Source organism: Lactuca virosa, chromosome 9, assembly GCF_052849685.1.
Source record: "Lactuca virosa cultivar CGN04683 chromosome 9, Lactuca_virosa_CGN04683_v6, whole genome shotgun sequence".
In the NCBI taxonomy this organism is placed as follows: Eukaryota; Viridiplantae; Streptophyta; class Magnoliopsida; order Asterales; family Asteraceae; genus Lactuca; species Lactuca virosa.
In genome coordinates, this window is record NC_136434.1 from 214756958 (window position 1) to 214829046 (window position 72089).

General features: G+C 41.8%; 2 protein-coding genes and 1 long non-coding RNA gene across 5 annotated transcripts; all 3 read left to right on the forward strand.

Moving 5' to 3' along the window:
* The first annotated feature begins 20306 nt into the window (after positions 1-20306).
* On the forward strand, positions 20307-25831 carry LOC145137784 (disease resistance protein RPV1-like). Of its 3 annotated transcripts, XM_079071920.1 has the most exons (6): positions 20307-20485; positions 20827-20900; positions 21433-21951; positions 22113-23208; positions 23300-23650; positions 23761-25831. In XM_079071920.1, exons 2-6 carry the CDS (start codon positions 20842-20844, stop codon positions 25378-25380), a joined length of 3645 nt encoding a protein of 1214 aa, XP_078928046.1. In that variant the 5' UTR covers positions 20307-20485; positions 20827-20841; the 3' UTR covers positions 25381-25831. The 3 variants fall into 3 exon arrangements, with proteins under 3 accessions (XP_078928046.1, XP_078928047.1, XP_078928048.1); XM_079071921.1 differs by lacking the exon at positions 20827-20900; XM_079071922.1 differs by lacking the exon at positions 20827-20900 and having other exon boundaries at positions 21449-21951.
* A 1815-nt stretch (positions 25832-27646) lies between these two features.
* Positions 27647-31672, forward strand: LOC145137786 (toll/interleukin-1 receptor-like protein). The gene is made up of 4 exons (XM_079071924.1): positions 27647-28277; positions 28516-29536; positions 29627-29983; positions 30089-31672. The coding sequence occupies exons 1-2, from the start codon at positions 27802-27804 to the stop codon at positions 28679-28681; spliced, it is 642 nt and encodes a 213-aa protein (XP_078928050.1). The 5' UTR covers positions 27647-27801; the 3' UTR covers positions 28682-29536; positions 29627-29983; positions 30089-31672.
* A 1765-nt stretch (positions 31673-33437) lies between these two features.
* On the forward strand, positions 33438-34486 carry LOC145139244 (uncharacterized). The gene is made up of 2 exons (XR_013721862.1): positions 33438-33797; positions 34226-34486. It is a non-coding gene; the product is annotated as an uncharacterized LOC145139244 (long non-coding RNA).
* The last annotated feature ends 37603 nt before the right edge of the window (positions 34487-72089 follow it).

Below are 72089 nucleotides of genomic sequence, written 5' to 3' on the forward strand. Positions count from 1 at the left end.
GTCTCAAGAAAGAGCTTATATGGTACCGCAGTATGCAACAGATGAGGAAATGAAGAAGGTAGGTTATCAGAACATACTGTAGAATTATAGCAGGGAGATCATGAGTATATCGGGGTGCAAGACCCTGATTGATATGAATTCTTGAGCTTGAGAACGAGATATGGACTTGGAGCACATTGGTAAGAGGGAATTAGATCAGTTGCTTATATAGAGGTGTCTCGGGAGAAGACCCTAGATTTCGGATCAGCTTTTGAGGGACCAGCAGGGTTAGATTCAGTATAGCACATGTGGGAAACTACACGATGGAGTCTTTCGTTTCAAGGGTTTGAGTAAGTGTAGCCCTAAGTTATCCTCGGTTTGTGTCTGAATTATATTTTCAAGAGATGTCATATGCCAATTGCATACCGAGAAGCATTAGCGAATAGTGATAGAGCATTTCCCAAATTGCGGGATTGGGAGAGTACAACGTCATCTTGGTTTATTCCAGGACTGAGGAGCATCACGAGAAGCACCTGAGGGAGGTGCTAGAGACTTTGAGGAGGGAAAGACCTTTTGCAAGGTACTCCAAATGTGAGCTCTGGTTGCGCGAGGTGCAATTTCTTGGGCACTTTGTCAATCAGAAGCGTATTCTAGTCGTTCTGGCCAAGATAGAGGTCGTGATGCAGTGGGAGATTCCGAGGTCTCCAATTGAGATTCGGAGCTTCCTCGGTCTAGCGAGTTATTACCGGAGATTTATTCGGATTTTTTTTAGAAGTTGTGTGGCCTTTTGGACTAGCTAGTATTGAAACACTAGCAATGGTAAGCGTGGTTTCTAGCAGATTGGTCATGGGTGGTGAGAAGGATTGGGAATTCTTCCAGTTTTGTGTGCTGTAAGGCATTAGCTGAATCAAAGTGGGGGAGAATCGCCCAAGGATTCAGAAGCGGGAGCAGTTTTGAGACTAGGATAAGTTTTGCATCCTTGTCTGAAAGGAAGACGACCCATGTGGCTGTATGGTTCGAGGAGAGTGTGATATGGAAGTTCGGAAAAAACTTGCTCATTATGAGATCGCGTTCTCGGAATGAATGCCGGCAATCCTTAGGGAATCAGATGGGGGATTCTAGTCAGGACATGGGTTTAGTTTTGGATGCTAGGTCGTGTGTATGCTCAACGTTGGTTGTGTTCGGATCAGTAACCAGCGAATGAGATAGTGTCAGAGTGTTGTAAGTCTGCGGGTGTAGCCGTAGCGTTCACTAGCAGCCGGATAGTGATAGAGTGTTGTAAGTCTGTGGGTGTAGCCGTAGCATTCACTAGTAGCCAGATAGTGTTAGAGTGTTGTAAGTCTGCGGGTGTAGCCGTAGCGTTCACTAGCAGCCAAATAGTGATAGAGTGTTGTAAGTCTGCGGGTGTATCCGTAGCATCACTAGTAGCCAGATAGTGTTAGAGTGTTGTAAGTCTGCGGGTGTATCCGTAGCATTCACTAGCAGCCAGACAGTGATAGAGTGTTGTAAGTCTGCGGGTGTAGCCGTAGCATTCACTAGGTTGGTAGATAGCGTGAGTGCGTTGTTAGGACGCAGAAAGTGTTGGGTTATGAGCATTCTAACACTCCTAAGTGTACATGCAACCCTAAATACCCTGGATCTATGTTTTCTCTATTATACATACAATTATGAACATCCAAGGTATTATCCTAATCTAGCATACAAAATAATAAATATAACAAGATAGAATACATACCTCTTTGATGTAGAATGTCTTCATGAAGCTTGAGTGCCTAGTGCCCCAAGTGTGACACCTCAAATGGTTCACACAACACCAAATACACTTGGAATAACTTGAGAGAAACTTGAACACTCCTTGAAATCGTCTAGCCCTCACACTCACACATTAGTGCACGATTTCTTGAGCCATGGGATTCTTTTATATGGTGGCTATTAGGGTTACACCATGTAACTCATAACTTTACCCATTCCTTATGCTCCATGGATTTTAACCTCCATGGAGTATCCATGGGTCACCCCATGGACTTAGTCCAACATAAGGAATCTTGGATCACAAGCCCACATATATAAGAATGAATGATTTACACAATCAACCCATATATTTAATTAGTCTCCTTTTGATCACTTAATTAATTCTTGATCAATACTAATTAAATAACCTTATTAATATATTAGAACTTATAATATATTAACCAACCTTAAGTGTTATTTCTCTCATTATAGTCTATCCAAATGCATGATGCCATGCAACCCAAATGGACCATGCCGGGTCGGGTCAAGTCTTACCAATTATAGTTATGGACTTAGACATTAATCCAACAGTCTCCCACTTGGATAAGTCTAAAACTATTATTGCGTATGACTTCAGGAACCGATCAGCAATCGTAGCTCTCAATAGCTTCTGTCGAACTCTGACCTTGTCGATGAACTCTGACCTTTGTCAATGACTTGTCCATTAGATAAGGGATCATATATTCCTCCATTCTAGATATCATATGGACCGAGACATGGATTATCAATCATTCTCTCTGTCCATTTGTTGTTTCCCGATTTCCGATTCATGATGACTGACTGATTGAACAAATCAAATAAGTCCTGGCTTGGCCAAGCACTCACATGTATCATCTTTAAATCATCGAGGGGCCCACAGATATCGCTTTTATCCCGAAGGTAAAAGGAATGGATAAACTTCGACTCATATGGCTTGTTCTACTACTTGTTGAATCATACACAAAGGCACGTTTTATAACATCGAGTTACCAATGCGTTTTCATGCAATCAATGTATAACCAACTCATAGTAACAACTCATATCTCTAGGTTTGAAGAATATAAGATATTATCGTCTCATGATCACTCGTGATAAAATCCATGAAGTGATTTAAATGAGCGCGGGTTGAATCCAATACTCAGAACTTATGAGCACTCATGAGTGTTGTAGCACCACTTTGTCCACCAACTTGGACCTCTACAAACCAACCCATGACAGTCTTGATTCATATCTACTTCCAACATATGACCGACTGTGGATGGTTTGAATAACTTAATCATTCAGGAAGAGCGACTTAGTTATTCTGGAAGTCAAAACATGCAAAGTGAAACACAAGAATAAATGAATCAAGTATGGTATCAAACCCTATGAATATAAATAAACACTTTTATTTATCACCATACTGATTACTCATTATTCATTGTTTCGGTTTTATCAACTTTATACTTGAATTTAAAACAATAGTTGCCCCATGCTCCAAGCATGTACACTATGTTTTCTAAACACTAGTCATGCCATACACCAAGTATGCATATTATGTTTGTCTATGATCTTTACTTTGTAAAATAGATCAATTGAACATCACTCCAATGATCCTCTTTTCACAGTCCCAAATCCTTACTGCAAATGCAAGAATTCCAAATTCATGCCATTTACTGAAATCTGTTAGATTCTAAACTTATATGCATTGATCCTCTTAATGATTATGCACGAAGTCAGAAAGACTTGACAACAATCATTACAGAGCATTCCAAAGGAGATCAGCTCCTTGGAAACATCCTTCTTTCATTAAGTTTCCTAATGTTACACAGATTGAATAATTTCTAACTTTGAAACATTTCCATATTCCATTTTGACTATCACTTCTGAACAAGAGTTGCCTCCTTACAGATTATGTCAATATGGTCCTTCCAGAATTAACATTATACTTCCAACTGTCCTTGAGCAACCAATCTTTGGTAAACCTTAGATTGTCCTCGACAATTGCTTAATCATTTTAGTCATATCCAATTCTAGACCTTTTCCCTTCATAATGCCCCAGACATTTGGAAAATTTTAGAAAGGATGAATATAGCACATGTAATCGATCCTATATCCGAAGCATATGGGACACGATTCATGATGTCTCACATAAAGACTAAACCAGTCTTTTGCTATAATATTTCCATTTCAATTTGCCAAGTTCTCAAAATTCAGATTATGAAAAGGGATGCCGTAATCATAATCGAATTTTAGAACGCAAATAATGGACCCATATATAGAATTTCCTTATGTTGAGCCATTCCAACATGAAATTCATATATATATATCCTTGATTAAATACGATTAAAATCTCAATCTAAGCTTTTAGAATTGAAATGAAGTATAATTTCCTCTCCCTTAATTATAGCAAAACAACTTTTTCAACCCCTGCAACCTCACGAATTGAAACTTTTGTTTTCTATAATTAACATTGCTAACTTGCAACCTTTGTCATAATTATCATGCTCCCACTAACATGATGATTATTAGCATAACACTTATGCTCCCACTAGCTTTGACATGTACTCAGAAATCAGCTGACTTTCTTACCAAAGTTCAGATTTCTGATACTAGATTGTTTTGATAAAACTTTATCAAAATCATACACCTCTCTTAGATAGCTCACATGTGTGTCTAAACAATTTTAGAACTATGAAAAGGGATGCCGTAATCATAGTCTCAATTGTTTAGACCTTTGCCACTTCTCACAAGTCCATGTTAGTGTGCCGGTAAACCACACACGCTCCACTAACGACTTTGAGAATGCAAATATCACAATTGCTATCTAGCTAAAATCTACTTAGTGAAAGTGTTTCCTCACCATCATTTTCATGAATCGGAGAGAAACCTTATGACACTTAGATTTAATAGTGTATGTGTTCTTATCCATGTGAATTTGTCAAAACCATAATCACAAGACAAGGTTAGTTACAAATCCAAACTCATATTGATTAAACTTGTGCAATCTTAAATTCTTGCCATTTGGCAGCTCAGGTGCCTGCCATTGCTTCCAAGTAGTTGTGCAACCAATTGAGAACTCTCAGAACTCCTATGCAAAGCCAACTTGAATAGGCACAAAAATTTCAACACGATAGGTTATAAACCTCAAGTCGTGTGCTAGTGAAGGACTTTAGGTTTTATTCTTGATTAAGTCTTGAAACTTTAAGAGATTTAAGACTCCCACTGTCCTCTTGACATATAAGACTCCCTTGTCAAATATTCAAGAGATAGTGCGGATTCTTTATCAAGACTAACACTTTACACAATTGGCCTAAGTTGGTCTCTGTTTTATCCAAAACATCACAACTTACCAATTTCAAATGTACAAGAGTAGATAACCTTTTACTCTTACATTTGACTAGTGTTAACAAACCCTCTTTAAGATATGTCACTCAAGTTACAATCTTGGAGTATGACTCTAAGAATTGTTTTGGAACGAAGTATGACTCATCTTTTTGATTTAACCATTTCAACAATTCATGACTCCTCTTCTTAGTCATAAGAATGCACTAAGATGACTTTAGAGGACCAATTGTGATATGGTATCTTAATCATTAAGATGATCATAAACATGATACTAAAGTACTCTCCCATCTTTTCAGATTTGAGAAACTTTTATCTTTCTGCCATACTTTGATTATTCTTATTCGTTCTGTCTCACATTGAAACTTCTCCAATGCTACAGACTTATACTTAAACTTATAAGTATAACCATATTTACTGAACTTCAGTAAATCATGACGAATAGTCTTCTTGATCTTTTGTGGTGGACTTGACCAGTGCACAAGAATGTGTACTCGATCCCTTAGTCCTTTCCTTATTCACATAAGGAATTAGTCTTAATTTTCCAAGCTGAAAGTTCTCATTCATCATACTATACAACTTGCATGATTCCAAGTTTCGGTCCAATTGAACCTTGGGTGATGAGAATCTTTCCTTATTTGGTAATATTAGACACTACCACAACCGAAAGAATCAAATCCATTTTTCCAATATTGTTATCAATGGAATCTTATAAGCAACAACTTTTCACAAATGTCATTGTAAGGATACTTAAAATAAATAAAATCAAAACCTTTTTCTTTTATTTTAAAACTTTGCGGAAAAACTTATCCTTACAATCCATATGAAAACCTTATTGTTATCTATTCCTAAGCAATATAAATATCATAACTCTTAAGTAATAGCCCAAAATTCTGATCACCGAACCATGCGATTGAAATCCATCTTCGCGATCAGAATCAGCATGTACTTAATAGAGTTAGACAATGGACTTTACCTGAAGTAGAGCCAAACTTATTGACTTTAACATACTTAGGTAAATTTGGCAGCTTCGTAACCAATGCCCCTTCCTTTGGCAATAGTTACCTATGGACCCTTGATAATGAGACTATCTCAGACTTCGCCTCTCTCTTTACCATTGGGTCAACCGAGTTGACTATGGCCGATCCCTTTCCATTGGGAAGAGAGAGCTTTACTGGATATCCAATGTCATCATTGTCAATGTCCATAGCGTTTTAGGAAGTTGATCTTAGCAAATAGATAAGATCATTAAGGGTCTTGTCTTAGTCTGTTTCATAGGATTCCCAAAAGAACTCACTATGTGACTTAGAAAGTAGTTGAGCCACCAACTTTCTCAAGACTTTGACACCCAACTCTCCCGGCTTGTCAATATGTGACTACATCTCCAAGATGTGATCACACCTAGACCTTGCCTTGCCAATAGGGCTTGAGTGACCTTAAACTTTTTAGGAACTTGTGGGTTAGGGAGAATAATTGGAGGAGGTGAAAGAAGTATGATATCCATGGGACATCATCTTCATTTAGGAAAGCTTGTTTCAAGAGATTTGGGAAGATCATAAATGTCTAGACCAGACATCTTTTTGGGAGATATTCAAGATAGTTGATTTAAAGTCCTTAATATGACACCCAATATGAAATATTAAGGCTAGGACCCAACAAACTATTTTATAACTTAGAAGAGGGATGCCGTAATCCAAGCTATAAAATATTTGAAGGTAGGTGAATGACGATTTACCAATTTCCACCATGAAAAACGAAATAATTTATTAGGTTTTAATTGGATTTGAAAATCCTAGATCTTTGAGATTCATTGAACTGTTCAAAGGCATGTTTCAATCTCGAGTGTGCCCTTCAGGTTTTGTGACTGGGATGCCGAGGATCACAAAACAAGGTGTGAATAACCATGCAAATATACTTGGTACCCTTAATATTTACCCCTTAATCAGTGTGCCGGTTAACCACACACGCTCCACCGATACTATGATAAATATTAAGTTACCCTTTGCCTACCTTGTTAAGTCCAGGTTAGTGTGCCGGTTAACCACACACGCTCCACTAACGACTTAAGCAAAGTGCAAAGTGTAATTTCATGGGTTAGCACCAAATTCACATTTTCCTAAGTAACTAAGATTGGGTATTAATAAGAGTTTAGTTACTTAGTATTTATCATTAACACTTTTAATGAAAGGAGAATTATAGTCCTTGTCCTACCCGTTCGGCTAACGACCCTCCACCAGTCAAGGAAGCGGTGGGTGAGAGTGGACACCCATTAAACTGCCATTTTATAGGCAGTAACCTTATACCCCCCTTATAGACCGACTTCGTGAATGAGGCCTACTAACGGTAAGACTGACTTTACTCTTATACATATATATAAATATTATTAACTTATAATATTATAAAGTATAAGGGTTGAATTTTAACTTTTAAAATTCTAAGGGCTAACTTGGAATTAAAGTATTCATAAGTGAAAACTTTTCAAATTCCAAAACTTGAGGGCAAGTTTTGAAACTATTCAAAACTAATTAATTCCATAACTTATGAGTTTAAAGTAGTTTTAATTAAAAAAAAAACTCTTCAAGTTCCATAACTTGAGGACAAGTTATGGAAGACTTTAAACTAATTAATAAAAAAATAACTTTTTTTTATTGTAACTTATGGAACTAATTAAGGTTACACTTTTTTTTTTAATTTAATGAAGAGACTCTTGAACCTCCATAACTTGAGGACAAGTTATGGAGTCATAAAACCATTTAATTAGAACTAGACTCTTCATTTTGTAACCTTTGCCAACTTTTATGAGTTTTATGATTCTTAAATGTGACTTTTCATATAACTTGAGGACAAGTTACAAAAACACACTTTGGAATCAACTCTTAGATTAAAATGGATTGAAAACAACTATTTCACACAACTTTTCTATTAATCTAAGAACCTCATAAGAACAAGATAATTCAAATCATCAATCTTCAAGAAATTAGCATGAACATACAAACTAATACAAATCTTGAAATTATGACAATTATCTTAGAAATTGGATTAGCATGAACATTACCACATCAAAAACAAGTTTATAAGTCCAAAAACATCTTACGGTAATGTTCCTAGTCCAATTCCAGCCAAAACAATCGAATATATGCATCCAACTCGATTTTTCAGCTACTTTTGCAAGTATAACAAGAAAACAAGCCTAGTCTCTGATACCACTGTTGGGTTATGAGCATTCTAACACTCCTAAGTGTACATGCAACCCTAAATACCTTGGATCTATGTTTTCTCTATTATACATACAATTATGAACATCCAAGGTATTATCCTAATCTAGTATACAAAATAATAAATATAACAAGATAGAATACATACCTCTTTGATGTAGAATGTCTTCATGAAGCTTGAGTGCCTAGTGCCCCAAGTGTGACACCTCAAATGGTTCACACAACACCAAATACACTTGGAATAACTTGAGAGAAACTTGAACACTCCTTGAAATCGTCTAGCCCTCACACTCACACATGAGTGCACGATTTCTTGAGCCATGGGATTCTTTTATATGGTGGCTATTAGGGTTACACCATGTAACTCATAACTTTACCCATTCCTTATGCTCCATGGATTTTAACCTCCATGGAGTATCCATGGATCACCCCATGGACTTAGTCCAACATAAGGAATCTTGGATCACAAGCCCACATATATAAGAATGAATGATTTACACAATCAACCCATATATTTAATTAGTCTCCTTTTGATCACTTAATTAATTCCAAATTAATTCTTGATCAATACTAATTAAATAACCTTATTAATATATTAGAACTTATAATATATTAACCAACCTTAAGTGTTATTTCTCTCATTATAGTCTATCCAAATGCATGATGCCATGCAACCCAAATGGACCATGCCGGGTCGGGTCAAGTCTTACCAATTATAGTTATGGACTTAGACATTAATCCAACAGAAAGAACAGTAGTACCCACCAGATCGGGTGTAGCAGTGAGGAAATGGAAATCCACAGATTGGATTTCAGAATTTACCAGACGGATTAGACCTGGTTAAGCCAGTGATAAGATTGTAGAAGCGCCACTACAGAGATGAGAGCAAGGAAGCAGTGGACTACTTAAGGTCATTTATGACATGAGGCTACCAATGGTCATGTAGCAGTCACTTTTAGCCTTGGGTTTGGTGACGTCAGGATTCAACGTATGGACTCGATCAGTTAGATCAGAAAGTTATTAGAGCCTCAGTGGCATGGAAACTAGTGGCAACTAGTTATAGAGAAGGAATTTGTTCAGAAGTCGTGTGAGGCGACTAAGTGGGAGTCCTTTGGCTCCGCAACCGGGCCGGAACCCGGTATTTCAGATAATTGGTGAACGAACTGAGACCAGGGAGGTCTCGTTAGATTTTGGAGAGCAACCATGTGGCAGCATACTGCTTCAGGCAGTTCAGTGTTCGGGCAGTTTCAGCGTTTGGGCAATGTTAGTAATTATGCCCTAAGTGCAAGTACAGGCAGGATAGCTGGTTTATTGGGAAGTGACAAGTCACTCACAGCGGAAATAACTGAGCATTGGCCAAATATAAGTGATCTACAGGGATAATTAGGTTTGTGAACCTGTTTTGTAGTGGGAATTTCGAGCTAGCAGGATGTTGAGGGGTCAGTTGAGAGATAAGCAGGCTGGTTTCATCGATAATGATTTAGTATGAGTGGTCTGTCAGGGGATCAGACCATCTAAAGGCAGCAGATATCAGACATAGTAGATGTAGAATGTTGTAAGGAATCCTTTCACCAGTGGAATTTAAGGCTTTGCAAGATTGGTCATGGCTACCCTGGGATGGCCAAGGTGTGCCCAAGATGGTGACCATTTTACTAGAGTGGGAGGGCGTGTAAGGAATGGTAAGGAATGATTTCGAGGACGAAATCTAATTTAAGTGGGGGAGAGTTGTAACACCCCGTTTATTTAAATAAATTAGTAAAATGTAAGTTTTGGATTCAGTTTGTAAAGATTCCTGAAGGCAGGGTTAAAAGTGTAAATATGAACTTATTTTGAAAGAAAAGAAGGAATGAGGGATCGAATCTATCAATATGGGAAACTTATTTATGGGATCAGGGTATATAAGACCCTTCACCCGGTGACTCTAACCCTAGCTCATGAAGGCAGCCGCCATCATCGGAGATCCTCTAGCGGCCACCCTCGCATCACCTCACCTCCCTTCCAGCCGTCGCAATCTCCCAGCCGCCTCCTCGTTGCCGACGATGACAAGCTCGGCTGCCGCTTGCAACTGTGCCAATGGAAAGCCATTGGGACTTCCCAACGTCGTGGTTAGAAGAAGCAAATCCCACCTCCGGTGAGCACCTCAGTTGCCATGCGTGAGCACCCCATTCGCAGTCGCCATTTGCTTGCGTTTTTCCGACCACCCGAGTCGCCGAGCGTAACAACTTTTATCTCCGGACGAGGGCAGTCGACGGCGTGGTTTCCGGGTGTGTGTGCGTCGCCATTTTTCCGCCATGTCTCTTGTGGTTGCCTGAAATGAAGACTGGCTTGAAGATCACTGCTTTGATGGAAGCAAGGGGGGAGGTGACAGCGCCACTGCCGCCGCCGACGCTGACTGTGGGCGCATCTGCCGCCGCCTATTCGTTTCGCCGGTCCTTTCTTCACGCCGCCGTCACAATTCCTCCTTCAAGACCGAAGCCCAAGTTTCGGGAATCTGTCATCCAGCAGCTGGGGTGGAGTCTGCGGGACTTCAGCAGTGTGGGATTGTGTCTACGGGACTTCAGCAGTGTGAGGTGAGTTTCCTTTCAGTAGGAACGGGTCTACGGCCACAATGCCGGCCCATTTAAGTTAGCAGTAGTTCCGGACTTCAGTCTGATGCAGTAGTTCAGTATGCTTGGTGTCTTTGTGATACAGGCATGGTATGTGTTATGTGTTCCGGACTATGGTCCGATGTAGTAAGCAATATATGTGTTCATATTATATGCCATGATCATGTTATGCTATGTTCAGTCAGTTCCGGATTTCGGTCCGATGCAGTGAGTTCAGTGTGCTCGATGTCTTTGTGATTCAAGCATGACTTTGTGTTATGTGTGCCGGACTTCGGTCCGATGCAGTGTGCAGTATATGTGTTTATGCTAGTAGTTATGATTATGCTATGCTATGTTCAGTCAGTTTCTGGACTTTGGTCCGATGCAGAGGGCAAGGCCCTGGTTAGTTCCGGACTTCGGTCCGATGCAGTTTCCGGACTTCGGTCCGATGCAGAGGGCAAGGCCCTAGTTAGTTTCGGACTTTGGTCCGATGCAGTTTCCGGACTTCGGTCTGATGCAGAGGGCAAGGCCCTGGTTAGTTCCGGACTTCGGTCCGATGCAGTTTCCGGACTTCGGTCCGATGCAGAGGGCAAGGCCCTGGTTAGTTCCGGACTTCGGTCCGATGCAGTTTCCGGACTTCGGTCTGATGCAGAGGGCAAGCCCCTGGTTAGTTCCGGACTTCGGTCCGATGCAGTTTCCGGACTTCGATCTGATGCAGTGGGCAAGGCCCAGTATGTGCTTTATATGTTATTGTATGGTATGTGGTAGTTTGGGGGAGCTCACTAAGCTTCGTGCTTACGGTTTTCAGTTTTGGTTTCAGGTACTCAGTTTTCAAAAGAGGAGCTCGGGAAGATTGCAGTGCACACACCATTTATTCAGCCTGGGATGTTTATACTCTGATATATTTGACAGTTGTTATGATATTTTGAGATACATTGTTTATGATTCTTATATCACGTTTAATGAATATGGTTTTATTACTAATTTAAAACGAAATTTTTAGACTGTATTTTTGGGATGTTTCATATGAAGTCAAAACCTGTGGACTCACCAACTTTATGTTGACGTATTTTAAAATGCATGTGTTTTCAGGAACTTGAAAAGCTGGTATGTATTCGAACAGAAGAAGTTTTACTATTACCTTTCTGTTCATTAAGAAGTATGCCATAGTCGGATATTATGTAATAGGACCTAGAAAAACAGTTATGTAACTTTCAGTTATCAATAAAGGTATGTATTTTCTTTAGTACTGTTCCATTTTTGTTATATAACTGTGATACGAAGAATGACGTTACACCACCCGGTGTTTCCGCCGATGGCTGGGGGTGTGACACCTGAGACGCAGCAAACGAAGACGGAGGAAGAGGCAGCGACGCGAGCTGTACCGGCAACAGTGGACAGAAGTGGCAGATAACGATGGTTGAGGCCAGCGGCGGACGACGCGACAAATGGATAGGGTGGCAGTCGATCGGAAGGAAGCGGTTGGAGTTGACGTCGGAACCGCAGCAGCAAGCATCGAAACGAACAGCCACCGTTCACCGACGATGGCGATGGAACAGTAGCAGCAGCGGCGAGAAATTCGCGATCCTCGCCGGTGATTGGAGCGGAGACGGTGTTGGACAGTTGACAAGTCTCATCGGTGGCAATGCCTTCGACCACGAACGACATCCACTTTGGCAACCACGACTGATCGACAGAACGGACAGGGTGGCGACCGGTGACGAAGAAGGAGGGTAGCGGCCGGTTGGGGGGGCGGGAAGATGGCGGTTGTGATGTTTTGTTAGGGTTAGGGTATGATAATCGGTGGGGTTAGGGTTATATACCCCGATCCTTAAGATTTATCCCATAATCACATAATTGGCCCCTCCTTCTATTACTCTTTCCAATTAAAGTCCAGCATTTACCATTTGTACCCTGCCTCCTGAAACCTTTACAAATTAAGTCCAAATTAAACAAAACAACCCCTCCCTCAACAAATCCTTTTTATATTTGGTCCATAATTTACTCTTTAGCCCTCAGCATTCCAAATTCTTTTCAATTTAAGTCCAACGATCAAACTTCAGCCATGTTAACCTTTTTAGTCCCTCATCCTCTCATTCTTTTCAACCTAAGTTCCAATAATTACCCCATAATCCCTGCCTTCATAAATATTCACGAAACCAATCCGAAACTTACACTTTTAACCCCCGACTTCTAAAATTGTGACAATTAGCTCTTCGAGACCATCCTTTGATATATAATTATTTATTTTAGGGCTACTATTCGTTCATTAATTTATTTATTTATCTAATAAATAAACGGGGTGTTACAACTCTCCCCCACTTAAATTAGATTTTGTCCTCGAAATTCTTCCTTACCATTCCGTACTCGCCCACCCACTCTAGTAACATGGTAACCATCCTGGACACACCCTGGCATTTCCATGGTAGTCGTGACCAATCTTTGCAAAGCCCTAAAATTCCACATATGAACAAATTTCTTGTAACAGAATCACGTCTACTTCGTCTGAAATCTGCAGTCTCGAGGTGGTTTGACTCCCTGACAGGCCGCTCATACTGAATCATTATCGATGAAAACAACTTGTTTATCCCTCAACTGACTACTCAACTTCTGATAACTCGAGGTTCCCACTACAAAACAGGGCCACAGACCCAATTATCCATGCCGATCACTTATACTTGGCCAAGGCTCAGATAATCCCCGCTGTGAGTGACTTGTCACTTCCCAGTCAACCAACTATTCCGTTTGTATACATAACCTGAAACACCATTACTAATACTTCCCAATCGCTGAAACTGCCTGAAACAACATGCTGCTACACCCGACTGGTGGGTACTACTGTTCCTTCCGCGTCCTAACAATGTACACATGCTATCTATCAGCCTAGTGAACGCTACGGCTACACGTGCAGACTTATAACACTTCTCACACTATCTAATCGCTAGTGAATGCTACGGCTACCCCCACAATTTTACAACATTTTCCATACTACCTGATAGCTAGTGAATGCTACGACTACCCCCGCAGTCTTACAACACTTTCCATACTGGCCGAACACACACTCGACCTAACACGCAACTGAACTTAAGTCCTAACTGGAGCTCTATCCTGGTTCCCAAAACCTGCTATCTGATGCCAAGGAAAAGCACGAACCCAACATTGAAACGTTTTCTAAACTTCCACTCTCCCAATCCTCAATCAAGACGGCCACTCGACCACCTTCCTCCCTGACGGGGATGCGAAACTCATCTTAGTCTCACACCTAATTCTGCTTCTGAATACATGATCGATTATCCCCCACTTAGCCTCAGCTAAGTCTTCACTACGCGTGAGCGTTGAAGGGTTCCCAATCCTTCTTACCCTCTAATAGTCCACTGTCAACAATCTGAGCTTACCAATGTTGGCGATCAATCACTAGTTAAACCCTGAGATCGCCCATCCTTTGAAATCTTGAAAAGTACTCTTGAAATCTGGTCCAGTCTGACACCTCAATCCACCTGCTAAGCTGACAGTTGGAGGCCCTAATCCTTACACTGGCTGACGAATTCTCGTTCTCACTTCCAATCTTGCAACACCACTGAACTCTAAACGAACACACCCGTGCGAAAGTACATTTCTCTTGAACATCCAATGCCCGAACACTCATGCATCTAACACCCGCGACTAACTCCACTATCTTCATGCTACCAGTCATTTCCTAGCAACGGTAGTGCCTTGAACTCCAAAGTTCTTCCATAGACAGCTGACGGCCATACCTGAACAATGACAGAACTACTGAACTCTAACTTCCCTGGAGCACTATCGCTTTAACTCTGACTTGATATCCTCTGAACACTACTCCTGCATAGATCCTAACAAGATCTGGAATGACAACGGTACACGTGGAACCCACTTCGCAAAATACATCCCTCTGTAGGTTCATCAAGGATCTTTCCGACATGCAGGATGGCATATAAGATCCTTGATAACCCAGACAATAGCAGAAAACCGACCCGAGATCTGACTTATCCAACTCTCTCACAATTCTGAAGCGGTACAGATTTCCCAATACCTACTCTGAAGTAGCAGAAAGATAACATACCCGTGAACATTTGACGAAATCCCGATCCTGATGTCGGGAACTAACTATAGGATCTCCCTCCCCCAAAGGATTCTAAGGATCCACTGACCTTGGGTTTCAAATGAACCCCTAACTTCCCTGCGACAAATCTGGCTCAAAAGGCCCCGAGACGACTACCGAGAGCTCCTAAAGTCATTCCTTGGCTGAACGAAAGACCATCGAGGTCCATTCCCAAAAATCTGCGGGTAATCTCCGATGAGATGAACTTCTACGATCGCGCATCGACTGGCCCAGGCCCTGCTCCTGAGCCGGAACCAGAATCTGAATCTTATTCTTGGGTGCTTAACACCATACCGAACTGACATTGCAAGGATTCGAATATACCCAAGAATCCTTATCACCTTTTACTGACATAACCAATCTCGCTACCTTGTAGCAGCCTAAACCCTTGGAGCGACAAACTCCCTTGTGCACTTTCCTGTACGTGCTGCACTGACTCTGGCCCTGTTGGCCTTTCTTCCAATGCTCAAAAGTCATGGGTCTCTTCCCGGGACCCTCTACTATACACACCTGGCACGACCCTCTCTTCCTAGGGCGCTCCAAACCAATCTCGCATCTACAAACTCTTGGAAGCCATATTCTTCAGGGTCTGACACCCTGTCACACTCACTAGCTCACTTGCCAATGGCTAAGCTGCAACAACTGCAACATCCTCTGTCCCCAAACCGGGTCACAAACTCCTCCCCGAAGCTTCTCAGATTCTCCAAGACTCTCACCGATTCAAGTATGGATCCTGTGCTTTCAGTAGTACGGGCCCAATACTACCTTCCACACCTATCCATACTTTCCTCAACAATCCTCCTGAATCCTCCAAGTCGCTTCCTCAAACTGATACACCCAAGTCTCACTGAACCTTACTACTAACTCACTGGAACATATCCTAGGCCTTCCTAGGTTCCCGAACCCACCCGGTCCTCAGCTGCTGAAGGACTTCTCACTAATGTCAACTAGCTACCTCATGAATATAGCCACATGCGGCAGAGATCAGATAATCCTTCGAGTAAAAGACCCATCCCTAGAACGGTTGGACTCAGACAAGAGCTGCGCAATAGGGTCAAATCTATCACTCTGAGATTATCCAGCCCGTGCCACATGTGACTTAGCATATTCACTTAATAACTAGCTCCCATTATTAAGAGTCCCACAAAGCACAAAGCAAGCACCATTTAGACAATGGAAATCTAACCAACATATTCCAAACAAATCATTCTATCCTCTTATCAGGAATCTACATTAGCATGTAATTTCAAAGGCTCATACAATCAGGCATAACCTAAACAGGTTATCCTATCACTGACTGATCAGTACTAACATACAAGTGTACAAGCACATACAATAGGCATATAAGGCATCCTCCTAGATCCTTAGCCCTAATCTAGCATGTAGTTATCATAATCATATCATAACATATCATATCATAACATGTATGTGTATCTTGGGGAAAACTTACTTGAGCTCGGCTGATTGCACGCATCACACACCTTGTTCTTTTCAACGTTCTTTTATCTTTGCAAATTCTTATAGAAATTCTTTTTATAAAATGACTTTCATACCAAGTCCTCAGTTTGAGTCCAGATACACCCGAAAGTGTGCCCGAATCCCTCAAACCAAGGCTCTGATACCAACTTGTAACATCCCAAAATTCAAGACCAAAAATTTCGTTTTTAAATAAGTTATTATAAAACCATAAGTATAAAATCGTCAATAATGACATTCCATGTCAAAACCCAAGTGTCAATAATCAAATCATGTTGTCATAAAATAGTATCAGAGTGTAATACCGAAGATCTCATGTGCGGAAAATATAGTGCGATGCGCTGCGATCGAGCCGGCTCATTTCCTTTGAAAATGAAGTACCTGAAACCAAAACTGAAAACCGTAAGCACGAAGCTTAGTGAGTTCCCCCAACATACCACATACCATACAGTAACATACATAGCCAAGCATATCTGGGTGTTGGCCTCCCCTTCGGTCTATTTCAACCGGATAGCTGCCTAACATATCTGGGTGCTGGCCTCCCCTTCGGTCTCTTTCAACCGGATAATTGCCTAGCATATCTGGGTGCTGGCCTCCCCTTCGGTATCTTTCAACCGGTAACCGGGGACTATTTCACCCCTACCACTACCACATAATAACATAGCATAACATACATGAATATACTGTCAGGCATATATGGGTGCCCAACCTATCCCCTTCGGTATCTTTCAACCGGTATCCGGGGACTATTTCACCCCCTACCACTACCACATAATAACATAGCATACTAGCATATAAAACATAAAGATAGTGGCATACTTGATAATTATCACACAGATAATCATCTAACTACAAGCTCCTACCAGTGGACGCAACAAACGTAGACGAAGGAAGGGGCAGCGACGCGAACTGTAGCGGCAACAATGGACAGAAGTGGCGGTTAACGGTGGTTGAGGCCGGTGACGGACGACGCGACAAATGGATAGGGTGGCAGTCGATCGGAAAGAAGCGGTTGGCGTTGACGTCGGAACCACAACAGCAAGCATCGGAACGAACAGCCACCGTTCACCGATGATGGCGAGGGAACAGTAGCAGCAGCGGCGAGACATTCGCGATCCTCGCCGACGATTGGAGCGGCGACGGTGTTGGACGGTTGACAGGTCTCATCGGTGGCAACGCCTTCGACCACGGACGACATCCACTTTGGCAACCACGGCTGACCGGCAGAACGGACAGGGTGGCGACCAGTGACGAAGAAGGAGGGTAGCGGCCGGTTGGGGGGGGGGGGGGGGAGGAGGAGGATGGCGGCTGTGATGTTTTGTTAGGGTAAGGGTATGATAACCGGTGGAGTTAGGGTTATATACCCCGATCCTTAAGATTTATCCCATAATCACATAATTGGTCCCTCCTTCTATTACTCTTTCCAATTAAAGTCCAACATTTACCATTTGTACCCTGCCTCCTGAAACCTTTACAAATTAAGTCCAAATTTAACAAAACAACCCCTCCCTCAACAAATCCTTTTTATATTTGGTCCAGAATTTACTCTTTAGCCCTCATCATTCCAAATTCTTTTCAATTTAAGTCCAACGATCAAACTTCAGCCATGTTAACCTTTTTAGTCCCTCATCCTCTCATTCTTTTCAACCTAAGTTCCAATAATTACCCCATAATCCCTGCCTTCATAAATATTCACGAAACCAATCCGAAACTTACACTTTTAACCCCCGACTTCTAAAATTGTGACAATTAGCTCTTCGAGACCATCCTTTGATATATAATTATTTATTTTAGGGCTACTATTCGTTCATTAATTTATTTATTTATCTAATAAATAAACGGGGTGTTACATGAGATGTGAGGTGTAATTTTCGAGACGTGTTGTTCTTTTTTTTTTCTCTTTTGATTAAAAAGACATATGTACACCATTCTTGTACATTTTATTATCCTTTGTACAACTATGAGTTGTAAAACTGTCAAACTTTTGAGGTTGGGTTTGATCTGTTGTATTTTGGTGAACATAAGATAAATATCAACATGCTTATGAGATTTTTGGATGTGTTTTGGAATGTACAAACATCATAGAATCATTTACGAGCAAATGCCTCATAAAATATCAAATATTCATGAAAACTTCAACTAAGAAGAGTTTTCTGGGAATATGAACTGATAAAGGCGTAGAAACTCATAAAACTTTCTTTTCTCCCCATTTTTCTAAATATTTCACCAAAATACAAACAAAAACGGATCTAAGAAGATCTCCTTAGGTCTGAGAAATGCTTTGATGAGCAAAAACCAAATAGATTTGGAGATCCAGAGGAAAAATGAACCAGATCTAGAGATTTGAACGTTTGGTAAACAGATCTACACAGATCTTGGCGAGAGCCAAACGGATCTAAACAAATAGTGGTAGGAATGAACAAATCTGAGCTAATCTGAGATGAAGAACAATAGATCTGAACAGATCGGAGGCAAAATTATGGTTGAGACCAAGAGATGATAACTATTCATTCTTGGTCCCACGAATGACGCCAAATGTTGCGACATGGGCTCAGGCCGCCGGGTCTTCTGTGTTGGGTCCGGATCGGAGATCTGGAGGAGGTGTTGTCAGCGAGTTTCCGGTAAGGTACCTAAGCTGCGATCATTGCAAAGTCGTTAGAGTTTCCTCATGGACTGTGCCTTGGGAGCAAGCTCCGACGATCAAGTTAGATCGGTTGGTAGAGATGAGATGGTTCTCTCTAGCTGGAGAGAACCATCTTGGTGTGTGTGTTGTGTATGTTTAGCCATGGTGGATGATATGAAGGTCTAGGTTAGAGAGGGAGACTAAAAGCTCGTTGGAAGCTCTAGGGTTTCAGATCCCTCCTCATAGAGGGGATCATGTTCTATTTATATGGGACAATTAGGTCAAGGAAGAGTTAGGTCTAGCCTTGGGCCAACCCAACTCAGGACCAACTAGCAGGAAGCTGGGTAAGAGCGCCAAGCGCCAGACGAGAGTGACAGTCATGGTGATTGACCGTCAATTGTTGACCTATTATAATAGATAACGTTTAAAATGAACTCGGATGAAAATCGTAAGTCTTTGAATTCAAAATAAATAATTTTTTGGGTAATTAGGTATAATCCCACTTAAACTTTCTTAAATAAACCACTTGGGTTGTGGTGACTTGGTAATGCATGTGGAAGATATGGTGGATAACCTATTGACCCATGTTCAAATCCTGGCACCACTCAGCCCTTGTAGCCATGGAGGTTCGCCTGCAGTGATTCCAGGGCATGAGGCAAAGCCTCATGTTTGCAGCGGGGGATTAGTCGGTGCGCGAAAGCTGGCCCGGAAACCCTCGTTAGGGAAGTTCCCTTTCCAAAAAAAAAAAATTCTTAAAATAAATGTTGATGCATCGTACACTAAGTCTAATTATAGTAATGTTCATGGTGATTGACCGTCAATTGTTGACCTAATTGTTACATTATCCCATTGAAAAGAAATCTCTTACAAACCTAGAAACTCTTTCGTCCTCAGAGTCAAAATGCCGAACCTAAAATGCCGAACCTAAAATGATTTTTTCTTTTTTACTTTCTATGTTTTATCATATTCGTTTACATCAGATTTTATCATCTAATGATATTTATTAATATAATATGTTTTTGAAGTAATTTACAAATACGTTTGGGTTGCATTGGTAACCCGTTCCCAAAATAACAAATAAATCATAAAAGTGGAGTTTATTTATGAAAAAAATAATAATTTATGGTTTAAAACGAAAGAAAGCAAAAAAAAAATGGAGTATAAGGTTTTTTTTTTTTTTTTTTTTAGAAAAAAACCCATTTTCAAAGTCACAAAAGAAGTACGACAGTCATCGATTTCTTTGAGTCTCAATCTCTCACTTTCTTCGCTTCATTGATTGCTCTGTATTTCTGTCCTCTGCGGCACCAGCCCTAAATCGTCACTCCCCCGAGTCTCAGCAAAAGGAGAACAACCCCAAATTCTTCACCAAATCGTCCCTATCCCTTATTCTCTTGTAAGTAAATAAAATGCTAACCTACTTTTATATAGCCAGTGACTCTCAATCTATCATTTTCTTTAACTCTGTCAATCTCTCACAGGGACTAGTTTGTTATCGATGATTTAATTTACTTTGTTATTTCTAATCTACTACTATTATGTGCTATGTTGAAAATATATGTTTATCTTTACTGTTTAGAGTGTTAACTTTTCTAGGGTTAATTAACTTTATATGGTTGCTAATTTAATAATAAAATTATGCTCTGTTTTTTTTTTGCAATAAATTGGTCTTTTTAATTACTTGACACTGAGACGAATTTCAAGATTGATCAAATATTTACCTTTCTGTGTGTTCAGGTGAGGTGTTACGCTATGCTGTATAATTCTAAAGCCAAATCTCATGGTCGGTTATCTCGTAGTTATAATTTTAGGTACACTGAATATAGTTGGTTGACCATAAGTAGCATTATCCACTTCTAGATATTGCCAAATTTCTAACTTATTATTATTTCTAACTTTTAAAAGAGAAAAGAAATACATTTATAAGTTTCAAATGTGTTATATATCTATTTGACCCAAAAAGTTGTTATTGTGGATGTTCTAATATGTTTGTTCAGAATTGAATTGTTTTTTTACAAAAGTAGTGAGTATGATGGTTTTTCTTTAAGATATAGTATGCTGGTTCGTAAATGGGGAGCTTTTCCTTGCAAGTACACATCATTTCTGAAAAAATGTCAAAAAACATAAAACTTTGAAGAATTAATGAACTCGGACAAAATAAAAAAAAATATATAACAACAAGCATCATAATTGCCCTTTTTTCTTTAAATAAGGAATTTCATACTCCATAGTCTTTTCTTTGATCAAAAGCTATCCACCTAATCTTAAAGTTTTATGTGTTCACATTTTCATACAACCATTATCTTCTTATATGCAATTCATCTCATATAATTTCCTTTACAGATATTTGATTCTACAGGATCCTTCAGTCATACCAATATCAATGACGTCTTCTTCAACTTCATCCATTCACAAGAGCTTTACATATGATGTATTTTTGAGTTTTGGAGGCAAAGACACCCGTACAAACTTCGTAGATCATCTGTATCATGCTCTTCAGGACAGAAACATTCGCACTTACAAGGACGACGAGGAAATCAATAAAGGGAAAAGGATCAGTGATGAGCTCATGGAATCCATTGAAGCCTCAAAATACTTCATCATTGTCTTCTCCAAGAACTATGCCTCTTCATCTTGGTGCTTAGATGAGCTTGTGAAAGTAATGGATTGTCACAAGACAACCAAGCATACTGCTTACCCTGTCTTCTATGATGTGGAACCCTCTGAAGTCCGAAAACAGAGCGGGGAAGTTGGAGAAGCCTTTGCCAGACACGAAAAGGAAGAGGCCTCTGGGAAATGGAGAAAGGCTCTCAAAGAAGCAGCTGATCTGGCAGGGTGGGAGTTGAAAAACACTGCTGGAGGGTATTTTTATTTTTATTTATTTTTTTCTAATCTACTTTTACGTAAAAGGCTGGGAAATCCGAGTAGAAGAAATAAATGTTTGTATATTATAGATCTGGATGTAATTGTTCATGTGGGATTTTGAGTAGCTAACTGAACTTGAATTTGATTCTTATATATAGGCATGAAGCTAAATGCATCCGACAAATTGTTGAAAAGGTTTCACTAGAGTTACGTTCTATTAATGTTCACATTGATAAAAACTTAGTAGGGATGGAGACCCGGGTCAACAATATTCTATCATCTTTGGAAACTGCTTCTGATGATGTACGCATGATCGGGATCAAGGGGATAGGAGGTGGTGGGAAGACGACTTTGGCCAGAGCTGTTTTTAATAATATATCTTTTCAGTTCGAAGGGAAAAGCTTCATTGAAAATGTCAGAGAAGTTTCGAGTGCTTCTTCATCCGGTTTGAAGCTGTTGCAAAATCAAATCCTTTCAAATACATTGAATAATCATGGCATCAATGTAGGTAGTGTTTCAGAGGGGAAAAACATGATGTCTTGGATGATGGGTGGTAGAAAGACTCTTCTTGTTCTAGATGATGTGGATCATGTAGACCAGCTTGAGGCTTTAGCTGGTGACCCTAGTTGGTTTAAGTCGGGAAGTATAATTATCATTACAACAAGAGACGAGCAAGTTCTAATAGCACATGGAGTGAAATGGATTCATAATGTCAATTTGTTATCAGAGGAGGAAGCAATTTGGCTCTTTAGTAGGCATGCATTTGGGAGAGAGATTCCAATTCAAGGGTACGAAGAACTATCAAGACAAGTTCTATGCTATGCTGCTGGTCTTCCCTTAACAATCAAAGTTTTGGGTTCGTTTCTCTGTGGTAAAAGTAAGCTTGAATGGAAAGAAGCCCTAGCCAGACTAGAAACAATTCCTTTAAAGGAAACTCAGAAGGTGTTGGAATTAAGCTATACCGGTCTAGACGATGATTACAAGGAAATATTTCTAGATGTTGCAACCATTCTGAAAGGTTGGACGAAACACTCAACAATCAAAGCACTTGAAAGCTGTGGATTTCATCCTAGAATTGGTTTAAGGGTTCTTGAGCAAAAATCTCTCATAACTATTGGAAACGATGAATGTGTGGGCATGCATGACCATTTAGAAGAAATGGGCAGGAATATTGTTCGTAGCTCTCACCCCCCTAACAAACATAGCCGATTGTGGGATAGAAAGGAAATTGAAGATATATTGGCCAATGACTTGGTAAGTATCATGTTTTTCTGTAAGTTGGAGAAACTAACCCATTTTCATTTTATACAACACAAGTTTCATGGTGATTGCTTTTTGTTTACAGGGTACTGAAGCCACAAGATGTATAAAATTCTGTGGGGGGAGACTCGATCCGGAAATCTTCATGAAAGGTCTTAGAAAGATGAATGAACTTCGGTTTCTTGATGCGGAGGCTCGTGAATGGAACCATGGAATTAATAAACTCATCCCAAACTTTCTAGATGCTTTAGAATTTCTGTGTTGTGATTGGAAACTTAATAAATTCAGCCCACACTTTCCAAATTCTTTACAATATCTGCGTTGGAATGGGTATCCTTTTAGGTTTTTACCCAAAACATTTCATGCAAATAATCTTGTCTCACTTTGCATGGATTTCAGCGATATCGTACAACTTTGGGAAGGGGGAGAAAGAAAGGTAGAGTTGTGGTTTGATTAGTTGTTTTGCATGATTCATTATAATGCTATACATCCATTGCTTTGTTATTATACCACTATTAATTCATATAGTTATTTTGCTTATGTTAGGTTCTTAACAAGCTCAAATTCCTTCAACTCAGTGGGCCAGAGTTGAGGACCATTGACCTTAGGTTGACTCCAAATCTTGAGGAATTGACGCTTGGAGGACATGGTGATTTGATAGAGATTTACATGCCGGATGAATCTTCAAAGATCAGATCCCTCAAACTTTATGGCCCAAAGTTGCAGACGCTTAACCTCGGGCTGATTCCAAATCTTGAGGAGTTAGATCTTAAAAGTGATTTACTAGAACTAATCTACATGCCTGTTGAATCTTCAAAGCTCAGATCCCTCAGAATTTATGGTTCAAAGCTGAGGACACTTAACCTCGGGTTGACTCCAAATCTTGAGAAGTTAGATCTTGATGGTGATTTGGTAGAACTTTACATGTCAGTTGAATGTTCAAAGCTCAGATTCCTCAAATTCACAGGTTCAAAGTTGACAACGCTTGACCTTGGGTTGACTCCAAATCTTGAGAAATTGAAGCTTAGAGGACATGGTGACTTAGTAGAACTTTATACGCTTGTTATATGTTCAAAGCTCAGAACCCTCAAAATTCATGGTTCAAAGTTGAGGACACTTAACCTCGGGCAGACTCCAAATCTTGAGGAGTTAGATCTTAACAGTGATTTACTAGAACTTTACATGCCCGTTGAATGTTCAAAGCTCAGATCCCTCCAACTTGATGGTTCAAAATTAAGGACGTTAGACCTTGGAATGACTCCAAATCTTGAGAAGTTAGATCTTGAAAAATGCTATGATTTGGTAGAACTTCATGTTCCCAATGAATGTCTAAAGCTTGAATACCTCAAACTTTCTGGTTCAAAGTTGAAGACACTTGACCTGGGACACGCGCCAAATCTTGAGACATTGTCTCTTTATAGCTGTGACGATTTGGTAGAACTTCACATGTCCCGCAGTTGTCTAAATTTCAAGTATCTTTATCTCTATAATTTAAATTTGAGGACCCTTGACATTGGGATGACTTTTAATCTAGACAGTATAGAACTTGCAAACTGTTATTATTTGGAGGAATTTCACATGCCCTGTAGGTGTCTAAATCTCAGGTACCTACGAATCATTGGGTCAAAGTTGAGGACCCTTGACATTGGGCTGACTCCGAATCTTGACTGGTTAGAAGTTTTAAACTGTAATTATTTGGAAGAACTTCATATGATAGATGAACATCAAAAGCTCAAATCTCTCATCATTAGTCATTCAAAGTTGAGGACCCTTGACCTTGGTCTGACTCCAAATCTCAGGAAGTTGGTATTTAAAGAATGTTACAATTTGGTGGAAATTCACGCCCCTATTGGATATCTAGAAAATATAGTCTACATAGACTTGAGTGGCTGTTTCGGGTTTAGATCTTTTGTGTTTCACAAGAAGGATAATAGTAGTGCTAAATTGAGTGACTCACTTGAGGTTCGTCCTTTAACCGAGTTACATTTCACCTTAGAAAGATGCCCATTTCACCCCGACAAAGATCTGCCAAAGTTTGAGTCTACATGTATTCATAAAGAAGATCTACTCTCATTGACTAGAACTATTGAGAAGCTTTTTTCTCAAGGTCTGTGTGGTTGCACAAAACTTGAGACGATTTTAAGAAGCATTCGGTTAGAACTTTAAAAACAGTTTGAACTCAAAGGCAGTATTCCTAAAGCATTTGGAGTATCCTCTCATGTGCTCCATAAATAATTTTGAGAAGCTCTGAAAAGCCAGTTCACAAGAAGCTATTGTAGCAGCTAATTTCTCAGTTTTCTGTTATTCATCTTACTTTCATTTAAAATTTCAAATTGATATGACAACATTTAAAATTTCAGCAAAAAATCGATAATTGTATTTGAAAAGTACTATACATAAAGGAAGAGTCTGGGTCATACTTTCTCCAAATGTTCATAATCAGGGTTTGACAACACCTTAAGTCAAGCATGAAAGGTTGTACTTCCTCCTTTTAGAAAAAATAAAGTAACTTATAGGGTCTGTTTATATTTGATGAAATAATAGTGATTAAAGTAAAATTGGATGTATCAGATATTCAGATAGATATTTCCATTATTATTATTAGAGTAAGTTACAATTTTGGTACCTAGATGTAGCTTCTTTTTTTGGTTTTGGCTCCTCAAGGAATTGAATTGCAATTTTGTTCCTTATTTTTATGTTTTTTTAAGGTTTTTGGTCCCTACATCATGAAATTTAACATCCCCTCCTGTTAATTTCATTGAAGTAGCAATTTTGCCTGTATCTTCAGCCATCTCCTTCATCTATTTCGTGATAATGTTAAAGAAATTCCTTATTAATATTCAGACCTAAAACTAAAACAAAATAAATTGAAAATCAAAGCTTTAATATTAAAAACAAAACCCGAAATAAAAAAAAAAAAATTCCTTGTTAATACTTGGATACTCTGTCAATTCAGTTATTTCCAACGTTTCCCATAGCTTCTCCATGTGGGTTGTTTCTGTGTGATTACAGGAAGAAAGGGGATGGAATTCAAATTTAGACATGAAGAAACCAAAGAAACTCAAATTTTAGACATGATGTCACATTTAACAAGTGCTCATTTTACAATCACTATATGTGCTTGAATGCTTATGTTTTTTCTGTGAATTTTTAGTTGTAAATAGATTTTGAGCATAAAATGGTCAACTTAAGTTGAATTGTGTGTAAGTTGCATTTGATATGATCTTAATTCATATGTTTCTATGTCAAGCACTAAAGACCATGAGGAGGTGAATATACTTTGATTTTGAAACCTGAGACTTGTAGCTCTAGTGCTGAAGAGTAACCCATAAAATATGCTTAAAATGCGAGATGTTGGTAAACACAAGTTTAAGCTATAAGAATCAGGTTCGATCTCTAGCTACAACAAATGTTTAAAGACCAATATGAAACCAAACGTTAGCCACTTGAAGAATATTGAGTGCTTAAAGGAGTTAGATATAGAAGAAGCCTAGAAGGTACATGTATTGTTGAGTCGAGAGGGCTTCTTGATTCTCTAGTAAGTTGACTTTGACTTTCTTTTCTTTCTGAATGTGATACATATCCCACACAAGAAGACAGAGTCGATCCAAGGATATACTTCACATCACACTCCAATCTGAAAATGCATAAATTATGGTTTAGGATATGCTTTCCATCTTAAATGCAAGGAACATAATTTTCATATTAAAAATCACGGGATCATACCTATAAAGCTTAAAAATAATTCTGGGAAAAAAATAAACACTTTTAAAGATAAAGTCACCAAAACAATAAAGCAAAGGCATGAAAGAAAATTCTCTAAGCACGAAAAACTCACATGAGTTACTAAAGTAGTTTAAAATGTGGGCTTAGAAACAACTTTCCCACCTCCTATAATCCCATTATTGAACACACCATATGGCTTCACTAAATTTATTGCACATAATTAAATTTGGTGTATGTATACTGAAACAAAATAAGCCAACCCCATCATAAGTAATGCAGCTTAGGTGATGATAAAATTAAGATAAAGTGAGAACTACGGACACATTCCAAAAACATAGTATGTTCGTTACACTTATCCACCTGTTATACCTCATTTAATTTATATAAAAAAGTGGATCAATTAACAAAGTTGTGGATATCAAGTTCTGGAATGAGAAACCCCCAAATTGCCTATCCAAAATACCTTATTTTGGAACCAAAAGACTCACAACTACAAGGTTTTTTTTTTTTTTTTTTTTTTTTTTTTTTTTTTTTTTAATGCTTACCCCGTTCAACAACAGGTGGAATATTGCTACTAAAAAAATGTTACATTGCCTGGTAGAAAGAAGTAAGATCCCAATTTCCATTATTCTTTCCCTTTTTAGCAAAGAATCTTATCCTCTTCTTTGACCAAACAAACGGCTTTTGTTTACATAGATCTTATCCTCTTCTTTGATGTCGACGTTCGCCAAACCACCAGTGCTATAAACTTACATCTTAACGGTTGTTCAATTCTATCTCATCCAAGTTTCTTTGCAGTTGTTTCATTTTTTTATAAATTTTCCCCAACAAATATTATCTTATCCTTCAAGCATACTGTAAATGGCGTCTTCTTCAACTTTCTCCGTTCATAAGAGCTTCAAGTATGATGTATTTTTGAGTTTTAGAGGCGAAGACACTCGTAAGAACTTCATCGATCATCTTTATTATGCTCTTCAGCAGAAAAGCATTTCCACTTACAAGGACGACGAGAAAATTAAGAAAGGGAAAAGAATCAGTGATGAGCTCAAGGAATCCATTGCAGACTCAAAATTCTTCATTATTGTTTTCTCCAAGAACTATGCGTCTTCATCTTGGTGCTTGAATGAGCTTCTAAAGATAATGGAGTGTCACAAGACAACAGAGCATACTGTTTACCCCGTATTCTATGATGTGGAACCCTCTGAAGTCCGCAATCAGATCGGGGCAGTTGGAGAAGCATTTGCCAAACATGAAAATGAAGAGGTTGCTGGGAAATGGAGAAAGGCTTTGAAAGAAGTAGCTGATGTGGCCGGGTGGGAGTTGAAGAACACTGATGGGTAATTCCTTCATCATATCTCCACAGTATTCTTTCATTTTGTTTCTTTCTTATCTATGTTTATCTTGGATGTAAAAGGGCTCAGACATGGCTTCTCATGTTGGATTGTCAAATCTTTACTCAACCCCGGTGTCTTGAATGATTAAACATGAAATATGATTATATTACAATGTTATTACCTCATACATGTTTGTATGTGTGATTTTGAGTAAGGTAACTGAATCTTCTCTAAAATATAGGCATGAAGCAAAATTCATCCGACAAATTGTTGAAAAGCTTTCACTAGAGTTACGCGCCATCAATGTCCGCATCGATAAAAATTTAGTAGGCATGGAGACTCGGATCAACGATATTATATCATCTTTAGGAACTGCTTCGGATGATGTTCACATGATCGGGATCTGAGGGATAGGAGGAGGTGGGAAGACGACTTTGGCCAGAGCTGTTTTTAATAAAATATCCTTTCAGTTCGAAGGCAAAAGCTTTATTGAGAATGTGAGGGAAGTTTCAAAAGCTTCTTTGAATTCCTTACAAAGTCAAATCCCTTTAAATGGTGGAAAGGTTCTTCTTGTTCTAGATGATGTGGATTGTATGGACCAGCTTGAGGCGTTAGCTGGTGACCCTAGTTGGTTTAAGCCTGGAAGTATAATTATCATTACGACAAGAGACGAGCAAGTGTTGGTAGCACATGGAGTGAAATTGATTCATAATGTCAATCTGTTATCAGATAAGGAAGCAATTTGGCTCTTTAGTAGGTATGCATTTGGGAAAGAGATTCCAGTTCAAGGATACGAAGAGCTATCAAGACAAGTTGTATGTTATGCTGCTGGTCTTCCATTGACGATCAAAGTTTTGGGTTCATTTCTCTGTGGTAAAAGTAAGCCTGAATGGGTAGATGCGCTAGCCAGACTAAAAACAATCCCGTTAGAGGAAACTCAGAAGAAGTTGGAATTAAGCTATATCAGTCTAGATGAAGAACATAAGGAAATATTCCTGGATGTTGCAACCATCTTAAAAGGTTGGCTGAAAAACTCAGCTATCGGAGCACTTGAAAGCTGTGGATTTTATGCTAGAATTGGTTTAAGAGTTCTTGAGCAAAAGTCTCTCATAACTATTGATGATGATGAGTGTTTGGGCATGCATGACCATTTAAAAGAAATGGGCAGGAATATTGTTCGTCGTTCGCACCCCGATATGCCTAACAAACATAGCCGGTTGTGGGATGGCAAGGAAATTGAAGATATATTGGCTAATGACATGGTAAGGCTCAGGTTTATTTGTAAGTTGGAGAAACCAACACATTTTCATTTGTTGCAAACAAGTTTCATGTTGATTGCTTTTCTATTACAGGGTACAAAAGCAACAAGATGTATGAAATTCTACTATAGGGGACTGGATCGGCAAATCATTATGAAAGGTCTTAGAAAGATGACAGAACTTTGGTTTCTTGATGTGGCTGATCAAGAATTTTACTCGAATCGGGATATTAATAAAATCATCCCCAACTTTCTAAATGCTTTAGGATTTCTTTGTTGTAATTGGAAATTTAATGAAGTTCACCCCTACTTTCCAGATGCTTTACGATATCTGCGATGGGATGGGTACAATTTTAGTTATTTACCCAAAACATTTCAAGCAAATAATCTTGTCTCACTTGAGATGTCTTACAGCGATATCGTACAACTTTGGGAAAGGGGAGAAAAAAAGGTAAAATTGTGGTTGACTAATTGTTTTGCATGATTCATTATAATGCTATGCATCCATTGCTTTGTTATTATACTAATATTCATTTTGTTATTTTGGTTATGTTAGGTTCTTAACAAGCTTCGATTCCTTCACCTCCATGGTAAAAACTTGAGGACCTTTGACCTTGGGTTGACTCCAAATCTTGAGACATTGACGCTGGTCAAACATGTACATGGACCTGGACCTGGTGGTTTGGTAGAACTTCACATGCCCGGTGAATATCTTAAACTCAGATCCCTCAACATTTATGGTGTAAAGTTGAGGATGTTTGACCTTGGGTTGACTCCAAATCTCGAGAAGTTGTGGCTTAGTGGTGGTGATTTGGTAGAACTTCACATGCCCCATACATGTTTAAATCTCATATCCCTCCATCTCTCCCTTTCAAACTTGAGGACCCTTGACATTCGGTTGACTCCAAATCTCGAGGATTTAGATGTTGCAAATTGTAATGATTTGGAAGAACTTCACATGGCTGATGAATGTTTAAAGCTCAGATCCCTCCACCTTGTTGGATTAAAGCTGAGGACGCTTGACATTGGGTCAAGTCCAAATCTTAAGAGGCTGGATCTTCATGGTTGCAATGATTTGGAAGAATTTCACATTGCCGAATCTCCAATGCTCACATTCATCAAGATTGAGTGTTTAAAGTTGAGGACCCTTGATCTCAGTCTAGTTCCGAATCTCAATCAGTTGTTTCTTTCTGAATGCAAAAGTTTGGTGGAACTTCACTTGCCTAGTAGATGTATAAATCTCGACACCCTACAATGCATTGATTTAAAGTTGAGGATCCTTGACATTGGGCTGACTCCAAATCTCAGTGCTTTATATCTTAAAGATTGTTATGATTTGGAAGAACTTCAACTGGTCGATCAATGTCAAAAGCTTGTATCCCTCAAAATTAGTCATTCAAAGTTGAGGACCCTTGACCTTGGGTTGACTCCAAATCTCGAGAAGTTAAATCTTAGAGGGTGTTATAGCTTGTTAGAAGTTCACGCTCCTGTTGAATGTCTAAAAAATATTGTCGCCTTAGACTTGACTTCTTGTTTGGGGTTTTCATCCCTTTCGTTTTACAAATTAGATGATAGTAGAGGGAATGAATTAGTTGAAGGTGATGCTTTAGCTGTGTTACATTTTACCTTACAAAGTTGCCCATTTCACCCCGAAAATCATTTGCCAGAGTTTGAGTTTAAATCTTTTCATAAAGAGGATTTACTCTCGTTGACTAGAAGTATTGAGAAGCTTATTTCTGATGGTCCATGTGCTTGCACAAAACTTGAGAATTTTTCAAGAAGCATTTGTGAGTTAAAGAAAGCTTAAACTCAAAGGCAGTATTCCATAGGTACACAAGAGGAGCTAAGTTTGTTGTCTTCATCTTCCCGATAGAATTTGGATATTTGCTGATTAGAGATGTTTAGAGCAGCAAGACTAGTTGAAAAGGCAGTTGGTGTGTTCTAGATTATTAAATTTTCTATTCGGGTGTTTGAGAATTCTGTACATTCTCAAGGGTGGCCCTTGTCACTTTTTTTGTGGATGTGGGTCAGCAAGTAATATGCTTATTGTTAAATGTCTGCCGAATAGGATCTTAATGTATGGGCAGAATGTAATGCAGAAAATATGCTATTGGGTTCCATTAGCTTCTATTCCTTGTTATATACCATTGCCCACTAATAATTAATTTACATCTACCAAAATGATGTGAGATATCATTTGTCATTCTCACAGTTAAAGAATCTTGTATTATAATGCGCACCATACATAAGCATGAAAGATGGAATTTCCTCATTAATGTATCAAAATTAATGGCCAATGTGGGACTAGCCCATTTGGTAGAGGTGGAAGTCTCTTCTTAGACGTGAGGTCTCGGGTTCAAACTCGGGCATAGACGAATTGATTGACTTAGTGAATTTAACATCTAATAACTAAACGGTTCAAAAAAAAAAAAAAACAACATTAATGACCTAACAATATGTGTACCAAATATTAACGGGCCGAATGGAATGTAGATGTGTAATACACCCAAAATTTATGTAACCGGGCCTGGCCCTAAAAACATATAAATGGTATAAAACTATAATGAGCCTAAAATGGGTTTCGGATAGGCTTGCACAAAAAAACCGGTTCAGGATCCGAACCGGTCACTGAACCGGTAAACCGGTTCACTACGAACCGGTCCACTATGAACCGAACCGATTCAAGAACCGAACCGCCGGTTCGCACCCGTTCGAGATTTTAGATATTGAAACCGGTTTAGAACCGGTGTAACCGGTTTAGACAGGTTCGAGATTTTCTATGACGGAACCGGTTTGAACCGAACCGGTTTATGGTTGAACCGGTTTTACTATTCACGAATCTGAACCGAACCGGTTTACTGAACCGGTTCGGTTTGAAAAAAAACCGGTTTGTTCACCCCTAGTTTCGGAACACATGTTCCAAGCCCAGTCTTTTAAAATGATTTTAAGATTATGAAGTGATTTACATATCCATTTTTATCTAGATATTTTAAAGGATTGTATAATAGGCATAAAAAATATATAATTGGTGTATATAAATAAAAATTATTATGTACAAATCATTTTCTTTTAAAAGATATGTTATTAAAAAATAAAATTGTTAATTTTAAAACTATATTTGATTGTGTTTTTACCAAAGCCACATCATCCGAAGAGGATTCAGATAGGACCATAGGACCTTAACTAGTCCTAGACTGGACGGAAACCAATGTGCACCCTCTAGGTTTCTGCTTTGTTTTGTAGTTATATATTATTTCACGACTCGAAGTATCTATAATCAACAATTGTAGAGTAAATAATTTAAATTAACCTAAAATAAGTAGATGGTATTATAATCAAAACTAATAAAAATAATACCGTATTTCCAATTATCATGGAATCGGGGTGACCATTTTAAGTATCTAAAAGATCCTCCATGTGTCTTTTACGAACATTTGAGGCTATTTTTGTTGATTTTTTTTCCGTGTTTTCCAAGTACAGTATTAATTGTTGTTTGTTGTCTTTTATTTGATCAATTGGAAAAAAAAATCACTAATAAATAAATTGTGTCCATAAAATCCTTAATTATTATCCGATATGCGTGATTGTTTTTTTAAATTTTGTGTGGTTTAAGCTATGCTGCTATAGCATCAATGTCTGGATGCATTAGGATTTTTATTTAAAAGATTACTGCTTTTAATATTCACTAAAAATGGTCGTTCAATATCCACAATTTTTTTGGATATACCCACTGATGCCTTTCCATATATATGACATTTCAAAAGAAAACTTGTCATAAGTGTTCAAAGTAATCTGAAAACCAAATTTTGAAGGAGAATATGATTCTTTCATTGAGATGGAAGTTTGGAATGAAATTGCAATTGCAAAAGTGAAGAAAAGAAAGATATGCAACAAATCATCATCTTTCATTGCCATTCATTTCCCTCTTTTCCTTGGACCTTTCAATCTCATTTGCCAAAAATCCATTGACAAAAAGGAAAAGATGACACCACTTTTATTTACACTTTTAGCATTAGAGATGGGAGTGATCATAATTCTTCTGTTTCACTCACCTGTAAGGAACCTAGTCGTTATGGGGTTGGATCGTTTGAAGCAAGGTAGAGGCCTTGTAGCCTCAAGAACCGTTACAACGATATTATCAGTAGTTTTTGTGTTCAATCTTTATGGTATTTATAAAAATCAAAAGCACATGATGGAGGTTGGTGTCACTAATCCAACCGATCGAGTTCTTTTGTCCAATCATATTCTTGAGGCCTCGCTCATGGGTACATTATGTTATTTTGTAATGAATTGCATATTTCTTTTAGGGGAAACTATAGAATAACCCAAATATTATCTCTTAATACTCAAAAAAAAGTATGTTATATTTTTCCCATTGTCCATTGAAACCATTTTATGTTTTGATCTTAATTAATGCTTCCTCAATGATTTTTGGTCTGATTTTTAAAAATAAGTTTGAGATTAGCCCCTTTATGAGGTTATTGGACCGATTTTGATGGACATTTGAATGAATACAAACTATATTATGTTTTTAATGAGAGTACATTATTTTAGACAATATCTAAACATAAAATGGTTTTAATAAAAAAAGTAATGTCTTTTTGAGTATTTTGAGATAATACACAAGGTTTTTATGGGTTTTTCCCTTTATTTTATGTACAGTTTGTAAAATAACATGATTTATGTGATGTAGGTTTTTGTTTATTCTTGGGATTGATGATAGACAGACTTCATTACTATGTCAAGGAGTTGTGGTTGTTGCGAAAGAGCTTGAAGGCTATTCGTAATCAGATTGGTGATTCTGATTTGATTCAACCCATCAACAAAAACAAGAAAATTTAAAGCACACATCCATACAAATTGAATCAACCTTCGTTTGTAAATAAAAGAATAAAGTCATACTGTAATTACTAATGGATTGATTAAAATAATAATGTCACTCAGCTTTGTGTAACTGCTAATCATGTATACCTGTTTCGTTATTCATGTCCAGTAGATACCAATATCTTAACTAAACTTGTGTAATTTGATTAATTTTTTAAAAATTATGATAAACAACGTACAAGTTAATAACTATTTCTCATATCCACATGATAACGTTTATTGTGAAAGTATTTTTTTCTTCATTTGTGTGTAATATTCCTAACTTTTGGATTTTAAGGTAGTAAAAATTTCATTTGGAGTAATAAATAATATCACAAATTATGTATAAGATTTACGGAATTTTATGTGAAATTACGAGGGTCGGACCTATGGTTGATGCAACATTGCAACTTATGCGGATCATATTGAAGACCTAGCAGAAGCCAAAGCCAACATAGAGAAATTAAAGAAGGACAAATGGGGCCAAAAATGTCAATAACATGGAAGGGGTTGTAGACTTAGGTGTTGTTTGTTTTTTCGAAACGAAAATTCATAAAGTCTGCGGATCACTTATGCAGTCCTCTGCAGCAGAAGAGGTGGACCAAACGGCAGCAACCTGTAACAAAAAACATGTTTGTTTTTTAACATCTGCAGTAAACTGAAATTTAAATAAACTAATTTTATAAAGTGAAAATAATTCTCAACATCGAAATTTTAATAATTTTAGTCTTAAAACATTGAAAGAATACTAAAAAGAACATGTAAAAAATACCAAAAATATAAAATTTCTAAAAAAATACAAAAGAAACTATTAGTTTTATTCTAGAAAAAAAACTAATTTTAAAAAACATAAAAAATTAAATAAAAAAAATTAAGAAAATATTACAAAGAATGTCTACAAAGTTCGTAAAAGAATTACACATGTTAAAAAAGATACTACCGAAACAAAAAGTATTATTAACAGAAACGGTAAAAAAAATTGTAACACCGTAAATTTTCATACAAATTTTTCATTTTTAAAATCACATAAATATCATCAACACATATCACAAAATCTCAATATATCAATTATCAAAAACATGTGTTCATAATTATTTAAATAAAATCCAGGATCCTCAAACACAACTTCATCTCGTGTGTACAATCAAGCCGGCGCCTTCCCGTGATCCTGAGAAGTACCTGAAACACATAACACATAACACGGTAAGCACGAAGCTTAGTGAGTTCCCCAAAATACCACATACAACACATTAGCCACTCGAGGCAATAACTCGGTAAGACCCTCCAGTCTATGTGTCTCAGTGGGACCCTCTAATCCCATAGCTCGTTGGACCCTCTGGTCCGGTCTTAGTGAGGACCCTCCGGTCTCACAGCTCATTGGACCCTCCGGTCCTGTCTCAGTGATGACCCTCCGGTCTCACAGCTCGTTGGATCCTCCGGTCCAGTCTCAGTGAGGACCCTCCGGTCTCACAGCTCGTTGGACCCTCCGGTCCGGTCTCAGTGAGGACCCTCCGGTCTCACAGCTCATTGGACCCTCCGGTCCGGTCTCAGTATCACATAATATAGCAAACATATATCACAAAGACAAGTGCACAACTCAAGTAAGCACATAAGATCAACATATACACAGATTACTATAACAGCATAAGTCACAAAGACAGTATGCACGCTAACACATAACACATTATAAACAAATAAGACCCTCCGGTCGATAATGTACAAAGACCCTCCGGTCTACAATGTACTAAGACCCTCCGGCCAATAATGTAATTAAGACCCTCCAGTCAATAACACGAATAAGACCCTCCGGTAACACATAAATTACCACACGGATAAGTATAGTGAGAAGACTCACCTCGGATGGCGGACAGATCCTTTAAATGCTGCTGTTGTACTCCGGCTTCTAACACTGAGTCAAACCCACAATTAACCCCATTAGAATCTAAGACCAAACCTTCACACATTAGGTCCAAATATGGTCCACCAATCCGGTCCAGAAATAACCCAAGCCCAATGGGCCCACAAAGACCCAATACCAAATGGGTTCACAAAAGTCCTCTAATGGCCCAACTATGGCCCAATTTTCCAAATTGGGCCCAAACCCTCACATGGGCCTTACCCTAAAGCCCATGAAAATATTCTAGTCCACATGACTGCTCTTGGATGGCTCATCAATGGCCCAAACACCAAATCCCAATAAAAAGGCCCAACTTAAGGCCTAAGCAAAAATTAGGGTTTTCACATAAAATGACGATTAGGGTTAAGTGTTTGTCACTTAACCCATTAAGGACTTAACCTATTAAGTCCATTATTCCACTGAGCCATCATACAATAGAATCGTCATGAGTTATATCTTCAGTTCACTGGTCCAAATGCGGGTCCCAATAGGCCCAAACCAACAAACCCAAAATTAGGGTTTTCTAAACCCTAATTAGGGTTTCTAGCCCAATCACAAAGCAGCCCAGTCCAAGATCAAGTGCTTAGGCCCGTTAGGGTCCACTATGCCAAGCACCACCCACTACCACCCCAGGTAGTGGTGGTCAGTGGCGGCTCACGGCGGCGGCCACCACCTCATGGTGGTGGTGGTGGGTTTTCCGGTCACAAAACACACATACAACCTCCAAAAATACTGAAATCGGTGAAAACACTAGAGCATACACCCATACACACACCAACAGCCACCTCCAATGGCGGCTAGTGGCAGCGGAGGGTGGCAGAAAGCAATAATGGGTGGCAGCCACCACCTCACGGTGGTGGTGGTGGGATGCCCCTCGTCTTTTGGCCAAGTATCACACAAATAACCCCAAATAACACCATCACAACGTCTGAATCCTCAACAAAAGATGCTTGGCCATCTCCCAAATGGATAATGTCGTCGGAATACGCAGGTAAGGCGACCTATGGGCGGCGGCAGCCACAACCGATACACCCATCGCCAAACCACCAGAAAAGACGGAAGAAATGGACAATTAAGTGCCGAACCAGAACCGGTTCCTATATACGGGTCCGGTTTTCGGTTCTACAAAATCTCGTTAACCGGTTCTGGATTTTCCGGGTCCAGGTCCATCCGGTCCGGGTTTGGACCCACTTTCATCCCTGGTGACTAGAACTGGTGAAGGCAAGTTACGAGGGTGTTGAAGCTGCGTGGTTTTTGGGCTTGTTACTTCTTCTTCCCATTTTAGCCTTGATGGGGAGGCTAACAAATGGTGATTGTGTTTAGATTCTTTTAGGGAGTTCATGGTCAACATTACCAAAAAAACATATTTACGATGTTACTTATTAATAATATCCCTATTGTAAACTATTGAATAAAAGACACAAAATACAACTAGGGTTTCATTATTATAAAAAAAAAGATATAATAATTGGAAAAACGATATAAATAAGAAACCTAATTAGGTTAAACAAATCTAAAGGGTTAAACATATGTCCCAAACCAAAATAGACCAATAAAGTTATTAGATTAACATCTCCTCCCAAACTCACAATACGATAACAATAAACATTAAAAGTTTGTCAATCAAAAATAAAACTGAGGGGCAGTCAAGACCTTCGTAAACAGATCAACAATCTACAAGGTAGATGGAACATAGAGAAGAAAAATAGTCTCATTCTAAAGGTGATGACGATTGAAATAACAATCAATCTCAATATGTTTTGTCCACTCATGGAATACTGAATTCTTGGAAATCATTATTGCACTCTCGTTGTCACAGTGCAAAGGGTAGGCTAGAAATGCGAACACACATATCTGTAAGAAGTCATCGCATCTAAACAATCTCACAAGTGGCGACATGCTGTCACACCCCCAAACCGGAACGGCGGAAACGTTCGGGGGTGGAGGACGTCATGTACAGTATCACAATAATTGCATCATAGTAATCAAAGCAAACACAACCATTACATTGAATATATTTAAGATATTTACATCTGTTCGATACATAGTGTGTATACAGCAAAAGTGTAATCAAAAGTATTAAAAGACGCGACTCTAAAAGCTCCGTCTTCTCAAAAGCCTGCAGGAATACCTGTCTACTGATTTCCTGAGAATTCAAGCGGTTTTGAAAGAGTATCAACATTAAAGCTGGTGAGTTCATAAGTATGTTTTTGTAATGAAAACCTGTCTGTGAATCTGTAAAATGTTTGCATGTTCTCAAGAAAATCCAATATTTTCTTTAGTAATGAAAAGTAGTCTTAAACCCTAAGACCAAAGTGTATGTTCGTTACTGTATTCTGTAGTTGTATATGAAAATGTTAGTCTGTATGCCTGGTTACCATTAGTTGTATTGTATAATGTATTATGTACGAAAACCTTTGTGTGAAAACTATGGCTATCACCAGTAATGTATAGTATGTTCCATATGAAAACCTTTGTATGAAAACCCTGGCTAACACCACTATGTATAGTATGTTTTCTTTGAAAGCCCTGGCTACCACCAGTATGTGTAGTATGTTCTGTATGAAAACTCTGGCTACCACCAGTATGTATAGTATGTTCTGTATGAAAACCTTTGTATGAAAACCCTGGCTGCCACCAGTATGTATAGTAGTTTTATTAGTTAAAATAAAACCATGTATTTGTATCCCCTGGAATCCTCCAGTTGTAGTTAGGACTATAAACGAACCGAATGAACACGAACAAAGGCTTGTTCATGTTCGTTCGTTTAAGTTAGCCGAACAATCGAACGAACACGAACGGATAAACGAACGGAGTTTTCTTGTTCATGTTCGTTCGTTTAACAAATTGCCTTGTTCATGTTCGTTCGTTTATGTTCGTGAACATGCTAAACGAACATAAACGAACAAAGATAAACAAACATAATTGAATATATATGAACATAAATGAACAATAATATAGTAATGTAATAAAAAACAATTGAAAATATATGTACATAAAAAAAACTTAAATGAACGAACATAAACGAACAACATAAACGAACGTTCACGAACGTAAATGAACGAACGAGACCATTGCTCATGTTCGTTCGTTTAACTAAACGAAGGAGAATTTGTGTTCATATTCGTTAATTTATTAACTAAACGAATATAAACGAACTTCCCACCGAACAGCTCACGAACGGTTCGTCGAACGTTTAGTTCGTTTACAGCCCTAGTTGTAGTATATGATAGTTCTATTAATGAAAATAAAACTATTTGAAGGAATGAAATCCCGTAAACAAATGGTTAATTTATACTGTTGTGAGTTTGGTATAACCATGTTGGATATGACCTAGTGACCTCTACGACGTTCTTCAGGCGTCGGATGTTATGACATTTGTCACCCCAGGCATGCATGCCTAACTGTAGTTAGCAGTTCAGGTGTGGGATTATCAGTCCCGAATAGATCTATTCACAAATCTCACGCTCTCCCTCCAGGAGACTCTGGTTATACTGTGTTAGGATTTAGTTCCGCACCCCGAAGGGTACAATTGAAGTAGTGCCTCACAACCATGTATTAACTAGTTTACGTGTAGTATTGTATTGTTCTCTTGTACTTGAAACTGTATGTATACTTATAGAGTAAAATAATTATACGTAAATAATTATTTAGTATGGTACTCTTGTTCTCAGAAAGTATTAATGTATGCCATAAACTATATCTAACATAGTTTATATGTTTGTTAATGTATAAGCTCTGGACTTGATAAAATCGTGTGTTGAGTCCCAAACTATACCTATTATAGTTTGCATGTATGTTATGTATTCGGTTCATGTATTGTACTGAAAACTTTGCAATTATGGTTGTATGTTGAAAAACATCCCTCATGTTCAGCATGTTACAAAAGGGATAAAATATCTAAATATTTTATAAAATGTGGTGATCTCTTGGTTGTATCAATTGCATAAGTTTTAATCATTTTGAAATCCTTTATATAAGAACACAAAATTTCTTTTGTGTTTTGCTTTTATTCCCCCTGAAAACGTTAAAAACAGTAAAAGTGTAGGGGTATGAACTCACAGTTGATTATGTGTACGAGCTTGACAACAAAACCGGAAAAATGACCCTCGAGTTGGAATACGCGGAATTAATGGTATCCTAATGATAATTAAACACATAATTGTATTTAAATTAGCGAATCCATTAATTAAAGTGTTAGAAAACACTTGCTTTTGGGTTAGGAATGTTACTGAGACTTGTATTTTGTGGAAAACGGGGGTTTGTAGTCAAGATTCACGGCTCAAGGCTGTTTGCGGCCGTGAACGGTTTTTGGTCGTGAACGGTTTGCATCTTTTGAAGATTTGAAGGCTGTTCTTGGTGTTCTTGGTGAAAACTTGAAGATTTGAAGATTCGATCTTGATGATATGAATGTTCTTGGGATCACTTGGAGAGGATTTTCGAGTGAAAAAGATGAGAAATGAGGAATCTCTCCGGAAAAAACTTATATATCGGCTGCGTTTATGGTCGGAACCGGGTTTACGGCCCAAGGGTTTGCGGCCGTAAACAATTGGCTGAACGATTTTTGCTGATTTTTCGAGTGTTTTTGGTTCCGAAAATTTATATAAACTTTATTTATATAATTTAGATTATTTGCTAACCCACAATAGCTTAATGGAATAAACAAAATTCGACATTTTATTTAACGGAATTTGACTTTTGTTGAATAGAAAGTATTGGGTTGTCACATCATCCCCCCGTTAGAGAGAATTCCATCCCAAAATTCTTTCTAAAATGAATAAAAAACGGAATAGGGAAAGTGATGCGGATACTTCTGTTGCATCTGGTCTTCTCGCTCCCAAGTGAATTCGGGTCCCCGATTGGCATTCCAGCGAACCCTCACTATCGGGATGCGACTTTGTTTCGTTCGCTTGACTTCCCTATCCATGATTTCAAATGGCTCTTCCACGAAGTTAAGACTCTCATTGATCTCGATTTCATCGAGTGGAATTACAAGTGTCTCGTCGGCTAGACACTTCTTAAGATTTGACACGTGGAAGACGGGATGAATGTTGCTAAGCTCTTGGGGTAACCGGAGTTTGTAAGCTACAGGACCGATCCTAGCAAGGATCTCGAATGGTCTGATGTATCTTGGATTCAGCTTTCCACGCTTTTCGAAGCGTATCATGCCCTTCCAGGGTGAGACCTTCAACAGAACGCGGTCACCAACCTGGAATTCCAAGGGTTTTCATCTTTTGTCGGCGTAGCTCTTTTGTCTATCTCTCGAGGCTTTTAGTATTTCTCGGATTTGTACGATATTTTCTGTGGTTTCTCGGACGATTTCTGGGCCAGTGAGAGTGCTATCGGGGACTTGACCTCTAGCTAGCTGCGTGTCACCCACCTCAGCACAGCACATAGGCGATCTGCATTTACGACCATATAGGGCTTCGAATGGAGTAGCCTTGATGCTAGTGTGATAGCTGTTGTTGTAGGAAAACTCGACCAGATGCAAATGGGTGTCCCATGAATTGACAAAGTCGATAACACATGCTCTCAGCATATCTTCCAGAGTTTGAATGGTTCTCTCACTATGCTCGTCTGTTTGAGGATGATAAGTTGTACTCATGTCCAACTTAGTTCCAAGAGCCTTCTGCAGTGACTGCCAAAACCGCAAGGTGAATATGCTATCTCTGTCCGAGATAATGGATACAGGCACCCCGTGCAGTCGTACTATCTCTCGAATGTAAGTTCTAGTCAGTCTCTCCATTTTGTATGTTTCCTTGATTGGCAGGAAGTGGGCAGATTTGGTTAATCTATCGACGATTACCCAAATGGTGTCATGACCACCCGATGTCTTGGGCAACTTGGTTATGAAGTCCATCGTAATCCGCTCCCACTTCCACTTAGGTATTTCTGGCTGTTGAAGCAAACCTTAGGGCTTTTGGTATTCTACCTTGACTTTGGCGCAAGTTAGGCACTTGCCCACGTAGGTAGCAATCTCTGTTTTCATGTTTGGCCACCAATATAGTTTCTTGAGATCCAGATACATCTTATCTGAACCTGGGTGAATGGAATATCGAGTTTTGTGGGCTTCATTAATGACTACCTCTCTGTAACCACCAAACCTTGGTGTCCAGATCCGGTCCATGAAATAACGAACCCTGTCATCCTTGATTTTGAAGTTCTTGTCCATTCCTCTAAAGGCTTCATCTGCCACGTTATCTGGCTTCAAGGCTTCTAGCTGAGCCTCTTTGATCTGTGTGGCCAGATGCGAATGGATTGTCATGGTTAGTGCCTTCACCTTACGACCTAAGTATTCCTTCCGGCTAAGAGTGTCAGCTACTACATTCGCTTTACCCGGATGATAGAGAATTTCGCACTCGTAATCATTGAGTAGCTCTACCCATCGCCGTTGCTTCATGTTAAGTTCTTTTTGATCGAAAATGTGTTGTAGGCTTTTGTGGTCGGTGAAGATAGTGCACTTGGTACCATATAGGTAATGTCTCCAGATTTTCAGCGTGAAGACCACTGCTGCCAACTCAAGATCGTGAGTAGTATAATTGACTTCCTGTGTCTGTAGCTGTCTCGAGGCATAGGCAATAACCTTTCCTCACTGCATAAGTACACAGCCTAGCCCCTGATTGGATGCATCACAGTAAACTACGAAGTCTTATGTCCCTTCAGGAAGAGACAAGATAGGTGCGCTGCACACGGCTTGCTTCATAGTCTGGAACATAGTGTCTTGTTGGTTTCCTTAACTAAAGATTACACCTTTCTGAATCAGGGCGATAAGAGGCTTAGCAATTCTGGAGAAGTTTTGGATGAACCTGCGATAGTAGCCAGCAAGACCCAAGAATTGACGGATTTCTGTGGGCGTCTTCGGTGCTGACCAATTCTCTATTGCCTTAATTTTGGAAGGGTCCACATGTATGCCTTCTTCACTAACCACGTGCCCCAAGAAAGTTACCTTCCTAATCCAAAACTCGCACTTAGAGAATTTCGCGTAAAGCTTTTCTGCTCTCAGTGTTTCTAGAACTTGTCTTAAGTGCTGGCTATGTTCTTCCTTGCTTCGTGAATAGATAAGTATGTCGTCTATGAATACTATCACGAACTTGTCTAGGAATGGACGACACACCCTATTCATCAGGTCCATGAATACGGCGGGTGCGTTGGTTAGACCGAAGGGCATCACTACAAACTCGTAGTGACCGTATCGAGTTCGGAAAGTTGTTTTCGGAACATCACTCTCCTAGACTCGTAGCTGATGGTACCCTGATCTCAGGTCTATCTTTGAAAAATAACTCGCTCCCTGAAGTTGATCAAAAGGTCATCGATTCTGGGATGAGGGTAGCGGTTCTTGATAGTGAGTTTGTTGAGCTCGCGATAATCTATGCACATCCGGAAAGATCCATCCTTCTTCTTAACGAACAAGACTGGTGCTCCCCAGGGTGAGAAGCTTGGTCTAATGAATCCCTTGCTGAGCAGTTTGTTAAGTTAGCTGGATAATTCCCGCATTTCCGCTGGAGCTAGACGGTAAGGGGATTTGTCTACGGGGGTAGCTCCAGGAATTAAGTCGATTTGGAACTTGACTTGGCGCTCAGGAGGAACTCCGGGAAGATCCTCGGGGAAGATATCGGGAAAGTTACAGACTTCGAGGATGCTCTCGAGGTCTTTAACTTCTTGTTTTTCGTTGATGACATGGGCTAAGAATGCATGACACTCTTTTCGTAGGTATTTTTGGGCTTTGATGCATGAAATGATACGAAAGTTCGTGTTGAGTTTATTGCCATAAATAACGAGGGCTTCGCCAGATGGCAGATTGAGGCGAATGGCTTTTTCATAACAAAGAATATCAGCACGATTGAGGCTCAACCAATCTATGCCGATAATTACATCGAACCTTTTTATGGAGATTGGCATAAGGTCGATTGGAAAGCAATAATCATTTAGAGTGAGGGTGCATCCTATGAATACGTCGTTAGTACTCTCTTTCTTTCTGTTAGCCATCTTGACGGTGAATGTTTCAGTTAAAGGTTGGGATTTTTGTTTGAGTAAGTGTTTAAATGCATGACTGACAAAACTTCTCTCCGCACCACTATCAAAGAGAATACATGCATAAGAGTTGTCAAGGAGAAACGTACCCGTAACTACGATGGGATCAACAACTGCCTCCTCCTGTCCCATTGCTAGCACTTTCCCTGTGTTGCCAGCAGTCGTTGCTTTGGGGAAATTCGTCTTGAAGTACCTAGTTTCTCCACAACCATAGCAGGCTTGGCCTACTCCTGCTCTGGGGTTTTGGTTGGCTGGTTGTGCTGGTGTCTTGCAAAAACGAGCTGTGTGCCCCATTTTGCCATAGTTGTTGCATTGAAAATCACGACAGGGTCCGTGATGATGAAAGTTACACTTATCGCACCTTGGGAGGGTAGCAGCATATCTACTGGCATGCGCTTGAGCAGTAGGAACAGCAGCAGGAGTAGTAGCAGCGTAGACTGCCACAATTTGTTGCTTCTTAGAGGGCTCTTGTGAAGACTGGCCCTTGCGTTTGTTCCAAAACTTTATCTTTCCACCACTCTCCTTAGGTGGTTCGGGAGCGGCTCCTACGGATTCATGGCTGCCCCCATGATCTATCAAGGTCTGCGCCAGACACTTGGCGTTGTCGAATGTGAGAGGTTTAGCAACCAAAACGTTCCCTTGAGTTGGGGGTGTCAATCTCCAGATGTATCTCTCGACTTTCTTGCTTTCCGGGGTGACCATCCCGGGACACAGAAGAGCCAGGTCGCTGAACCTAGCAGTGTATGTAGCAATGTCGGAACCTTTCATCTTCAGGTTCCAGAGCTCTTGCTCCAGCTTTTTAATCTCGCCCCGTGGGCAGTACTCAGCGAGCATCAGTTCCTTCAGATTCTCCCAACTCATGGTGTTGGCCACCGACACAGTTAGGGATTTGACTCGGCTGTTCCACCAACTTAATTCTCTATATGTGAAGGTGCATGCGGCAAACTTCACCTTTCTTTCCTCGGGGCACGCACAAATCTCGAAAATTGATTCGATCTTCTCGAATCAATGAGTTAGGGCAATGACACCTCCATTGCCGTCAAAGGATTTGGGCTTCGCGTTCATAAAGTCTTTATAGGAACACTCCCTCGGGTTTCCCTAGCCACCATTGAGATTGAGGGGATGGGTACCACTTCCAGATCCGCTAGTGCCGTTAGAATTGATCTGCGACATTGCGACAGCCACAACGGCTGTAACTTCTGCTTGGAACACAGCAGGATCGAACTGAGGAGGTGGCAGCGGTGGAGGATTGTTGTTCTTTCGGTTGGAATTCTTCTTCGAAGGCATCTTTCTCTAAAATAATTTATGAGAAAAACGAAGATAAGTCCTCTACAATGGTCAGAAGTCAGGTGATATTGAACAGTGTATATCTTATCCTGACAGTTATAGTGTTCTATCAAGCGATTTACAGAGGAAGTCTACTTAATTCAAGTAAACAATCGCTAGAGAATGAATAGCAACACTTGGAATGAAAAGTGTACAATGTTTTTGGCTCTAGATAAAATACTCCTATAGTATTTTAGGTTGTGTGTTCGATTCTATTGATCTCTTTTGTATGGAGTTTGGTAAGTTTTAGACTTGCTGTGACACCACCATCACTCCCAAACACATGTTGGTCGCATCTCAAATGAATTTTAATGTTGAGGGTTAAAAAGGTAAAATATGGATTTATTTTGAAAGAAATGGGGGAAGGAGGGACCATTTTGGTCATTATGGAAACAAGTTGTGGGGATCGGGGTATTTAAACCTGTCACCCCCAGTACAAACCCTAACCCTAAACACCCTCACAGCCGCCACTCTTATACCTCCCTCTTCCAGCCGCCGCACCACCCATTTACTTCCGTTCGCCGGCCGACAAAGACCACCGCTACCCCTCCTGTTGTCGAAGTCGCAGCCACCGCTGAGCTCCTGCTTCTGGCGACAACGAAGACCACCAGGATTGAGCTCTTGAAGACCACTGACGTGGCTAGGAGCGTCCACTGCCACCATCTCTCCATGCCCACTTCTTCTTCTTCTTCTGCCTACCGTCGCTGCAAGCTACCGCCATCTCGCACCGCCTTCTCTTTTCTCCACTTCTTTCCGGTGGTTACATCACTGCTGGCAACCCGAAGGTCGCTATTTCTCGCCGACACCCCCCCGTCAGCCGCCTGCCACCGTGAAATGGTGGCTGAGTTCGTGGACTCGTGAAGCTGTGTTTGTGTTATGGTGTTGTGTGCGTGTGGTGTGATGGTTAGGGCTATAAGAGCTTTTCTTGGCCGGAAATCTAAAAAAGAACCCCACCGCCACCATGTACCTGAAGGGTTTTGAGCATTCTAACACTCCTAAGGTGTACATGCAACCCTAGAAACCTTGGATCTATGTTTGACTAAGATACATGCAAAATTGATTTTCCAAGGTTCATAATCCTATCTAGCATACATAGGGAACTTTAAACATAAAAGTAAGCTAGAAGAACATACCTTGTAGTAGTTTGGATTCCTTGAAAAACCTTGTGAGCCTAGCACCTCAAGTGTGATGCCTCAAATGTCTCAAACAACACCAAATGCACTTGGAATGACTTAGAGAGAAATGATACACTCTTGAAATCGGCTAGCCCTCACTTGTATGCTTAGTGGCCGATTTTTGGTGAACATAGGGATGCTTATATAGTGTGTTACAGTTAGGGTTACACCATGTAAACCCTAATTGTCATGACTTTTCATTTCCATGACCCATGGGTTCTATAACCACCATGGAGCATCCATGGAGCATCCTGTAGGTTTTATCCCAACTTGATAATCCATGGAGCATTAGCCCACTATACAAGTATGGATGATTTACACAATTAACCCATATATTTAATTAGTCTCCTTTTGATCACTTAATTAATTCCAAATTAATTCTTGATCAATTCTAATTAAATAATATTATTAATATATTAGAACTTATAATATATTAATAAACCTTAAGTGTTATTTCTCTCTTTTTAGTCTATCCAAATGCATGATGCCATGCAACCCAAATGGACCATGCTAATCGGGTCAAGTACATTCCAGAAATAGTTATGAACTTAGACACCTAATCCAACAGTCTCCCACTTGGATAAGTCTAATAACTATAACTGCACGAATGACTTCACGAACCGATCAGCAATCATAGCTCTTTCAAGGTCTAGCGGAACTGAGATGATGATGATACGCCATTTAAGATAAGTGATCATATAATCCTCTGTTCTAGATATCAGGTAGACAAATACATGGAACAATGCCTCACTTATTGTCCAGCAGTTTGTTTCCCGATTTCCGATTTGCTTGACATAGAACTTAATTTAACACATCAACTTATTTCTGACCGGGCCCGGTACATGGGTCCACACAAAATCATCGAGGGGCCCAGATATCGCTTCTAATCCAAGAAGGAACAGATAAACTTCGACTCATATGCTTGTTCTACTACTTGTTGAATCATACACAAAGGCACGTTTTATAACATCGAGTTACCAATGCGTTTTTGTACAATCAATGTATAACCAACTCATAGGCAACAAGTCATATCTCTAGGTTTGAAGACTTATATGATATTACCATCTCACGATCACTCGAGATAAATTCCATGAAGTGATACCAGTGAGTGTGGGTTGAATCCAATACTCAGAACTTATGAGCACTCATGAGTGTTGTAGCACCACTTATTTCCAACATCTTAGACCTCTAAAAGCCAACCTATGACAGTCTTGATTCATATCTACTTCCAACATATGACCGACTATTGAGAATTTGAATAACATGAAATTACAATAACATAATTATTCTGGAAGTCAAAACATGCAAAATGAAACAATAGCAAACTATTGACAAAAGATAGCAACACTTTACTCATAAATAAATACAACTTTTATTCATCATCAAATGTCAATTACACATTACACATTTCAAAGCTATCTAACTACTAAAACTAATATCATCCTTCAGCCCTATGCGCCTAGCATGTTGGAGATGCTTAACCCTACCCAGTCCCTTCGTGAGGGGATCTGCCGGGTTCTCATCCGATGATACCCTCTTTGCCACGAGGAGTCCTTCTTCTATTCGATGTCTGATGAAATGGTATTTTCTGTCGATGTGTCTGGATCTCCCGTGATCCCTTGGTTCCTTGGCTAAGGCAACTGCACTTTCAATATCACAGAAAATCTCGATAGGCTCCTTTATAGCTGGTACAACTCCAAGGTCTCCAATGAAGTTCTTTAGCCATATAGCCTCCTCCGCCGCCTCGCTTGCCGCTATATGCTCTGATTCGCAAGTTGAATCAGCCACTGTCTCCTGCTTGGAACTTTTCCAAGAGATTGCTCCTCCGTTTAAGGTAAAGACCCAGCCTGACTGAGAGCGGAAATTATCCCTATCAGTCTGGAAGCTAGCATCACTATACCCCAATACTCTCAAGTCATCACTCCCACCGAGGGTAAGAACCCAGTCCTTAGTCCTCCGCAGGTACTTGAGGATGTTGTTTACCGCAGTCCAGTGAGCCTTGCCAGGGTTCCCTTGATATCCGCTGACCATGCTCAAGGCAAAAGCCACATCAGGACGAGTACAAGTCATAGCATACATGATCGAGCCTACATCGGAAGCATAAAGTACTCGACTCATCTCAGCTATCTCAGTCTCTGTACTCGGGCTCTAAGTCTTACTCAGTCTGGCGTTACTCTGGATCGGTAACTCTTCTTTCTTGGAATTCTGCATGTTGAATCTATTCAGCACCTTATCCAAGTAGGTACTATGACTAAGTCCAATTAGTCTTTTACTCCGGTCTCTCAAAATCCTTATCCCTAGGATATAGGCAGCTTCACCAAGGTCCTTCATAGCGAAACACTTCCCAAGCCAGGACTTAACTTCCTGCAGAGTTGGGATGTCATTTCCTATGAGTAGTATGTCATCCACATACAATACCAAAAACTGACTATACTCCCACTAGCCTTGACATATACACAAGATTCATCTTCACTCCTCGAAAATCCAAACTCTTTGACCTTCTCATCGAAGCAAAGATTCCATCTGCGAGGTGCTTGTTTTAATCCATAGATGAATTTATCTAGCTTACACATTCTATTAGGGTACTCTGCACTGTCAAAACCCTTTGGATGACTCATGTAAACATCCTCAGCCAACTTTCCATTAAGGAAAGCGGTTTTGACATCCATTTGCCATATTTCATAGTCATGAAATGCAGCAATGGCTAGCATGACCCTAATAGACTTAATCTTGGCTACTGGTGAAAAGGTCTCATCATAATCAACTCCCGGAGTTTGAGAAAAGCCCTTTGCAACCAGTTGCGTCTTATAAGTGTGTACATTACCATCCATGTCGGTCTTCTTCTTGAAGATCCACTTGCACCCAACTGTCTTACGACCTGGTACATTGTCAACCAAGTTCTAAACTTGATTGTCATACATGGATTGTATCTCGCTGTCCATAGCCTCTTTCCATTTAGCAGCCTCAGGGCCTGTCATGGCTTCCGTGTAGCTATTAGGTTCATCCAGACTTACCAGTGTGATATCACTGATAAGTGTATCACCTTCCGCAGTAATATGGAAACCATAGTAATGCTCAGGTGCATTCCTAACTCTCGTGGAACGCCTCAGTGGTACAGACTCTTCTGTCGGATCAACAGGAGTTTCCTCCTCAGGTTGATTGCTAGGGTTTGAGGTTCCTTCACCACTCGACTCTTGAATTTCTTCAAGGTCAATTTGCCTCCCATTGTTTCCTTGGCTTATGAATTCTCTCTCGCGAAAGACTCCTATCCTCGCTACAAAGACCACAGTATCACTGGGTCAGTAGAAGAGGTAACCAAAGGATCTCTGTGGGTAGCCGATGAAAATACACCTCTCACTTCGAGGTTCGAGCTTATTGTGAGCCTCACTCCTCACAAAAGCCTCGCAACCCCAAATCTTGATGTGGTCCAGATTGGGAACTTTTCCGGTCCACATCTCATGAGGTGTTTTGGCAACCTTCTTTGTAGGGACTAGATTAAGGATATGGGCGGCAGTCTCTAAGGCATACCCCCAGAATGAGATTGGTAGCGAAGCTCGACTCATCATGGAACGAACCATGTCTAACAAGGTCCGATTACGCCTCTCAGCCACACCATTCAACTGCGGTGTCCTGGGAGGTGTCAATTGTGAGATAATCCCACATTCCTTAAGATAGTCAAGGAACTATGTACTAAGATACTCACCACCTCGATCGGATCGAAGCATCTTAATGTTCCTGCCCAATTGATTCTCTACTTCCTTTTTAAACTCTTTAAACCTTTCAAAAGTCTCTGACTTATGCTTGATTAAGTAGACATAACCATATCTACTATAATCATCAGTAAAAGTCACATAATAATGATTAGCATCCCTTGTGGCAGTTTTGAAGGGTCCACACACATCAGTGTGTACAAGATCCAACAAACCTTCACCCCTAGCACATGTACCAGTGAAAGGTGACTTTGTCATTTTCCCAAGTAAGCATGATTCACAACTATCATCTGACTTTAGATCAAATGACTCCAAGACTCCATCCTTTTGGAGTTGGCCTATGCGTTTCTTGCTTACATGTCCAAGACGACAATGCCATAATGATGCTTTATCCAAGTTATTATTAGAAGAATCAATACACAACACATTATTTCCTAGATTGTCTACAACCGACACAACTTCATACACACCATCACAAGGTAATGCTTTAAAATAAAGAACATTATTAAAGAAAGCATAAATACCACCACTATCATTATCAAATGAAAAGGTAAAACCTTGTTTATACAAAGCATAAAAGGAAATAATATTTCTTGCCATTTCAGGCGAGTAACAACATTTATTCAAATTTAATGTAAACCCACTACTTAGAAACAAAGAATAAACTCCAATCTTGGTGACAGGTGAAGCTTTCCTATTCCCCATGATCAAGTTTATCTTTCCATGCTCCACATTCTCACTTCTTCTTAGTCCCTGCAAATCAGAACAAATATGAATACCACAACCGGTATCAAGGACCCAAGAGTTAGAATAGGGTGAGTTATTAGACAATATAGTGTAAATACCTGCATGGTTGGGTTTTACTTTCCCATCCTTAAGATCTTGCTGGTACTTTGGGCAGTTTCGCTTCCAGTGCGACTTTTCATGGCAATAGAAGCATTCAGCCTCTTTTGGGTCAGAAGAAGGAGTGACGAAACCTTTCTTGGTTCCACTTGAAGAGGAGCCATCAAGGAACTTTCCCTTGGTACCCTTCGAAGGGTTCTTCCTCTTCTTTCCTCTACCTTTCCCGATTGCCAAGACAGGGATGGAGTTTGGAGTAGGAGTGGTAGTGGTAACAACCGATTTACCCTTAAGACCACTTTCGGCGGTCTTCAAGAGTCCTTGAAGCTTGCTGAGGGTAACTTCCTCATTGTTCATGTGGTATGTCATGCGGAATTGATCATAACACGATGGTAAGGAGTGCAAAATGATATCTATTGCCAACTCCTCGGGGAAGTTCACATTCAGTTTCAACAAACGGTCCACATACCTTTGCATTTTCTGCATGTGGCCCGTGATGGGTTCACCATCCTTCATCCTGGTCGTTATCATGGAGGAGATGATTTCATATCGCTCTTGACGAGCACTCTGATGGTAGCGGTCCATCAAATCCTGGTGCATATCAAAAGGATAGTAGTCCTCATAGGACTTTTGGAGCTCGGCTGTCATAGTGGCCAACATGATGCATGCCACTTTGGTAGCATCCCTTTCATGGGCCTGATATTCAACGACCTCCTCAGGAGTAGCAGTCGGCTCGAGTTCTTTAAGCTCCTTGTCGAGAACATATTCCTTGTCCTCATACCGAGTGACCATTCTGATGTTCCTAATCCAATCCATAAAAGTTGGATCCATCAAAGATGACTCTCCAAAAAGATTCATGAGAGAGAAGGAGCCGGTAGGGTTTGAGCCAGAAGCAGCATTGTTGGAAGACATCTGAAAATAAGAAAGACAAGTTTAGATTAGATATAAAGATAATCCTTAATAAAACACCCAAATGTAATATTAAGGCTAGGACCCAACACAATATTTTATAACTTAGAAGAGGGATGTCGTAATCCAAGCTATAAAATATTTGAAGGTAGGTGGATCACGATTCACCAATTTCCACCATGAAAAACGAAATAAATTATTAGGTTTTAATTGGTTTTTGAAACTCCTAGATTCTTTGAGATTCATTGAATTTTTCAATGGCATGTTTCAATCTCGAGTGGGCCCTTCAGGCTTTGTGATTGGGATGCCGAGGATCACAAAACAAGGTGTGAAGTAACCATGCAAATTACTTGGTACCCTTAACATTTACCCCTCAATCGATGTGCCGGTTAACCACACGCTGTAACAGCCCAAATTTTCACGCCCAAAAATTTCATTTTTATAAATTACTTTAATTAAAACATTCGTAGGAAAATACTGTCGAATCATAACATCTCATAAAAAAATGTATTATGTTTGAAAAACCAAATCATAAAATAGTGATAATGTCAGAGCACAATCCCAAGAAATCTCATAGTGCGGAATCTGAGGTGTGTGTGTAATGTGCAGCTACCGCGCTGGCTCCTTCCCCTTCGCTGAAGAGGTACCTGAAACAAAACTGAAAACTGTAAGCACGAAGCTTAGTGAGTTCCCCCATAATACCACATACCATACACATATAAGGAACATCTAGGAGATACGGGCCCCGCCCACACGCCGCTAGCTGGGAGATACGGGCCCCGCCCACACTCCGCTGGTCAGGAGATACGGGCCCCGCCCACACTCCGCTATCACTGAGGTACGGGCCCCGCCCACGCTCAGCTACCTAGTCAAACATACAAGTATCACACAGACAACAAGTATAACTAAATCTATCATACATACATATAGCATGATCGAACTCAACTAGGAGATGCGGGTCCTGCCCACACTTAGATACTAACGTGTCGCACGTATACGGGCCAACCTTGGTGCCTTAGACCCGTTCCTACTGGAAGGAAACTCACCTCAAACGAGTAGCTGCTGATAATCTGTGCGAGGGAATCTCTGACTGCTGCTGCTCCGGAAATCCTCCGGCTATATTCCCCACAAAACACTTAATCAGAATATGGTATCTACCCTTTAGGGTAAAATGACTATTTTACCCCAGACCAAGTCCAAGTCAAAGTCAAAGTCAAAGTCAACGTCAAAGTCAACTTCCAATTGACCCGACTCGCCGAGTTGGGTCGTTAACTCGTCGAGTCCCTACCCCTTCATCTATCCTCTTCCACGTCCCTACTCCGTCGAGTTTAGCGATGAACCTTCATCCGACTCGCAGAGCGGTATGAACCTTCATCGAGCCCGTCTTCATCCTAAGAACACGTCCTGTCCTCGACTCACCGAGTTGTATGAACAACTCGTCGAGTTCATCTTCAAGGGTTGGGAGATTGCCTTGGACTCGCCGAGTCTGTTCTAGCGCTCGTCGAGTCCCATGAACTCCAGGTCAAAAATGAAGTCCAATGCGTTGGGTCACTCTTTCTGTCCTGCTACAACACTACTAACACCCAACTGAGTTCTTTTGACCCTCAACAGATATGGGACTCAAAGCCTTGGACTCGTCGAGTCCCAAGAATGGACTCGCCGAGTTGCTCACGTCCACACCCTAAATCCTCGATTTCTGATGTACAACTCATGACCAAAAGATAGATCTAGGCTCCTACAATCGTCCTAGCACGTAAAGTTACAAACTTTACGTGCATGCATGGGACTTTGAGTCCAAAAGGTCCTAAAACAAGCTCTTGGATTGCATGGAGTCTTCCTTGGGTGGAAAAGCACCCACTTTCTGCCTTGTGACCCCTCAAAGGACCTAGATCCGAAGCCTTGTCCCCAACCATGCTTGCATTCATGGTTGGCTACCTAAAATGGCTTATAAAAGCCCTAAATCTCCACAAAATGGGATCTAGCAAATGAACAAGCAAGTTAGCAACTTTATACCTTCTGAGGACTAAAAATGAAGCACAAACTCGAAACCCTCTGGTCTCCTCTTGTTTCCTCAAGCTCTTCTCCTTCCTTATTAAGACCACCAACACCAAGATCTACCAAAATGACTTAGATTGCTTCAACAACGGCTAGGGTTTTCTATAGAGGGTTTCTGGGAGCATAAGGGACGATGGAGGCTATATAAGGTTGTTTAAATAGGGTTCAAACCCTCAGTTTAGGGTTTTGTCCAGACAGAGTCTACTCGTGGAGTCCGGGACTCGACTCGACGAGTCCATCACTTAAATCTCGCGTCTCATACCGCTTCTACTCGGCGAGTTGGGCCTTCAACTCGCCGAGTCCCAGGCCAAAAGTGCAAAAATTACTAAAATAAAATACATACCAGGAAGCGGGTGCTACAAATCTCCCCCGCTTATTTTAGACTTCGTCCTCGAAGTCTGCTGCTCGATCCTGGAATAGCTCCGGGTAATGCTCCATCATCTCATCCACTAGCTCCCAGGTCCATTCCGAGCCCTTCCGGTGCTGCCATTGCACCTTCACGAGCTCCACCTTCTTGTTCCTCAGATCCTTCGACTTATGGTCGAGAATCGCTACAGGCCGCTCAATGTAATTCAGGTTGTCATCGAGCTGAATATCCTCTAATGGTACCACTGCCGAGTCGTCCGCCAAACATTTCCGTAACTGGGAGACGTGAAAAGTGCTATGAATCTGGCTGAGTTCGGCTGGCAGATCCAACCTATATGCCACCTTGCCCACCCGGGCTATAACCCTGAAGGGTCCAATATACATGGGACCCAACTTGCCCAGTTTCCTGAATCGGATAACGCCCTTCCATGGCGACACCTTCAGGAGGACCATATCCCCGACCTGGAACTGCAGGTCTGAACGACGCTTATCGGCATAACTTTTCTGCCGACTCTGTGCAGTCTGAAGTCTGCTCCTGACCTGCTGAATTCTTTCTGTCGTCTTGAGCACCACCTCGGTGCTCCCCATGACCCTCTGGCCAACCTCGCCCCAGCATATCGGGGTCCTGCACTTCCTCCCGTATAACATCTCAAAGGGAGGACGGTCAATACTCGCGTGGTAGCTATTGTTGTAGGAGAACTCAGCCAACGGAAGGTAAGTATCCCAACTACCACCAAAATCTAAAACACAAGCCCGCAGCATATCTTCCAGAGTCTGGATGGTCCGCTCGCTATGGCCATCCGTCTGCGGGTGAAAGGCGGTGCTGAAATGCAGACGAGTACCCAACTCGTCGTGGAATTTCTTCCAAAACCTGGAAGTGAACCGAACATCCCTGTCAGAAATCACGGAGACCGGCATCCCGTGACGAGCCACCACCTCTCGAATATAAATGTCGGCCAGCTTCTCGGCCGATATGCTTTCCTGGATCGGTATAAAATGGGCACTCTTGGTCAACCGATCCACGATGACCCATATGGAATCCACTCCCCGCGCGGTCCTGGGAAGCTTGGTGATGAAATCCATAGTAATATCTTCCCACTTCCACAGGGGAATATCCGACGGCTGTATCTTGCCGTGTGACCTATGGTGCTCGGCCTTGACCTTCCTGCAGGTCAAGCACCGCTCCACATACCATGCTACATCCCGCTTCATGCAGGGCCACCAATAATCAAGACGAAGATCCCTACACATCTTCGTCGCCCCGGGATGAATGGAGAATCGGGATTTGTGCGCCTCCTCCATCAAAACCTGGCGCACGCCTCCAAGGTATGGAACCCACACCCTGCGGTGTAATGTCAATAATCCCCTGCTGTCATAGTCGAAGGAGGAAACCTGACCCACTATACGCTCACTCTTCCGATGTTCCTCCTTCATAGCCTCCTGCTGGGCCTCTCGGATCTGCTCCAATAACGGGGTCACTACTGTCATCCGCATGCAGATATCTCTGATCGGTGCCGCCTTGCGGCTAAGCGCATCGACCACCACGTTGGCCTTCCACGGGTGGTAGAGGATTTCTCAATCATAATCCTTCACCACGTCCAACCACCGACGCTGCCTCATGTTCAGATTTGGCTGATCCATGAGATATCTCAGGCTCTTGTGGTCCGTGTAAATGGTACAACGAACCCCATAGAGGTAATGACGCCAAATCTTGAGGGCGAATACAACAGCCCCCAGCTCCAAATCATGCGTCGGGTAATTCGCCTCGTGAGGCTTCAGCTGCCTCGAAGCGAAGGCAATAACGTGCCCTCTCTGCATCAAAACCGCGCCTAAACCCGAAATAGACGCGTCGCAGTATACCACCAAATCCTCTACGCCCTCTGGCAGGGCCAAGATAGACGCCTCACACAATCTCTGCCTCAGGGTCTCGAATGCGGCCTGCTGCTCAGGCCCTCAACGGAAGACTACGACCTTCTTCGTAAGCCGAGTCAAGGGCATGGCTATCTTGGAGAAATCCTGGATGAATCTCCGATAGTAGCCGGCTAATCCCAGGAAACTCCAAATCTCAGATGGAGATTTCGGAACCTCCCATCTCATTACGGCCTCTACCTTGGCCGGGTCGACCAGAATCCCGTTCTGATTGACAAGGTGCCCAAGAAACTGCACCTCGCGCAACCAGAACTCACACTTGGAGAACTTGGCGTACAAGCTCTCCCTCCTCAGAGTATCCAAAATCTCTCGCAGATGCTCCTCATGCTGCTCCTGCGTCTTGGAATAGACCAAGATGTCGTCGATAAATACTATCACTGACCGATCCAGCATCGGTCTACATACGCGGTTCATGAGATCCATGAACGCGACAGGAGCATTGGTGAGCCCGAAGGGCATCACCACGAACTCGTAATGACCATAGCGAGTCTGAAACGTTGTCTTCTGCACATCCTCCTCTCTGACCCTCATCTGATGGTAACCTAAGCGCAAATCAATCTTGGAAAACCAAGATGCTCCCTGCAGCTGGTCAAAGAGGTCGTCAATCCTCGGGAGTGGGTAACGGTTCTTCACCGTTACCTTATTCAGCTCCCGGTAGTCTATGCACATACGGTGTGACCCATCCTTCTTCTTGACAAACAGGATCGGGGCTCCCCAAGGCGAACTACTCGGCCTGATAAATCCCTTGTCTAGCAGCTCCTGCAGCTGCGTAGACAACTCCTACATCTCGGGAGGAGCCAACCGGTACGACGCCTTGGCAATCGGGGCCGCACCAGGAACCAAATCGATCCTGAACTCCACCTGACGCTCCGGGGGAATCCCAGGAAGCTCCTCCGGGAACACATCTACGTAGTATCGCACCACCGGGACGTCACTCACCGTCGCCCTACCCACCTCCCGGGTATCCATGACATAGGCGACATATCCTGCGCAACCGTGCTGAAGGTAGCGCCTAGCCCTTACTGCCGAACACAAAGCTGGTCCTCGCTGTGGCCTCTCGCCCGGAATCACCGGTTCTTCCTCACTTGGGGTCCTGATCCGCACCAACTGTTGCGCGCAGTCGATCACCGCCCCATTGGGGCTTAGCCAATCCATGCCGATAATAACCTTGTTCCCCCGTAAAGGTATGGGAACCAGGTTTACTAGGTAGCGCTCCTCGAATAATCTCAGCACACAATCTCGGAATACCGCTGATGCTCGCACCGATTGATCATCGGCAATCTCTACCTCTAGAGGGCAATCCAACATGCCTGAAGACTCGGGAAACCTCTTGCTGAGCGCAAGAGAAACAAACGATCGAGTAGCACCCGAATCAAACAATACCTGAACTGGGATACCGTTCACATGGAACGATCCTAAACAGAGCACATATCAATATCATATACATCATATAAATAAATCAGAGGGAAAGAATCATACCCGTCACCACGTCGGGTGCAGCACGTGCCTCCTTTGTCGTCAACTGGAAAGCCCGGCTCCTCACCACTGGAGCCTCTGCCTTGCCCTGCCGACCATCCGTAATCCGCAGGGTCGCTGGAGTTGGCGCCTTCACTGGCGCTGCTGCTGCTGTCAACTGGGGGCAACTGGCCTTCTTGTGGCTCCTCTGGTTGCAGTGGAAACACAACAACTCAGATGTCTGAATAGTGGGTGCAGGGGCGGTACAATCCCTGCTGATATGCCCCGTCTTGCCGCACTTGTAGCAGCCAGACGATCCCATCATGCACGCTCCCTCATGAGACCTGCCACATTTCTTGCAGCGGCCCTTTCCCGGCTGGCCTTTCGGCCTCCCATCTAGCCCCTTGGGCTTCTTCCCCGAAGCCCCAGTCACCAATCCCTCCTCATCTTTCCTCTTAACAATGTGCTCTAGGTCAATCTCTCTCTCCCTCGCCCTGGCAATCATAGAATCCAGGGTGGGACAAGCGGAGAAGCTGACATGCTCACGAATGTCGGCCCGCAGCATGTCGTGGTAGCGGGTCCTCCTCATATCCTCATCTCCCGCATACTGACGCACCAATCAAGCCCTCTCTCGAAACTTGGCGGTGATCTTCGCCACGGACTCAGTCGTCTGCCTCATATCGAGAAACTCCCGGGCTAGTCGTTGGAGCTCCACAGCGGGTGCGAACTCAGCCCGGAATCTGGTCACGAAGTCCGGCCATGTCATAGCCTCAATAGCTGAGGCTCCCAGGGAGTCACCGACCGACTCCCACCAATCTCTGGCTCTGTCTCTCAAACATCCTGCTGCATATCTCACCTTCGACCCCTCAGGGCAGAAGCTGGTCAACTGTGCAGACTCAATGTCTGCAATCCACCGTCTGGCCACAATGGGGTCCTTCGCCCAATGGAAATCCGGCGCACCACTGCCCCTAAAGTCCTTAAAGGACAGTGTGCATGATCCCGACTGGCTGATCGCCATGTCGCTCCGGAATGCCCGGAGGCGATCCTCCATCAGCTCGACAATCCCTTCCTTGATCGACCCATAGATGACCGGGGTCGCATCAAGGATGCCTCTAGTGATCTCGGACGCGATAAACTCGCGTAGCCTCTCATCCACTGGTTCGGAACCTGAGCCCGAACCCGATCCCTCTCCTGAACTGCCAACTGCTGGCCTCGAACGTAGTACCACCATTCTGCAATACATAACGACAACCGTCAGTGATACTGATACATATAGAGGGCTCTCACCCGTCACAAGTTCCCTAGGCTTGTCTCATCTTTCCTCGATTCAAGTACAGATCCTCTGCTTTCAGTAGTACGGGCCCATACTACCTTCCACATCTATCCGTACTTTCCTCAAGAACCGCCTCGAATCCACCAAGTCCCTTCTACTACTACTGCTGATCTCATGCTAATCTCGTCCTAGGCTTGCCCTAGGTAATCGCCAACCCACTCTCCGCCATCAGCTGCATAAGAAGTCCCTGCTTTCTTCCCCTAACTAGCTCGCGAATACTATTACATATTACTCAGACTAGATAATTCTTCGAATGAGAGATCCTACCATACAACGGTTGGACTCAAACAAGAGCTATGAAACAGAGCTAGACCCAACCTTTTGGAATTATTTAGTCCTTGCAATATGTAACTTAACATATTCGTTTACTAGTTAGCGAAAGACAACTAGAACTCCTAAAAGCACAAAGCAAGCAGCATTCGGGCATTGAGTACACATAATCAAGTATATACTACTCTGGCTATCATACTGACTAATCTGTACTAGCATGCAGTTCTCAATAAGCTGGTACGCATATAACAGGCACATAAAGCATCCTTCCTAGATCCTTAGCCTTAAACTAGCATGTTGTTCTACTGAAACTGAAACTGATAATCATAACATAAACTTGTATGGGTACTTTGGGGAATACTTACTTGAGCTCGGCCGGTCGCGCACATCACACACTTTGTTCTTTTTCAAAACTCATTATCTTAACTTTTAGAAAACAAAAACATTTTCTTTTGTAAAAATCTTTTAGTCCCTCGATTTGAGTCCAGACACTCCCGAAGGTGCGTCTGAATCCCTCAAACCAGGGCTCTGATACCAACTTGTAACAGCCCAAATTTTCACGCCCAAAAATTTCATTTTTATAAATTACTTTAATTAAAACATTCGTAGGAAAATACTGTCGAATCATAACATCTCATAAAACAATGTATCATGTTTGAAAACCCAAATCATAAAATAGTGATAATGTCAGAGTACAATCCCAAGAAATCTCATAGTGCGGAATCTGAGGTGTGTGTGTAATGTGCAGCTACCGCGCCGACTCCTTCCCCTTCGCTGAAGAGGTACCTGAAACAAATCTGAAAACTGTAAGCACGAAGCTTAGTGAGTTCCCCCATAATACCACATACCATACACATATAAGGAACAGCTAGGAGATACAGGACCCGCCCACACTCATGGCGATACGGGCCCCGCCCACACGTCGCTAGCTGGGAGATACGGGCCCCGCCCACACTCCGCTGGTCAGGAGATACGGGCCCCGCCCACACTCCGCTATCACTGAGGTACGGGCCCCGCCCACGCTCAGCTACCTAGTCAAACATACAAGTATCACACAGACAACAAGTATAACTAAATCTATCATACATACATATAGCATGATCGAACTCAACTAGGAGATGCGGGTCCTGCCCACACTCAGATACTAACGTGCCGCACGTATACGGGCCAGCCTTGGTGCCTTAGACCCGTTCCTACTGGAAGGAAACTCACCTCAAACGAGTAGCTGCTGATAATCTGTGGGGGGAATCTCTGACTGCTGCTGCTCCGGAAATCCTCCGGCTATATTCCCCACAAAACACTTAATTAGAATCTGGTATCTACCCTTTAGGGTAAAATGACTATTTTACCCCAGACCAAGTCCAAGTCAAAGTCAAAGTCAACGTCAAAGTCAACTTCCAATTGACCCGACTCGCCGAGTTGGGTCGTCAACTCGTCGAGTCCCTACCCCTTCATCTATCCTCTTCCACGTCCCTACTCGTCGAGTTTAGCGATGACTCGACGAGTTCTCCTTCTAACACAACCTCAGATAAACCTTCATCCGACTCGCCGAGCGGTATGAACACTCGTCAAGCCCGTCTTCATCCTAAGAACACGTCCTGTCCTCGACTCGCCGAGTTGTATGAACAACTCGTCGAGTTCATCTTCAAGGGTTGGGAGATTGCCTTGGACTCGCCGAGTCTGTTCTAGCACTTGTCGAGTCCCATGAACTCCAGGTCAAAAATGAAGTCCAATGCGCTGGGTCACTCTTTCTGTCCTGCTACAACCCTACTAACACCCAACTGAGTTCTTTTGACCCTCAACAGATATGGGACTCAAAGCCTTGGACTCGTCGAGTCCCAAGAATGGACTCGCCGAGTTGCTCACGTCCACACCCTAAATCCTCGATTTCTGATGTACAACTCATGACCAAAAGATAGATCTAGGCTCCTACAATCGTCCTAGCACGTAAAGTTACAAACTTTACGTGCATGCATGGGACTTTGAGTCCAAAAGGTCCTAAAACAAGCTCTTGGGTTGCATGGAGTCTTCCTTGGGTGGAAAAGCACCCACATTCTGCCTTGTGACCCCTTAAAGGACCTAGATCCGAAGCCTTGTCCCCAACCATGCTTGCATTCATGGTTGGCTACCTAAAATGGCTTATAAAAGCCCTAAATCTCCACAAAATGGGATCTAGCAAATGAACAAGCAAGTTAGCAACTTTATACCTTCTGAGGACTGAAAATGAAGCACAAACTCGAACCCCTCTGGTCTCCTCTTGTTTCCTCAAGCTCTTCTCCTTCCTTCTTAAGACCACCAACACCAAGATCTACCAAAATGACTTAGATTGCTTCAACAACGGCTAGGGGTTTCTATAGAGGGTTTCTGGGAGCATAAGGGACGATGGAGGCTATATAAGGTTGTTTAAATAGGGTTCAAACCCTCAGTTTAGGGTTTTGTCCAGACAGAGTCTACTCGTGGAGTCCGGGACTCGACTCGACGAGTCCATCACTTAAATCTCGCGTCTCATACCGCTTCTACTCGGCGAGTTGGGCCTTCAACTCGCCGAGTCCCAGGCCAAAAGTGCAAAAATTACTAAAATAAAATACATACCAGGAAGCGGGTGCTACAAATCTCCCCCGCTTATTTTAGACTTCGTCCTCGAAGTCTGCTGCTCGATCCTGGAATAGCTCCGGGTAATGCTCCATCATCTCATCCACTAGCTCCCAGGTCCATTCCGAGCCCTTCCGGTGCTGCCATTGCACCTTCACGAGCTCCACCCTCTTCTTCCTCAGATCCTTCGACTTCTGGTCGAGAATCGCTACAGGCCGCTCAATGTAATTCAGGCTGTCATCGAGCTGAATATCCTCTAATGGTACCACTGCCGAGTCGTCCGCCAAACATTTCCGTAACTGGGAGACGTGAAAAGTGCTATGAATCTGGCTGAGTTCGGCTGGCAGATCCAACCTATATGCCACCTTGCCCACCCGGGCTATAACCCTGAAGGGTCCAATATACATGGGACCCAACTTGCCCCGTTTCCTGAATCAGATAACGCCCTTCCATGGCGACACCTTCAGGAGGACCATATCCCCGACCTGGAACTGCAGGTCTGAACGACGCTTATCGGCATAACTTTTCTGCCGACTCTGTGCAGTCTGAAGTCTGCTCCTGACCTGCTGAATTCTTTCTGTCGTCTTGAGCACCACCTCGGTGCTCCCCATGACCCTCTGGCCAACCTCGCCCCAGCATATCGGGGTCCTGCACTTCCTCCCGTATAACATCTCAAAGGGAGGACGGTCAATACTCGCGTGGTAGCTGTTGTTGTAGGAGAACTCAGCCAACGGAAGGTAAGTATCCCAACTACCACCAAAATCTAACACACACGCCCGTAGCATATCTTCTAGAGTCTGGATGGTCCGCTCACTATGGCCATCCGTCTGCGGGTGAAAGGCGGTGCTGAAATGCAGACGAGTACCCAACTCGTCGTGGAATTTCTTCCAAAACCTGGAAGTGAACCGAACATCCCTGTCAGAAATCACGGAGACCGGTACCCCGTGACGAGCCACCACCTCTCGAATATAAATGTCGGCCAGCTTCTCGGCCGATATGCTTTCCTGGATCGGTATAAAATGGGCACTCTTGGTCAACCGATCCACGATGACCCATATGGAATCCACTCCCCGTGCGGTCCTGGGAAGCTTGGTGATGAAATCCATAGTAATATCTTCCCACTTCCACAGGGAAATATCCAACGGCTGTATCTTGCCGTGTGGCCTCTGGTGCTCGGCCTTGACCTTCCTGTAGGTCAAGCACCGCTCCACATACCATGCTACATCCCGCTTCATGCAGGGCCACCAATAATCAATACGAAGATCCCTATACATCTTCGTCGCCTCGGGATGAATGGAGAATCGGGATTTGTGTGCCTCCTCCATCAAAACCTGGCGCACGCCTCCAAGGTATGGAACCCACACCCTGCGGTGTAATGTCAATAATCCCCTGCTGTCATAGTCGAAGGAGGAAACCTGACCCACTATACGCTCACTCTTCCGATGTTCCTCCTTCATAGCCTCCTGCTGGGCCTCTCGGATCTGCTCCAATAACGGGGTCACTACTGTCATCCGCATGCAGATATCTCTGATCGGTGCCGCCTTGCGGCTAAGCGCATCGGCCACCACGTTGGCCTTCCCCGAGTGGTAGAGGATTTCTCAATCATAATCCTTCACCACGTCCAACCACCGACGCTGCCTCATGTTCAGATTTGGCTGATCCATGAGATATCTCACGCACTTGTGCTCCGTGTAAATGGTACAACGAACCCCATAGAGGTAATGACGCCAAATCTTGAGGGCGAATACAACAGCCCCCAGCTCCAAATCATGCGTCGGGTAATTCGCCTCGTGAGGCTTCAGCTGCCTCGAAGCGTAGGCAATAACGTGCCCTCTCTGCATCAAAACCGATCCTAAACCCGAAATAGACGCGTCGCAGTATACCATAAAATCCTCTACGCCCTCTGGCAGGGCCAAGATCGGCGCCTCACACAATCTCTGCCTCAGGGTCTCGAATGCAGCCTGCTGCTCAGGCCCCCAACGAAAGACTACGACCTTCTTCGTAAGCCGAGTCAAGGGCATGGCTATCTTGGAGAAATCCTGGATGAATCTCCGATAGTAGCCGGCTAATCCCAGGAAACTCCGAATCTCAGATGGAGATTTCGGAACCTCCCATCTCATTACGGCCTCTACCTTGGCCGGTTCGACCAGAATCCCGTTCTGATTGATAAGGTGCCCAAGAAACTGCACCTCGCGCAACCAGAACTCACACTTGGAGAACTTGGCGTACAAGCTCTCCCTCCTCAGAGTATCCAAAATCTCTCGCAGATGCTCCTCATGCTGCTCCTGCGTCTTGGAATAGACCAAGATGTCGTTGAAAAATACTATCACTGACCGATCCAGCATCGGTCTACATACGCGGTTCATGAGATCCATGAACGCGGCAGGAGCATTGGTGAGCCCGAAGGGCATCACCACGAACTCGTAATGACCATAGCGAGTCCGAAACGCTGTCTTCTGCACATCCTCCTCTCTGACCCTCATCTGATGGTAACCTGAGCGCAAATCAATCTTGGAAAACCAAGATGCTCCCTGCAGCTGGTCAAAGAGGTCGTCAATCCTCGGGAGTGGGTAACGGTTCTTCACCGTTACCTTATTCAGCTCCCGGTAGTCTATACACATACGGTGCGACCCATCCTTCTTCTTGACAAACAGGATCGGGGCTCCCCAAGGTGAACTACTCGACCTGATAAATCCCTTGTCTAGCAGCTCCTGCAGCTGCGTAGACAACTCCTGCATCTCGGGAAGAGCCAACCGGTACGGCGCTTTGGCAATCGGGGCCGCACCAGGAACCAAATCGATCCTGAACTCCACCTGACGCTCTGGGGGAATCCCAGGAAGCTCCTCCGGGAACACATCTGCGTAGTCTCGCACCACCGGGACGTCACTCACCGTCGCCCTACCCACCTCCCGGGTATCCATGACATAGGCGACATATCCTGCGCAACCGTGCTGAAGGTAGCGCCTAGCCCTTGCTGCCGAACACAAAGCTGGTCCTCGCTGTGGCCTCTCGCCCGGAATCACCGGTTCTTCCCCACTTGGGGTCCTGATCCGCACCAACTGTTGCGCGCAGTCGATCACCGCCCCATTGGGGCTTAGCCAATCCATGCCGATAATAACCTTGTTCCCCCGTAAAGGTATGGGAACCAGGTTTACTAGGTAGTGCTCCTCGAATAATCTCCGCACACAATCTCGGAATACCGCTGATGCTCGCACCGATCGATCATCGGCAATCTCTACCTCTAGAGGGCAATCCAACATGCCTGAAGACTCGGGAAACCTCTTGCTGAGCGCAAGAGAAACAAACGATCGGGTAGCACCCGAATCAAACAATACCTGAATTGGGATACCGTTCACATGGAACGATCCTAAACAGAGCACATATCAATATCATATACATCATATAAATAAATCAGAGGGAAAGAATCATACCCGTCACCACGTCGGGTGCAGGATCGCTGGAGCTGGCGCCTTCACTGGCGCTGCTGCTGCTGTCAACTGGGGGCAACTGGCCTTCTTGTGGCCCCTCTGGTTGCAGTGGAAACACAAAAACTCAGATGTCTGAATAGTGGGTGCAGGGGCGGTACAATCCCTGCTGATATGCCCCGTCTTGCCGCACTTGTAGTAGCCAGACGATCCCATCCTGCACGCTCCCTCATGAGACCTGCCACATTTCTTGCAGCGGCCCTGTCCCGGCTGGCCTTTCGGCCTCAAACGAGTAGCTGCTGATAATCTGTGCGGGGGAATCTCTGACTGCTGATGCTCCGGAAATCCTCCGGCTATATTCCCCACAAAACACTTAATCAGAATATGGTATCTACCCTTTAGGGTAAAATGACTATTTTACCCTAGACCAAGTCCAAGTCAAAGTCAAAGTCAAAGTCAACGTCAAAGTCAACTTCCAATTGACCCGACTCGCCGAGTTGGGTCGTCAACTCGTCGAGTCCCTACCCCTTCATCTATCCTCTTCCACGTCCCTACTCCGTCGAGTTTAGCGATGAACCTTCATCCGACTCGCCGAGCGGTATGAACACTCGTCGAGCCCGTCTTCATCCTAAGAACACGTCCTGTCCTCGACTCACCGAGTTGTATGAACAACTCGTCGAGTTCATCTTCAAGGGTTGGGAGATTGCCTTGGACTCGCCGAGTCTGTTCTAGCGCTCGTCGAGTCCCATGAACTCCAGGTCAAAAATGAAGTCCAATGCGTTAGGTCACTCTTTCTGTCCTGCTACAACCCTACTAACACCCAACTGAGTTCTTTTGACCCTCAACAGATATGGGACTCAAAGCCTTGGACTCGTCGAGTCCCAAGAATGGACTCGCCGAGTTGCTCACGTCCACACCCTAAATCCTCGATTTCTGATGTACAACTCATGACCAAAAGATAGATCTAGGCTCCTACAATCGTCCTAGCACGTAAAGCTACAAACATTACGTGCATGCATGGGACTTTGAGTCCAAAAGGTCCTAAAACAAGCTCTTGGGTTGCATGGAGTCTTCCTTGGGTGGAAAAGCACCCGCTTTTTGCCTTGTGACCCCTCAAAGGACCTAGATCTGAAGCCTTGTCCCCAACCATGCTTGCATTCATGGTTGGCTACCTAAAATGGCTTATAAAAGCCCTAAATCTCCACAAAATGGGATCTAGCAAATGAACAAGCAAGTTAGCAACTTTATACCTTCTGAGGACTGAAAATGAAGCACAAACTCGAACCCCTCTGGTCTCCTCTTGTTTCCTCAAGCTCTTCTCCTTCCTTCTTAAGACCACCAACACCAAGATCTACCAAAATGACTTAGATTGCTTCAACAACGGCTAGGGTTTTCTATAGAGGGTTTCTGGGAGCATAAGGGACGATGGAGGCTGTATAAGGTTGTTTAAATAGGGTGCAAACCCTCAGTTTAGGGTTTTGTCCAGACAGAGTCTACTCGTTGAGTCCGGGAATCGACTCGACGAGTCCATCACTTAAATCCCGCGTCTCATCCCGCTTCTACTCGGCGAGTTGGGCCTTCAACTCGCCGAGTCCCAGGCCAAAAGTGCAAAAATTATTAAAATAAAATACATACCAGGAAGCAGGTGCTACACACGCGCTCCATCGATACTGTTATAAATATTAAGTTACCCTTTACCTACCTTGTTAAGTCTAGGTTAGTGTGCCGGTTAACCACACATGCTCCACTAACGACTTAATCAAAGTGCAAAGTGTAATTTCATGGGTTAGCACCTTATTCATATTTTCCTACAGTAACTAAGATTGGGAATTTATAAAAACATTTAGTTACTTTATTTTTCATCATACTTTTAATGAAAATTTAGAAGTCGTTGCCCTACCCGTTCGGCTAACGACCCTCCACCAGTCAAGGAAGCGGTGGGTGAGAGTAGACACCCATTAAGCTGCCATTTTATAGGCAACAACCTTATATCCCCCTTATAGACCGGCTTCGTGAATGAGGCCTACTAACGGTAAAACGACTTGTTCTTATATATATATATATATATATATATATATATATATATATATATATATATATATATATATATATATTATTTACTTATAATATTATAAAGTATAAGGATTGAATTTTAACTTTTAAAATTCTAGGGGTTGGAACTCAAGTTTTTTAAAGTGACTTTACATGTTCCAAAACTTGAGGGCAAGTTTTGTAACTTTACAAAACTTTTCAATTCATAACTTATGAGTTATTGTTTATTAAAAATGAAGACTCTTCATTTTTTGTAACTTATGTGTTCTTTTAATGGATTTATTACAAAGTGACTTTTGGTTATCCATAACTTGTGGACAAGTTATGGACTACATTAAAACACATCATGATCATGAATTAACTATCAATCAATAGCACATAATTCCTATGATCTTGCAAGAAATCATAAGAACATGAATATTCATATCAAAATTTCAAGAACATATGAACACATATAAACATGGAATTTTGATATTAGCCATTGTAAATGAATTAGAATAACGATTACACCATCTAAAACAAGTTTTAAAACACCAAAACAGTTTAGGGTAATGTTTCTAGTCCATTTCCAGCAGCAAAACTCGAAAATCTGCACTCTGCCTAGCCAACTCGTCAAGTGCAAGAACTGACTCGCCGAGTTGGTTGAAGATACGCTTGGACTCGTCGAGTCCCCCCATGGACTCGGCGAGTCCCCTGTGCAGACAGCAAGAATTTCGACTTTTTTCAGTTATTTTGCATCAAGTATCAAACAAACAAGCCTAGTCTCTGATACCACTGAAGGGTTTTGAGCATTCTAACACTCCTAAGGTGTACATGCAACCCTAGAAACCTTGGATCTATGTTTGACTAAGATACATGCAAAATTGATTTTCCAAGGTTCATAATCCTATCTAGTATACATGGGGAACTTTAACCATATAAGTAAGCTAGAAGAACATACCTTGTAGTAGTTTGGATTCCTTGAAAAACCTTGTGAGCCTAGCACCTCAAGTGTGATGCCTCAAATGTCTCACACAACACCAAATGCACTTGGAATGACTTAGAGAGAAATGATACACTCTTGAAATCGACTAGCCCTCACTTGTATGCTTAGTGGCCGATTTTTGGTGAACATAGGGATGCTTATATAGTGTGTTACAATTAGGGTTACACCATGTAAACCCTAATTGTCATGACTTTTCATTTCCATGACCCATGGGTTCTATAACCACCATGGAGCATCCATGGAGCATCCTATAGGTTTTAGCCCAACTTGATAATCCATGGAGCATTAGCCCACTATACAAGTATGGATGATTTACACAATCAACCCATATATTTAATTAGTCTCCTTTTGATCACTTAATTAATTCCAAATTAATTATTGATCAATTCTAATTAAATAATATTATTAATATATTAGAACTTATAATATATTAATAAACCTTAAGTGTTATTTCTCTCTTTTAGTCTATCCAAATGCATGATGCCATGCAACCCAAATGGACCATGCTAATCGGGTCAAGTACATTCCAGAAATAGTTATGAACTTGGACACCTAATCCAACAGTACCACCGTGGGTGTGTGTATCTTAGTGAGTGTGTGTGTGTTTATTTGAAACTTAGCATTGTAAATGTAATTAGAAATTTGAATAATGAAAAGAAACTCTAACCACCACCGTGGGGTGGTGGCTGCCGCCTCCTGCCGTCACCAACCGCCGTGTTGGGTGGTGGTGTGCTTTTGCTTGCGTGTAGTTGATTTTTGGATGCTTGGAAAAAATGGACTAGAAACCCTAACCACCACTATGAGGTGGTGGTCGTCACCGTGAGCCGCCGTTGACCACCACTACCCGAGGTGGTAATGGGTGGTGCCCAACTAGCAAAACTCTAATGGGCCCAATGAAGCCCTAATTGACCTAAAATCTCAAACATGTGACTAATGGGCCTAGTGAAACCCTAATGGGCCAATGAAGCCCTAATTGACCTAAAAGCCCAAACATGTGACTAATGGCCCTAGTGAAATCGTAATTGGCCTAATGAACCATAATGGATCTAAGGACTTAATTTTGGGCCTATTGGGTTATGATGGGTTGGAAACCCTAATTAGGATTTAGAAAACCCTAATTTTGGAATTATGGGCTTGGACTTATCGGGACCCACATTTGGGCCATTGGAATGGAATTGTATATTAGCCCAATCACACCATATGATTTATTTAGAAGAGTGATGGACTTAATGGATTAAGTTCTTAATGGGTTAAGTGAGAAACACTTAACCTTAATCGTCATTTTATGTGAAACCCTAATTTCACTTGGGCTTTATGTTCGGCCTTTCTATTGGGCTTTGGTGATTGGGCCAATATTAGGCCATCCAAGAACAATCAAATGGACGAGAATAATTTAATGGGCTTTAGGGTAAGGCCCATGTAAGGGGTTTGGGCCTAATTTGGAAAATTGGGCCATAGATGGGCAATAGTTTGGGCCTTTATGATTATATGATATTGGGCCATTAGAATGTCGAATGTTTGGACTGGACTAAATGGTTGGGCCTTATGGTAAGACCTTGTAAAGGGTTGGGCCTAATTTGGAAATTTGGGCCATGTGTTGGGCTTTGACTCATAGTTGACTTTTGGCCTTTGGATTAGGCCTTGGGCTTAAATCAAGCCAATATAGGGGTAAAGCAGTCTTTTACCCCAAACATGGACTTATGGACATATGTTGGAACCCAATTATTAATTGGGTGATGTTTTGATATTGACAGTTCAAGAATCTGTCATCCAGCAGCTGGGATTGTGTCTACGGGACTTCAGCAGTGTGAGGTGAGTTACCTTCCAGTAAAAGTGGGTCTAAGGCCACAATGTCGGCCCACTAGGAGGAGTTGTTTGTTAGGTGATTGTCTTTGTGATAATTATCTGGTATGCTCTTATCTATAATGTTTGTGTGCTAGGATGCTATGTGATACATGTTAGTAGTAGTAGGGGTGAAATAGTCCCCGGATACCGGTTGAAAGATACCGAAGGGGTCATAAGAACCCATGCATGCCTAGCAGTATGTTTATGTTATGTTATTATGTGGTATTGGTAGGGGTGAAATAGTCCCCGTTATCCGGTTGAAACAGACCGAAGGGGAGGCCAGCACCCAAATATGCTAGGCAGTTATCCGGTTGAAAGAGACCGAAGGGGAGGCCAGCACCCAGATATGCTAGAAAGTTATCCGATTGGAAGAGACCGAAGGGGAGGCCAGCACCCAGATATGCTAGGCAGCTATCCGGTTGAAATAGACCGAAAGGGAGGCCGGCACCCAGATATGCTTGGCTATGTATGTTACTGTATGGTATGTGGTATGATGAGGGAACTCACTAAGCTTCGTGCTTACAGTTTTCAGTTTTGTTTTCAGGTACTTCGTTTTCAAAGGAAATGAGCCAGCTCGATCGCAGCGCATCACACTATGTTTTCCGCACATGAGATCTTTGGGATTAAACTCTGATATTATTTTATGATAACATTTTTGACTATTGACACTTTGGTTTGACACAAGATGTTATTATGGATGTTTTTATACTTATGGTTTTATAATAACTTATTTAAAAATGAAATTTTTGGCCTTGAATTTTGGGACGTTACACGGTCATTCCCAAGCTCTTCAAGACTACAAAGAAGACACAACAGTGAAGAGTCTCTCGCCTCAATGGACACAAAGGGGGAGATTGTTGGGAATTAGAGTTGCGTTATTGTGTTTATTTAATTAGTTCTTTTATGTAAACGGGCTTGGGCTTGTCCACCCGTCATTTATTAGGATTATAGTATTTAAGGTGCATGCATGCACCGTGTTTTACAACTTTGGCAATATTCTTGTAACCCTAATCACGCCTCTACAGTAGCAATTCTTAATCGAGTTCTTCTAAGGTTGTGGCTTATAATCATTAAGCATATTTTGAATCATTGTCTTGTTCTTGTTCATAATTTGTCTTGATTCTAATCGATCTTTCAAGGATTAATATCCTAACAGTTTATATGGCGTTGGTATTTTGGGGGAACTCACTAAGCTTTGGGCTTACAGTTGTTGATTTTGTTTCGGGTACTTCAGATGATCGTGGGAAGGAGAAGGCATGATCGTGCACCACCTCATATTTTTTTAACTTGATTTCTGGGATACTCTGACATGAAACTATTTTGAAAACAATTTGTAATAACTATTGGTCTTGAATGTTTTAAAAAGTTTTAAATTAGCATGATTTTTATGGATGTTACAGGTATTTTAGGTATTTTGAGTTGATTAATTGAGATTAGGTCCTTGGTTTTGGTTAGGTGGTCGTTGAGTCGATTTTCGGGACCGAGATTGTAACATCCCA

What these genes read in the sequence shown, in the direction of transcription:
- LOC145137784 (XM_079071920.1), top strand. Translation starts at nt 20,842, where the DNA reads ATGCTGTATAATTCTAAAGCCAAATCTCATGGTCGGTTATCTCGTAGT. An exon ending in TCTCGTAGTTATAATTTTAG is followed by an intron (nt 20,901 to 21,432) that starts GTACACTGAATA and finishes TTTCCTTTACAG; the next exon opens with ATATTTGATTCTACAGGATC. An exon ending in GGGAAGGGGGAGAAAGAAAG is followed by an intron (nt 23,651 to 23,760) that starts GTAGAGTTGTGG and finishes TGCTTATGTTAG; the next exon opens with GTTCTTAACAAGCTCAAATT.
- LOC145137786 (XM_079071924.1), top strand. Translation starts at nt 27,802, where the DNA reads ATGGCGTCTTCTTCAACTTTCTCCGTTCATAAGAGCTTCAAGTATGAT. An exon ending in GAGTTGAAGAACACTGATGG is followed by an intron (nt 28,278 to 28,515) that starts GTAATTCCTTCA and finishes TCTAAAATATAG; the next exon opens with GCATGAAGCAAAATTCATCC.